Raw genomic sequence first — 72,089 nt, 5'->3', positions numbered from 1 at the left:
TACAAGGACAAACCCAAGACTGGGTAATTTATAAAGAAAATAGGTTTAATTTACTCACAGTTCCACATAGCTTGGGAGGCCTCAGGAAACTTACATTCATGGCATGAGAGGAAGCAAACATGTCCTTCTTCACATGGTGGCAGGAAGAAGTGCCAAGTGAAGTGGGGAAAAGCACATTATAAAACCATCTGATCTCATGAGAACTCACTATCACAAAAACAGCATGGGGGAATTACTGCATGATTCAGTTCCCTCTCACCAGGTCCCTCCCATGACACGTGGGGTTATGGAATTATAATTCAAGATGAGATTTGAAAGGGAACACAGAGCCAAACCACATCATTCCACCCCAGCCCCTGCCAAATCTCAGGTCTTCACATTTCAAAACACAATCATGCTTTCCAACAGTCCTCCAAAATCTTAGCTCATTCCAACATTAACCCAAAAGTTCAAATCCAAAGTTGCGTCTGAGACAAAGCAAGTCCCTTCTGCCTATGAGCATGTAAAATTGAAATCATATTAGTTACTTCCTGGATACAATGAGGGTACAGGCATTGAGTAAATACACCCATTACAAATGGAAGAAATTAGCCAAAACAAAGGGACTACAGGCCCTATGCAAGTCCAAAATCCAACAGGGCAGTCACCAAACCTTAAAGTTCCAAAATGATCTCCTTTGACTCCACATCTCAGATCCAGGTTACACTGATGCAAGAGGTAGACTCACATGGTTTTGGGCAGCTCGGCTCTTGTGGCTTTGCAGGGTATAGCCCCACTCCTGGCTGCTTTCACAGGCTGATATTGAGTGTCTGTGGCCTTTCCTGGTGCACAGTACAAGCTATTGGTGGGTCCACCATTCTGGGGTCTGGAGGATGGTGGTCCTCCTCTGACAGCTCCACTAGGAAGTGCACCAACTGGGACGCTGTGTGGGAGCTTCAACTCCACATTTTCCTTTTGTACTGCTGTAGCATAGGTTCTCCATGAGGGCCCTGCCCCTGCAGCAAACCTCTGCCTGGACATACAGGTGTTTCCATACATCCTCTGAAGTCTAGGCAGAGGTCCCCAAACCTCAATTCTTGCCTTCTGCACACCCGGTGGCCCAACACCACATAGGAGCTGCCAACGGTTGGGGCTTGCACCCTCTGAAACAAAAGCCTGAGCTGTACCTTGGCCCCTTTTTGCCAGAGCTAGAGTGGCTGGGACTCAGGGTACCAAGTCCCAAGGCTGCAAATAGCAAGTGGGCCCTGGCCTGGGCCCAGGAAAGCTTTTTTCTCTCCCTCATGATTCTATTATTGCCCACCAGGTCCATCCCATGACATGTGGAAATTATGGGATTATAATTCAGGATGAGATTTGGGTGGAGATACAGAGACAAATTCTATCAATTTGTGTATGTGAAAATAGGAGTATATCTCTAAAATAAATTAGTAAGTGAAGGAAGTAGAATAATATTATGACAGTAGCTAACCTTTGTTGATTTTTTTAACCATGTGGCATGGTTCTGAGTACTTCGTATGAATTTATGAATTTCATCTTCACAACTGCCCCGAAGGAGATATTATTATCATCTATAATTTTACACATAATAAAACTGAATCACAGAGAAATTACATAATTTCCTGATGGCTGCATAGCTAGCAAGTGGCAGAGTTTGGATATCTATCCAAGATTACCGTATTGGTCTGAGTCAGTACTTACAATCATGTGCATACTGCCCACAAACAACTAATGAATGATGCATTTGATGAACTTTTATTCATGAAAGCATGAAGTGTCAAATATATATTTGTGTATATATATATATACATGTATAAACACATACACTTTTTTTTCTTATAAGAAAGCACAGGAAACTTGTTAAACTCTGGAGTTGAATCTGACAATCTAGAAAATCACTGAGATTTATTTTTCCAGTTTGAAAAAAATGAGAGACTCAATTGTATAATGTTTGAATATTTTACTATGTTTATTAAGTTATTTCAATAACAAAGGAGAATTTGAAAACGTTGCTTTAAAAATTTCAATGTTTCTAGTAACTAATGTGTAAAAATTGAGAATACTTCCTGATGAAACAGATCTCTACAAACTTCTTATGGAATCTAGCTTAGGTTTCTTTAGGATGTTTATTAGTAGTTTTCTTATAATCACAGATACATATGTGAATGTCTCTGGCCATTCTTTTTTTTTTTTTTTTTCTTTTCTTTTCTTTTTTTTATTATTATACTTTAAGTTCTAGGGTACATGTGCATAACGTGCAGGTTTGTTACATATGTATACATGTGCCATGTTGGTGTGCTGCTCCCATCAACTCGTCAGCACCCATCAATTCATCATTTATATCAGGTATAACTCCCCAATGCAATCCCTCCCCCCACCCCCTCCCCATGATAGGCCCCAGTGTGTGATGTTCCCCTTCCCGAGTCCAAGTGAGCTCATTGGTCAGTTCCCACCTATGAGTGAGAACATGCGGTGTTTGGTTTTCTCTTCTTGTGATAGTTTGCTAAGAATGATGGTTTCCAGCTGCATCCATGTCCCTACAAAGGACGCAAACTCATCCTTTTTTATGGCTGCATAGTATTCCATGGTGTATATGTGCCACATTTTCTTAATCCAGTCTGTCACCGATGGACATTTGGGTTGATTCCAAGTCTTTGCTATTGTGAATAGTGCCGCAATAAACATACGTGTGCATGTGTCTTTGTAGTAGCATTCTTAATCAAAGTCTAAAAGTTAAATATTCACTTTCTGCAAAGTCTTTACTAACCAAAAAAAGTGTTTTTTTTTTTTTTTTTTCAAAATTGAATAATAAGAATTTTCCATTTGTTCATTTAGCTACTTTTCTTTAGGATAATAAATTATAAAAATAAAAAGTGAAGAAATTATGAGGTATTCTTCTTAAATAGAATACGACTTTGAGATATTTAGAATTTTCACAAATTATCATACTATTTCAGTTTTTAACTGATATTAAGAATACATCACACATTTTCTCATTTTGTCAGATTTTCTAAACAACAAGCTTTTAGTAATCTTACTCTTGTCTCTCTTGTCTTTCTGCTTTAATCATATTCTCCTCATGTATGTATGATTAGAGGATTATTAATTTCCTTACAAGTTTATAGCGTCTTTATATTCAGTGGTACTCTGCCTCACTCCTTAAAACTCCATTTTCTTTCACTAAGACATTGTCTTTCTATTCTATTTTCTCTATCTCATTTCATCAAGTCACAGTGATAATCAGATTAAGATATATATATGTATATACATATACAAATTAGAATGCTGTATATCATTTCTAGTGTTTGCAAAGGTACAGTGAATAGATGTACATTGCTAATGGAAATGAAAATAGGTAAAAATTTTGGAGTGTGATTTTTGTGAGATAATCTGTCATTAATGAATTAATAGTCTCCTTCTTATATTTCTTGAGAGAAATTCTGTTCCCAGTCTCAAGCCCATCATTTTACTACTTTAACAAATGGCTCATAAATCTGAATCATGTTCTTCCACCAAACCAATTCATCTTTCTCCTTTTCCAAGTTTCTGGAATTGGAAGAAGTATTAAAAGAGTCATTGATCCTCAATTCTTCCAGTTTTTTTGAAAAGTTGTTTTATCATCTTGCTCTCCATAGGCAGAGCAGATCCTGAAAACCAGAAAACTTACCTAAGTTTGCCAGGAACCCAGGCTTGGTATTGGGAAGTGGGACTTACTAGTTGATTGTACCATACATAAAGTAAAGAGCTATTACCACAACATAGACAGCATTTGAATTCCAACTATTGAGCAATTTCAGAGAAATTAAAAATTCACTGGATTGCTAAATTATCCCTGGATACACTAAATTATCCATGTTGATAAAAGTCATCATATTAAAGTAGACCAGTTTGAAGAAAATCCATCATTAACTGGCAAACCAGGGTAGAAAATACTCTTCCTAGGGCCAAATCAATCAGTACATGTTCATTCACCACAGTCGTTTCATGTTATTTCTTCAATATTTTAGAACACTCAGAAGTTAATTAAACATACAAATGATTAATTTTTAATTGGATACATATATATATATATATATATATGTACTATAGGTATAAATTTGCCTATATATCTCTCTCTCTAACATATCAGTATTTCTATGCCTGTGTCCTAACCATTTAGTAAACTGTATCTAGTTTACTCCTAATATGATTTAAGTGAGTCTTATCTATTTCTCCAATCTTTACAAATTCCCAAATTCCAGAATACCTTCTTGTATTGTTACAGTTAAACCTTAAAATACAGCATGAATATGACTACCAAGATTATTTAATATAATATGAACAGACCAAGATAGTGGCCTACAGAAAAAAGATTTCCTGTTCTCCAAAACAATGACTTTCTTAGGCATAGTCCCAGGCCATGAATAAATAACTACTAGAAATAGTTTCAAACTCATCTTAACCAATCAGAGATAGATACCATGCTCTTGGCAGCCAGTCAGCAACAAACACTCCAGAAACAAAGTTTCTACAACTGCAAGCCATCCAGGTTTAGAATATGTGATTCTCAAAATCCACTAATGCCTAAGCTTCTTCCTACTTCCAACCCTATGTAAGATCACTGTGTGCATTATTTGGAGAGACTCACTTTGCAAATGCTACTCTTTCTTGCTGAACAAGCAATAAATTCAGGTTTTCTTTGTTTCAGATATTTGAAACAAAGAAAGATGATTTCTTTCTCTAACGTTTCTATTACAAATAAGGTCTAAATAAGAATAGGTTGTAGCAATGTAAGCTATACGCATTTTCTTTAAGTAGAAAAGGTAGAAATTAGTAAGACATTTTAACTAGTGCTTATTTGTGGGAAATAGAAAAATTAGAAAAGTATGTTAGAACTAAATGATAAAAATAATATTAAAAACTTGTACACAAGTAGATACTAGAGGTGATGAATAGCCATCAAATATAGATCAGCAAAAATAAAGATTAAATGTTAATGAGAATTCAGGAAAGTAAAAATATACATAAATAATGAAATATGAAAAAGTAGAAATAATTGAAAATAGAAGAAAATATTAAAAATGCAAGCTAAGAAATAATGTAGAGTAGAAAAAAGACAAAGAATATGGACAAACTTGTAGACATATTGAACAGGAAAACAAGATGATAAAAACAACAAATATTAATCATGAAAATGGAGTCCTCTATAAAAAATGGTGAAGGGATATTTTGAATAACTTTATGCCAATGAATTTAAAATGAGGCTAAAGTCAAAGAGACTAGGCCTGAGGAATCTCTGAGCAGTTAAAGCCAGTTAGATCTCATAAATCACTTTAACCTTGCTTGTTTGCAAACATGAATAAAATTTAACTAGAACTATTTATTTAAAATGCCTATATTAAATGACCTATGGATAACCAATTAGAAGCTGCCTACTAACTTACATGACTAGAGCTTTTACATCAAGTTAAATCACATAAGGCTACTTGTACAACTATAACTAATCAAATATTTTCTTTGTTTTTCTTCTGTGTTTGTCCCATAAGAAGCCTTCCCTTTATGTTCCATTGATGGAGAACTCAGACCTCTTCAAATTTGGAGGCATGTGACTCCTTAATCACTATTTACTCAAATAAACTCTTTAACATTTATTGTGCCCCAGTTTACTTTTTAACAATGTAGATTAAAAGACAAATTTTATCAAATTGATGTAATAAAAACAAAAGGCCTTTAAAATATATTACAATTAAATAAATATAATGTTGTATTTTTATATAAGCCTCCAAAATGTTAAATAATTGCAAAATATCACCTACATGGTTTTAACAGGTAATGGTTTATAAATCTAATAAAATTTGATAAATTAAGGTAGAGTAGCATAAAAAATTAAATTTGTGAGTAAATAAAATGCTAATGCATGTAATCTATTAATGTATATAAAGAATATATTATATTCTAGTAGAATATATTATATTCCAATAGAATTTATCCTAGAAATGCAAGGTATGCTTAATATTAGAAAGCTATTAATATAATTCACTACATTAACAAATTAAAGGTGATAGCTCTGTATTATCTTAATATAGATGCAGGGAAAAGTCAAAATTTAGTACCAATTGTTTCCTCATAATCATTATCATTATAATCATAACTCTTTGAAAACTTAGAAACAATGAACCTTCCTGACTTTATGAAAGGAATTTTTCAAACGCGTAGAGAAAATATGGCTCTGAGTTGTGAAATGATAGTTCCCCTTGCTGTTAGAAGAAATGGATGACTGCCATTACCACTATTAAACTTTATAATAGTAGAACAAATTTTACTATGATAGTGAAAAAAATTTCATTATTTTTATTGAAATAACTACTATGAAGTTATTATATCATAGCAATAAAATAGAAAAGATAGAGAAGTAATTAGGGCTGAACTCAAGGATCAGTTGTAATTATTTGCAGTTGAGCCAATACTCTGCTTCTAAACTCCAAGACATTCTATAAAATACTAGGATTAGTAAGAGTTAGGAAGGTTTCTGGGTGCAAAATTACTACTCCCAAATCAATAACATTGCTGTATTCCAAATATAAATTAGATAATGAAATTAAAATATATCATCCATGAAAGCCAAAAATGATAATGTTCCTAGGGATAAATCTATCAGGGTGTGCAGAAGTTTTATAGAGGAAGCAATAATATTTACTGAAGGGCATAAAAAGACCTAAAGTAACGGAGAACTATACCAGATTTATAAGAAAACATGTATGACTTGAAGTAACAAATAAAACCATAAACTATGAAGAAAAAGATTGATAACGTTTGACTACATTAAAATTTGAAACTCATATAAAATAAGCTAATAAAATACTAAAGGCATTCGTAATACATAGGACAAATAAAAGACTGATATTTAGAATACATGAAGATTTTCTACAGATCAGTGTAAATAGAAACAAAAAAGAAAAAATAACAAAGTTCATAAAAAGGCCAATAGAAAAAAGAATTTTTAATGTCAAGAAATATATGTTAATATGCTTGAAGTCAGTAATAAGCGAGGTTGTGCAGACCAAAACAAGATACTATTTTACTTTCTTAAGATTGGAGAATTGTTAAAGATCTGTTAATACAAAGTTTAGGTAAAAGGATCAGGGAGTTGCAAACTTGTATATGCTGGTGATGGACTGAAAAATTGGTATTGCCATGTAAGAGAGCAATTTGTTACTATTATGATGTAACTTTGAAAATGAGCACAGCTTATGATCCAGCATTTATCTTCTCTGTGTAATAGAATATCAAATAAAAAAGTATTAAATACGCCACATTCTAAAGGCAATCATCAATACTTGAGATATTGGTAAGACATGAGTGATCCAATGGCGTTCACTCTGAGTTGTCACACCACGTCACTCCATTCTCCAAAGTTCTTGCCCAGGTCTCCAGAAAATAGAGTTAAAGGGAGGAGAGAGATCCTTCCAGGGAACTTGTGCATGGTGATTTTGGGAAGAGCGAAGAAAATATCTTAAATATGCACTCAGTGTATTGTGAACTACTTTAAAAAAGGGAAACAGTCACTTTATTCTATAGTTAGGTGATTAGTTCCTCAGTCCTGTGAATAGGAGAAGTTAGAAAAATTTACAAATTTACAGGAATAAGGCAGGGGAGAAACAGAGGGAAAGCAAATTAAGAGAGACAAAGCAGGTCAGAAAAAGAGAATGAGAGTAGAGCCCGCTACACTCCCACGTTCCTTTTGGTGAGGAATAAGGTTTCTTGTGAGTCAAAAGGAAAACATAGGGAGTTGTGTCTGAACTATCCTAAGATACCCCACATTAGAGTTTTCTGCCCCAAGGAGTAAGAGAATTCCCAGGGGTAATGTTTCTTGGCTGTGGCTGGAGGTTAGGTGGGTAAAAGACTTCAGTTTGATCTACAATATACAAATCAAGAAATTACAAAATGATTCCTTGAAGGACACCATCAAACCTTCCCAAAAACATTCAGATTTGTCAGGCTGCCACACAGAAGAGTTGAAGGTCACTCAGCATAAGCCAAAGAGCAGCAACAAGCAATGGAGAGAGCAAATAAACCAAAAAATGGACGATTAAATTAGAAACAAAACAAACAACAACAACCAAAATAAAACACTTTGACTTTACTTCTTCATGTTCCTTATCTCAAAATTCTGGAAATACAGAATGCAGGGTGATGTATCTCAGAGCCAGGCCTTGCCACCTACATTTTCTTCACAGCAGTCAACGTCCCAGCTCTAGCTTGGGTTGAGGGAGGAGAGGACGTGAGATGTAAATGGAGGTTTCAATTAATGCTTTAAAACAAAAAGTTTATCTAAAATGAAAATGTTTAGAATTCATATAAGATGTTATGAAGAAACCAGAAGGGACAATTCAGCAAAATATTGGTACAGAGAGTAACTACAAGAAAATGCAACTCTTTCATGTTTTATGTACATCTGAATTGAGACTGATGGTTAAACATGCACATGGAAGAACATTCCATGCTCACGGATAGGAACAATCAGTATCATGAAAATGGCCATACTGCCCAAAGTAATTTATAGATTCAATGCCATCCCCATCAAGCTACCAATGACTTTCTTCACAGAACTGGAAAAAACTACGCTAAAGTTCATATGGAACCAAAAAAGAACCCACAGTTCCAAGACAATCCTAAGCCAAAAGAACAAAGCTGGAGGCATCACGCTATCTGATTTCAAACTATACTACAAGGCTACAGTAACCAAAACAGCATGGTACTGGTACCAAAACAGAGATATAGACCAATGGAACAGAACAGAGCCCTAAGATATAATACCACATATCTACAACCATCTGATCTTTGACAAACCTGACAAAAACAAGAAATGGGGAAAGGATTCCCTGTTTAATAAATGGTGCTGGGAAAACTGGCTAGCCATATGTAGAAAGCTGAAACTGGATCCCTTCCTTACACCTTATAAAAAAATTAATTCAAGATAGATTAAAGACTTAAATGTTAGACCTAAAACCATAAAAACTCTATAAGAAAACCTAGGCAATACCATCCAGGACATAGTCATGGGCAAGGACTTCAAAACTAAAACACCAAAAGCAATGGCAACACAAGCCAAAATTGATAAATGGGATCTAATTAAACTAAAGAGCTTCTGCACAGCAAAAGAAACTACCATCACAGTGAACAGGCAACCTACAGAATGGGAACAAATTTTTTCAGTCTACTCATCTGACAAAGGGCTAATATCCAGAATCTACAAAGAATTCAAACAAATTTACAAGGAAAAACCAAACAACCCCATCACAAAGTGGGCGAGGGATATGAACAGACACTTCTCAAAAGAAGACATTTATGCAGCCAACAGACACATGAAAAAATGCTCATCATCACTGGCCATCAGAGAAATGCAAATCAAAACCATCATGAGATACCATCTCACACCAGTTAGAATGGCAATCATTAAAAAGTCAGGAAACAACAGGTGCTGCAGAGGATGTGGAGAAATAGGAACACTTTTACACTATTGGTAGGACTGTAAACTAGTTCAACCACTGTGGAAGACAGTGTGGTGATTCGTCAAGGATCTAGGACTAGAAATGCAATTTGACCCAGTCATCCCATTACTGAGTATATACCCAAAGAATTATAAATCATGCTGCTATAAAGACACATGCACACATATGTTTATTGTGGCACTATTCACAATAGCGAAGACTTGGAACCAACTCAAATATCCATCAGTGATAGACTAGATTAAGAAAATGTGGCACATATACACCATGGAATACTATGCAGCCATAAAAAATGGTGAGTTTATGTTCTTTGTAGGGACATGGATGAAGCTGGAAACCATCATCCTCAGCAAACTATCGCAAGGATAAAAAAACCAAACACCGCATGTCCTCACTCATAGGTGGGAATTGAACAATGAGAACACTAGTACACAGGAAGGGGAACATCACACACTGGGGCCTGTCATGGGGTGGGGGGAGGGGGAAGGGATAGCATTAGGAGATATATCTAATGTAAATGATGAGTTAATAGGTGCAGCACACAAACATGGCACATGTATATATATGTAATAAACCTGCACATTGCACACATGTACCCTAGAATGTAAAGTATAATAATAATAATAAAATACACATTTAAAAAGGCATGATGTAGGGATATTCATTGCAGTGTTGAAATGGTGAAAATTAGAACAATGTATATGCTCATTAACTGGGATATTAACATGGATTTGAGTCAACAAACATGGTCACTAAGTTGTGTAAGACTGCATACAGTATAACATTTGCAATATCCATTTAAAAAGTATATAGTACTATGTTCTTAAATAAATATATGCTTTTTTTGTTTGCTTGTTTAACGAGGCAGAGTCTCTCTCTGTCACCCGAACTGGAGTATAGTGGTGTGATCTTGGCTTACTGCAACCTCCACCTGCTAGGTTCACACAGTCCTCCCACCTTAGCCACCAGATTAGCTGGGACTACAGGTATGTGTCAACAAGCTTGGCTAATTTTTATTTATTTATTTATTTATTTTATTTTATTTTTATAGATGGGGTTTCAACATGCTGTCCAGCCTGGTATCAAACTTGTGGGCTCAAGCAATATGCCTGCCTTGGCCTCCCAAACTGCTGGGATTATAAGCGTAAGTCACCGTGCCCAGCTTACACATATGTATTAATACTGTATATGTGATAATATAAAATAGGCATAGGGAGGATATTTATTACCAGTAGAATGGGGGAGGGGCAGTATTCATAGAAATGAAGAGTCTTGGCAATATATAATGTACTATTTCTTTCAAAAAAGAAAGATTTGATCCAAAGCTTGTGTAGTATTAACTTGATTTTTTAAGATAGTGAGTATCCTGTTATCTAGCACATTATTTTGTGTAATTAAATATTTAAAAATTTAAAATAAAAATAATACAAATACATTCTGAAACACTTTACTATAAAATTTAGTTGGAATTGTAATATAGATAATGCTATTTTTTTAGACTTTTACTTTATTTTTAATCAACATAATATCGTACACATTTATTGGGTAGTTTTGTGGTATTATATAAATACTTTGTAATGAGAAAAAATAACAAATCCATCACCTCAAATATTTATCATTTATTTGCAGTGAGAACATTAAGAATCCCTTCTAGCTACAGTCATGCATTGCTTAACAATGGAGATATGTTCTGAGAAATGCGTTGTTAGGCAATTTTGTCATTGCATGTGCACCATAGAAGGTACTTAACAAACCTACTTGGTAGAGCTTACTGCACCCCAGGCTATATGGTATAGCCTATTATTTTTAGGCTACAAACCTGTACATCATGTTACTATAGTGAATACTATAGGTAATTGTAACACAAATTGTAAGCATCTGTGTATCTAAACATAAAGGTACAGAAAAATACACTATTATAATCTTACAGGACCACTGTCCTATATGTGGTCTTTCATTGACTATAATATTCTTATGTGGTGCGTGACTGTATTTTGAAATACACAATACGTGATTGTTAATTATAATCACCACACTGTGCAATGGAATACCAGTGCTTTACTACTCCTATCCAACTGTCACATTCTATCCATTGGCCAAATATCCCCATGTTTTCCTCCTTTCTAACCTCCCTCACTTCTGGTAACCACTTTTCTGCTCTCTGCTTCTATGAAATCAATGCTTTTAGATTCCAAATATAAGTGAGATCATGTGGTATTTGTACTGTGTCTGGCTTACTTCACTTAATGTCCTACAGGCTCATCCAAGTTGATATAAATGACAGAATTTCATTATTTTTTTGTGGCCAAGTAGTATTTCATTGCTTATATATGACATTTTCCTTATCCATTCTTTTGTTGATGGATATTTAGGTTGATTTCATATTTTGGCTATTGCAAATAGTGCTGCAATAAACAGAATAGTGCAGATATCTCTTCTTCTTACTGATTTCATTTCCTTTAAATATATATCCAAAATGAGATTGCTGGATCATATGGTAGTTCTATTTTAATTTTTTATAGAAACTTTCATACTGTTTGCCATAATATCTGTATTAACTTACATTCCCACCAACAGTGGGCAAACTCTCCCCCTTTCTCCACATCCTTGCCATCACTTGTTATAGTTTGTCTTTTTGGTAGTGGTCATTCTAAAGAGAGTGAAGCAACATCTCATTGTGGTTTTGATTTGTATTTCTCTGGTGATTAGTGATGTTAAGCATTTTTTTTCATATGCTCGTTGACCATTTGTATGTCTTCTTTTGAGAAATGTCCATTTAGATCTGTTGCCCATTTTTAATTGAATTATTTTTCTATTGAGATGTCTGAATTTTGTATATATATGAATATTTACCCTTGTCAGGTATCTAATTTGAAAATGTTTTCTATTCTGTAGATTTATTTTCATTCTGATTGTTGTTTCCTTTGCTGTGCAGGATTTTAGTTTGATTTAATCTGATTTGTCTATTTTTGCTCTTGTTGCCCATGCATTTTGAGGTCTTATTCATAAAAGCCTTATACAGACCAATATCAGAATCATTTCTCGTGTGTCTTCTTGTGGTAATTTTATAGTTTCAAATCTTATACTTAAATCTTTTTAATCCATTGTGAGTTGACTTTTGAATATGTGAGAAATAGGGCCTATTTTTATTCTTCTTCATGTGGATATCTAATTTTTCCAGCATCATAATGAGAAGATTGTCCTTACTCCAACATGTACTTTTGATGACTTTTTCTAAAGTCAGTTTGTTGTACATGTATGGATGTATTTCTGGGCTGTCTTTTCTGTTTTATTGGTCTACGTGTCTGTTTATATGCCAGTTCCCATGCTGTTTTGGTTACTATAGCTTTGCAGTATATTTTGAAGTCAAGTACTGTGATGCCTCCAGCTTTATTCTTTTGCTCAAGATTGCTTTGGCTATTTGGGGTATTTTGTGGTTCCATGCAAATTTTAAGATTGTTTTATCTCTTTCTGCAAATAATGTTATTGGTATTCTGAAAGGGATGTCATTGAATCCTATTGATCACTTTGGGTAGTATGGATATTTAAACAATAGTAATTCTTTTAATCCATAAACACAAGGTGTATTTCCATCTAATTGTGTACTTTTGAATTCATTTCATCAGTGTTTTTAAAATTTATAGTGTAGATAACTTTTATTTCTTTGGTTAAATTATTCCTAGGCGTCTTTTTAGATATTATAAATGGACTAATTTTTTTTTTTTTCAGATAGTTCACTGTAAGTATATAGAGAAAGTACTAATTTTGTGTGTTGATGTTGTATCCTGAAACTTTACTGAATTTGTTTACTAGTTATAACAGTTTTTTGTTTGTTTGTTTGTTTGAGTGTTTAAAGCATTATATATATTAGGTCACATTGTCTTCAAACGGGCGGTTTGACTTTCTCTTTTCCGATTTGGATGCTTTTTAATTTTTTTCTCTTGTTTATAGTAGATGTGGAGAAAGTGAGCATCCTTCTCTTGTTTCAGATAGGAGAGAAAAAGCTTTCAAATTTTCCCCATTCAGTATGCTGTTATTTGTGGCTTTGTCATGTATGTTTTTTGTTGTGTTGAGGTATGCACCTTCTATGTCTAGTTTTTTGAGAGTTTTTATCATGACAGGATATTAAATTTTGTCAAATGCCTCTTCTGCAGCTGTTGAAATGGTCGTATGATTTTTGTCCTTCAATTTTTTAATGTGGCGAATCACATTTATTGATTTGCATATGTTGAACTCACCTCGCATCCCTGGGATAAATCTCAGAGATTCTTTCAATTGCTGAATCTGGTTTGCTGTGGAAACTCTCTATTATATTTTAGATGCAGTGTGTGTAGCCTTCACTTAGCTTCTTCAGGGACAAACAGTGTCAGCGATAACTGTGGGTGTGTTGGTGACTTAGGTTAGAGAAGTTTGTGGCCATGATGGTGGTAACAAAAGTTGTTAGAGTGCTTGGTGGCAAGGGATTTAGGGGCTGTTCTATTCTTTTTTTCCCCACAATGGAGAGACTTAGCAGAGGGGATCCTTCTTGGATTTGCATCTGACACAGCCTATAAGCAGCTTCAGTGGCACTAGGATCCATGGCCAAGGTGCTCAGAATAGCTGTGGAGCTGGGTTTCTGAACTCAAGGTGCCATAAACTTATTGTGGCACTTGGCAACAGGGCACATCACTGACCCGGCTCCCGAGAAGAAGGTGTACTATAAAGGATTGGGTCCTGGGAGTGGGGTATACATACCATTTGGGAATCAGAGCAATAGGGTTCACTGGCAACTCAAGTCCCTGGTGATGAGGCATTGGCTAGTGGTGACTCTGGACTCTGAAACTTGGCAGTATCACAGACTCTGTGCGACCAGGTTCAGCAGTGGCAAGGACCCCATAATGTTGGAGCACAACTGTGGTTTCATTTTTGGAGAGCAGGGAACAGTATAGTGATGACACCATTCTATGGGGTGGAGGGTACCTCAGCAGCTTGTACCCTAGTGGGCTACTCCAGCATCAGGGAAACATGGTACTAGAGTTGTTTGGGCTGTAGGCTGGATGTTTCAGCCTAGCCACTGCTCTGTCTCCCTGGGACATGTGATACCATTTCAGCTCAGCCATAGGATGTGCAACTGCTCAGCTTGGCCAAAGTATCAATTCTTCAGGTGGCTTTCTGTGCTGCTTTACTTTGGGCCAGGAGGATGTGATTGCTCTGAGTGGCCCAGGCACCATTTATCTGGGAAGCTGGGTGCCCCTTCAGTTTAAGGTCCGCGGTGCATAGCCACTCTGGGCAACAAAGTTACCTTTTCCAATGAGGCAGGTTGCTGCTTCTACTTAGGCACTAAGGAGGTGATTTTGACAGCTGTGGGACACCAGGGTACTATTTTCCCAGGAGAAAGGGGCATTCTTTCAGCTTTGGCACAGTGGGACAGGGTTCAGCAGCTACTGGGTGGGGTACATGGAGTAGCTTTGCCAAGGTACCATTTCCCCAGCATGGAGTGAGCAGCTTCAGCTTGGGCCTGAGAGAGTGATGCACAGCTCTGACTGGGAGGAATAGGTGGGGCACCTCCACTGCCTTTTGGCCCCATAAGGTAGAGTATAACAGCAGCTCCCAGCTTGGCTTGGGAATATGGAGCCATTAAGCGAGGGTGGCTTGGCAGGAGCAGGGCTAAGCCTCAAGGATGACAGGGTGCGGCCACTTGCTCCCTGACCAAGACACACTCCAGTAGTAGTTGCATCTCCACAGTGGTGTAGTGTAGCTGCCTTGCAGGCCACAACAGCTAGGGTACAATGTTTGCTACTTCTCTTGGGGAGCACAGCTTTGTTGACTCCAGACAGCTCTCTCAGGTGTGCTTAGTGCTTTTGAGAACTGTAGGCATGCAAGGTGTTGATGAGGGCTGCTGGGGCCTTCTTGCTGATCTTTTCCCTAAATGGATAGGTTTCTCCTGGTTCCTATCTGATCCTGGGCTGGGTGATGCGGTGATAGAGGTCAGGTGTTTTCTTCTGTTCTCTAAGTGACTTTCCTAAGTTTCTGTGCTCATCACAGTTTCTGCTACCCCTTTGATGTACTTCTGTGCTCCCCTTAAGTTATCTTCACTAAAATGTAGTTGCTTATTTGTTTTGGCTGTTTTTGTGTTGGAGATTAGGACCAAGGGCTTCTGGTGGACCATCTTACTGACATCACCCTCTATAGATTATATTAGTTCTTTACTTCCATGGGCAGAGAATCACTTTGAGGTTACTTCAGATATTTTCTTGTCATTTGCATCTTCATGAGTCATTGAAAATTTTATTTCTTTGTATTTCCTTTGAGAAGGTTACGTGACATTTTACTTTCCCCAATAAGTTCTTCATTAAAACAGAATCAAACAAACATGAATCACCTTTTTAAATTTATTTTTTATCCTAACCTGAAATAAAATTGAATATTTGAAAAAAGACAGTTAGGGCCTCCTCTATATACTCAACTAAGCTTATCTAATTTTGATGTACTGTTTGGAGCAGGGACTTATTTCAAGCTTTTGAAGGTGGGGCCATTTTTAAAATATGTTTTCTTGTAAATAGTTGATGCACATCTTTAGACCATAAGTCGATCTTTCAAGTCCTCCTTTCCTTGTAAAGCTCTGAGCATGTTTGTTATTACTGAGTAGTGATTCACAGGAACGTAGGACCCACTGTCTATTTTCTTATGACTGTTATCAAAAATATCACATATGTGGCTAAATATATGAGACAAAATAGTTTTCAAAGACCTTTGCCCTATACATTATACTTAAAAATACAAAAATTGTCAGGCCAGTAAAATTTTCCCTATTTGGCATGAAGATTTTAAAAGTTAAAATATCTGTTTCTGACTCTTATAATATTCAGAGAGCAGTAGATACCCCTAACTGTATTTTACCAAAGCAAGACATCAGCAACTGGCATGATACTTTATTTTGGGGAAAGCCAATGCCTTTACAAATGATTTCTACCAATATGAGAAGAAAATGGAGAAATAAGACAATAGTCAAGGAGGTAATTTTCATTAGCACAGTTATTGCCTGTGTCATTATTGAATCATATGTGCCTATTTGTGTAAGTGTTTGAAATGATCTGCTCTACGTTTATTTCTCTTGTGCCTACTTACTTTAGTTATTTCTAAATGTAAAGGAGATCCTTAACAGCTGTCAAGCAAGGCTTAAGAAAATTGTTTTGTTCATGCAATCATACTTAAATATATATTAGAATATATGTATATATATGCACACACAGAATTCTACATATATATTATGGTCACAAAACTTACCTAGGCTATATATTTATATTTGTTATGTATATGTATATTATACATTTATGTTTAATTATCAGCAGTCTCCTTCTGCTAGCATATAATTGCATTTTTTCACTCACATTTCTGGTTACACTTCACTTAAAATTATATTGAATTTTGCTATTTCTGGTTTTTATCTCTTATTCATCATCCCCCTGCTGTGGTTATGGGTGCTTGACAGTGAAAATAAGATTCTTAGGTTCATGGAATCTTTATTATACAAAATGTGCATTAATGTCATTTTTATCTGCTAATAGTCTCCATAAGCAGGAAAAGCAATGAAAGGGAATGAAAATTATTATTTATTCACCAGCTTGGTAGGGCATGTCACTAATGAACCATGACTACAGATTGTCTGAACAAATTTCCAGGGTCAGGGAGGGTCCTATCTTTTGATTTTCTTGAAACTATGCATAATAAATATTTACATTTTCAATCCACGTTTATTTTAGTAAATTGGAAATATGGTAGGCATCATATACAGCAGATATAATGCCTGATAAGTGAAAATGCTATTAAATTCATTGTGATTCACTATAGCATTATACATTTTCCACTTGCTATGGAGTGGCAAATTTAGACTCTCTTAAATTCTTCCATATTTCAGTTATTAAATGGAGAAAAATGATAATTTAGATTCTTAGAACTTGAAATTAAATAAATATTGATTCAGTGTGCCTGAGTTCATGCCAGTTGTGTGGAATAGAGATATTAGTAAGACACTCAATATCATCAAGAATTCATTGCAGAAGAAACAGCGTGTCAATGAATGTGTAGACTTTTTGAAAAAGTTTCTCTGATTACCTTGTCTTTATTGCTGGGATTATCACCAATTAACATATAGCAGTTAAAATTCCACTTGCTCTAAAAATTTTTTGTATTTATGTCATGTTGTGGGATTTTTCTAGTTAGCGGTCTAATACTTCCGTGGTGTGTTTGTGTGTGTCTCTGTGTGTGTGTCTATGTGTGTTGTGTGTGTGTTTATGTGCATGAGTTTGGTTATAGTACTTTATAACAATTATCAAGTTTAGTCCATATGACAATTCTAAAATCAACGTATATGTGTTTTCTCTTTCCTCATTCTAAACCATAGCTTATTTGATGCCCATATAGTTCTGCTAAATTATTGCCATTGTACGTTTAGATCTTAAAGTCACCTTGTTTTACTCACTAAATAAATATTTTCTTTGCTTACGGTTTTACTATCAATTAGTGCTACTGTATTATCAGTGATATAGCCAAGAAGACCCATCCATCACCCCCAGTTCTGTTTCTTGACTTCCTCACTTCCAACAAACTTTTAAAAAATCTACTATATTTAACATTCTGATAATTAACATCCTAGACCTGTTCATATCCAGAACCATAACTATATCAGTCTGACCCCTTCCATTTGCCCTTGACTCTAATTGGTCCACTCCAAGCTATTTTTTTTACCTAATTTAGACCTCCAATCCATCAATCCATCAAACTTGTCCACTATCCAGTCTCCATATGCTATCTTCATTTCTCTTTGTACACACTTAAGCTCATAATCCATTATTTGTCCAGTTTTTGCAAGCAATCTCCTAGACTCCCTTTTTTTCCTCTCTCCCTTTACTCTCTCTCTCTGAGAACACCCTAATTTGGGTTGTAAAATTCTTAAGTATTTTATCTTGCAGCATCCTTTATTTCTCTGAAACATTATTCTCCATTTTTACTGAGTTATCCGCATCAGTTTGTCAATACATGCCATGTAAAGCCAATAAGATAAAAAACAATTATATTGACCCCTCCATTCACACCCAGCCATTGCTCCATTTCTCTGCTTCTTTTCACAAAAACACTCCAAAAATGAGTTGTTTCTCTTTCTTTTCTCCATTTCCTTGCTACTCTTTCACTCTTCAACCTACTGTATCTCCCTCAAGTTTTCACATCTATGCTACTACTGTTGAGGTCAGCAAGGATATCTCTTACTGCCAAATTTAATTTTTTGTTCTGTGGTCCTTTACATGCCTCACCAGTACCCTTGCACACAAATAGCTGCCCCTTTCTCCTTGAAATACTTCCCTCCCCTTGCATACCTTTTGGTCTGCATGGTAAGTTGACTCTTCTGACATGTGTTCCAACTTTTTATATATAATTTATTATTTGAAAATTATGTATGCAGGAATTTTAGTAATGACCGTGGCAAAGTATAGAGATTGAAACATTAGTTTTGTTTGTGTAGCATGATTACAAAGCAAATCAATCTGGTGGTGACTTCTTGTCTTTATATTGTGGCCAAGCAAGTGTGATCCTGTAGACAGCACTTGAGACAGTGCCAATACTTTTCATCAGATGTATGATTATAACATGCGAAACTATTCCCTAGATAGGCAACCTCAGTTACCTTGTTCTGGGAGTAAATTTTATGGAACAAGCCCAACCACCAAATTTGTAAGCATCTAATTTCCTGTGTCTATATTCTCTTATTCTCTTATCTGCAACTAAATTCTGTATGATGCAATTTCTGTAACATTCTCTTGTTCTCTTTATTTCTCTTGTTGCTACTTTGGAGTCTTCTCAGCTAACAACTTTTCTTTTGCTCAACATCAAATAGTAAACATCAGGCATCCTGAAAGCATTTCTCTTCTTTAGTTAAAAGAAGATTTGATTTACTTTCTGAGATAATCTCATTCAGTCTCATGCTGTACATATAATGCCATCTATGTGCTGATGGCTGCCAACCCATTTTCATCTTTTAGTTTAAATGTCTTGTGAGCTCTATATTTTCATATCAAACTTCTTCCTTCATATCACCACTTGTATCTCTTTGACACATTCTAAAATACTCATTTTTTCAAACAGTATACTTGTTCCTCAACTAGTACCTTTTCTTCCCCGTGAAATTTATTATCTTTCCAGGATTATATATTTTGATAAATTGCTCAGCAATCAACCTGAATATCTCAAAAGTTTCCAAAGATTAGTTTAGTTAATTCTTACAAAGAATCTTATGATGGAGGTGCTATCATTATTTTCATTTTACATATAAGAAAATTCAGAGATGTTATGTAACTTGTGACATATTACATAGTAAAATGTAGAGCCAGGATTCAAAATGAAACCTATACTTTTAGAAAACTCTACTTTTAATGACTAAACTATGCAGCATTCTAATGAAAATAAGTGGTTTTAAACTTAAAAGAGCCCTAACATTTGTCAAATGTTCTGTACTGGGCCGTGGGACTGTGATTAGATCCCCATGGAATTCTCACAACAACCTCATGTAATAAGCATGTTTATGGCTTTGTAAAAATGATAAACTATATATTCAAAGAGATTCATAAGTTTATCAAGTAAACGTTCACTAAGGAAGGACAAAGACTAATGGCAGACAAGATATACACAGAAAAGGTGTTTAGTACCCAGATAATTATAAGACATCTCCTTTGTTATTGGGCTGAGGTTTCCAAGATAGGTAAGCAGGATTCAGATTTAGTATCTGGAACTCAGTGAAAAGGAATAAAATTAGCAGAACTATAGTCAGCGGTTGTCATGTAGCAGGTCTTTATCTTTATCTTCCTCAGACAATGGTCCCCATGGAGATCAGTTGCTTTGCATGAATGTGACAGACCTGCAGGTTCCAAAACTGTGGTCTATCCACAGAAGCACAGTGTGTGAAGAGAGAAGAGTCTCTAAATTAGGGGAACCCTAAGGAGAGGGATGAGTTTCTCTCATGATTTCTCCTCTCCTCTTCTCCCCCTCCTCTATTTCCTCCTCCTTCTCTTTCTCTCTACCTTTTTGTCCCTCTCTGTCTCCCACTTTTCCCCCTCTTTTTTCCAATTGTGTCCTTTATTTTGAAAGACGTTTTCCTAAAAGTAAATAAAGGAAATGTCGGGGTTGGAACTCTAAAGTCCAGAAGCAAGAAATGGCTGTTCAGAGTTGGTTAATGAAATCTGAGTGTCTTTTCTTGTCATTTTCAAGAGTGCAGGGATGAGTAAAATTTCAGAGCACATCTTGCTTGTCCTGTAAGCCATTCATTCCTTCACCCATCCATTTATCATTTTCTTAAACACATGTCAAATACTGGTAAGTGTGAGCTACTTGACTATCCTGAAGGTAGAAACAAAAGCAATCTGAAGTTTTCCTGTCCTTGAATGTTGACAACTCAGTAGATATACAGATCTAAGAAGAGGTAGAAATAATATTAAGTAAATTTTTAGCACCATGCCATGTGCCTTGTACAGATTTAACACCTAAATCACACTGTGAATTAGGCATTATTCTTATTTTACAGATGAGGAAATCGAGGCCTGAGAAACGTTTCTAAGATCGCTCAGTTACTGAGTAGAAAGGCTATGATTATAACCCATTTTATTCAGACCCTGAAATCTATACCTCCTTTACTACACTACAGTGAATCTTCTGATAGCAATACTACATATGAAGTGTTAAAACTTATTTGACATTTAAGATGCTGTGAAACTTTAGAGAGGGGCAAGTGACTTTGCATGTAGTTATTATAAAGAGCTTCCTTGGAGTCTATAATGATGCATTTGGATAGCATGTACCATTTTATTACATTTAAAAAAATCGGATTCCTTGAAAAGTGCTGACTAATTGGATTACTAACCTGAAAAAAAAGCAGTTTTTAAAATTCGGTTTGTTCAGGGTTTTTTTTTATTTTGTGTTTTTGTAACCACTGTTTATGTGGTTAATTTGCGTCTGTGGAAACAACACATAGCCAAAGCTCAGAGGATATAAGTATGGTGTGTTAGTTACCTGTGATTGCTGTAGCAAATTACTCCAAACTTGGTAGCTTAACAACAGAAATTTTATTCTCTCCCACTTCTGGAGGCCAAAAGTCTGAAGTCGTTTCACTGATATGGAACCAAGGTCTCAGCAAGACCATACTCCCTCTGGAGACTCTGGGAGAGTTCATTTCTTACTTCTCTGAGCTTGTCGTGGTTGTTGGCGTTACTTCACTTCAATCCTTAAGGCCACCAACTTCATATCTCTCTCTGCTCTGTCTTCACCTTATCTTCTCCTCTATGTGAGTCCCATCCCTCTGCCCATCTTTTATAATGATGCTTCTAATTGCATTTAGGGCCCACTGGATAATTCAGTATAATATCCCCATCTCTCAATATCCTTAATGCAATCACATCTGCAAAGAACCTCTCCCCCTGGTAAGGTAACGTAAGTTCTAGGAATTAGTACCTTGTATCTGCAGGGGCAATTATTCAGTCTACCACGTATGGTTAGCCAGGATGGAAATGTTTCCAGTCTTGACAATTTAAAAATGAAATAATGCTGGCATAAAGTGGACAATAAAATACAGCAAAGAGAGGCAGAGAATAGTATGGGCTATTATATCTTTCTGGAAAGGCCTCAGAGTCTTTACCTCATGAAATAAAGATTAGCACATTCATCAGTCAAGATGAACTTGGTTATGCTGCAGGAAAAAAAATGGCAAAACCATATTAAAGCTGATAAACCATCTTATACCAACAAAGGTTTCAACTGACTCCTATCACTTGTCTTTCATGGGTCAGCTGTGGTTCAGTTTCATATTTCCTTCACTCTGGAACCCAGGGTTATGAAGTAACCTCTGTGTGGATAAGTGTGTGTTGTTCTGGAAGAGGAAAAAAAAATCATGACAGAGACTGACTCTTAAAATTTATTCCAGGCCAAGTGTAGTGCCTCATGCCTGTAATCGCAGCGCTCTGGGAAGCCTAAGCAGGAAGATCCCTTGAGTCCAGGAGTTTGAGACTCCTGGGCAACAAAATGAGACTTTGTCTCTATAAAAAATAAAAAATTTGGCTGGGTGTAGTGGTGCATGTCTGTGGTCCCAGCTACTCAGGAAGCTGAGATGTGAGGATCACTTGAGCCTGGGAAATCAGGATTGCTGTGAGTCATGATCATGCCCTTGAACTCCAGCTTGAGCAACAGAGTGAGACACTGTGTCAAAGGGAGAAAAAAATTTTAAGTTTTATTTTAGAAATGACATACTGTTCTCACATATGTGATTTGAACAAGATTGGGGGTTTAATCCTTCTCCAGGAAGAGGTACCAAATATTTGATAATTAAGGCTAATTATTAATATAATATAAATTAAATATATTGCTAATATATAAATACATTACACAGGTAGCCAATAAATAGGGTAACGATAGATAGATAGATAGATAGATAGATAGATAGATAGATAGAGCAAGAGAAAGAGAGAATAATAAAATATAAGGTAATCCTCCATTGTTGTGAATGAGAAAGTCTTTAAAAATTTTTTGGCTAAATTTCCTATGAATAAACTTAAAGATTTAGGTGAATATGTCAAATTCTACTTTTTGTAATGTTTAGTTTTGTAACTTAGTTGCATATTGAAAATCATATGTGTAAAAATACACACATACAGATTTAACTTTCCTCCAATTTTGTGAACAATTTTATTCAAACTCCTTTCATGCATCTTCTGTATCATTCGTTGTGACCATTAGAACCACTTTTCAAATAATCTAGCATGGAATTTTAAAACCCATCATCCTCAATTCCATTTACATTATTTGAAATGTAGAGACTTTTAAATTCAAGTATGATCTCACTGGAAAAGTTAAGCCAAGTTCCAAGTAGCATTAACCAATACTGATACCGAATTCTAGTACCAGTATAAATATTATTATCTTTTAACAGATTTGTTGTTGTAAAGAAGTATTTTCTTCATAACAAAATTCTTTATTACCTTTAAAAATGAGTTTTAAAGACACATCTGTGAAGACAGCTAACAGCTGACTGTGATATCATATAAAGTGTTAATGACTAAATATTTGTTATATCTCTTTGCCTTCTGTTTTTACTCATAGCACCAGATTTTCTTGAGCATCTCAGACAACTGAGGTCATATTGTGCCTTCCTCAAAATATTTTATTGTGTTTAGAACAAGTTAATGGGGAAATGGCCTATGAGAAGGAAGCATTTTTTTTTTAATACTTAAAGTTCTGGGATACATGGGTATAATGTACAGATTTGTTACACAGATATACACGTACCACGGTGGTTTGCTGCACCCATCAACCCGTCATCTACATTAGGTATTTCTCCTAATGCTATCCTTCGTGTTGCCTCCTACCCCCCAACAATCTCTGGTGTGTGATGTTCCCTTCCCTTTGCCTATATATGCTCATAGTTCAACTCCCACTTATGAGTGAGAACATGTGGTGTTTGGTCTTCTGTTCCTGTGTTAGTTTGCTGAGAATGGTTTCCAGCTTCATCCTTGTCCCTGCAAAGGACAATAATTCATCCGTTTTTATGGCTGCATAGTATTTCTTGGTGTATATTTGCCATATTTTCTTTATCCAATCTATCATTAATGGGCATTTGGGCTGCATGTAAGTCTTTGCTATTGTGAATAGTGCCACAATAAACAAATGAGTGCTTGTGTCTTTGGAGCAGAATGATTTATAATCCTTGGGGTATATACCCAGTAATGGGATTGCTGGGTCAAATGGTATTTCTGGTTCTAGATCCTTGAGGAGTCTTCACACTGTCTTCTACAATGGTGGAAATAATTTACACTCCCACCAACAGTATAAAAGCATTCCTGTATCTCTACATCCTCTCCAGCATCTGTTGTTTCCTGACTTTAATGATTGCTATTCTAACTGGTGTGAGATGGTATCTCATTGTGGTTTTGATTTGCATCTCTCTAATGTCCAATGATAATTAGCTGCTTTTCATATGTTTGTTGGCCACATAAATGTCTTCTTTTGACAAGTGTCTGTTCATATCCTTCTCACACTTTTTGATGTTTTATTTTCTTGTAAGTTTGTTTAAATTCCGTATGGATTCTGGATATTAGTCCTTTGTCAGATGCATAGATTGCAAAAATTTTCTCCCATTCTGTATGTTGCCTGTTCACTCTGATGATAGTTTATTTTGCTGTGCAGAAGCTCTATAGTTTAGTTAGATCCCATTTGTCAATTTTGGCTTTTGTTTCAATTGCTTTTGGTATTTTAGTCATGAAGTCTTTACCCATGCCTGTGTCCTGAATGGTATTGCCTAGATTTTCTTCTAGGGTTTTTATGGTTTTAGGTCTAACATTTAATTCTTTAATCCATCTTGAGTTAATTTTTGCATAAGGCATAAGGAAGGGGTACAGTTTCAGTTTTCTGCATATGGCTAGCCTGTTTTTGCAACACTATTTATTAAATAGGGAATCATTTTCCCATTGCTTCTTTTTGTCAGGTTTGTCAAAGATCAGATGGCTGTAGATGTGTGGTGTTATTTCTGACATCTCTGTTTGTTCTATTGGTCTATATATCTGTTTTGGTACCAGTACCATGCTGTTTTGGTTACTGCAGCCTTGTAATATAGTTTGAAGTCAGGTAGTGTGATGCCTCCAGCTTTGTTCTTTTGGCTTAGGATTGTCTTGGCTATATGGGCTCTTTTTTAGTTCCATATGAAATTTAAAGTAATTTTCTTCTAATTCTGTGAAGAAAGTCAATGGTAGCTGGATGGAAATAGCATTGAATCTATAAATTACTTTGGGCTGTATGGCCATGTTCACAATATTGATTCATTCTGAACATGAACATGGAATGTTTTTCCAATTTTGTGTTCTCTCTTACTGAGAAGGAAGCACTTTTAAAACCCATACATAAGATGACTCATTTCAGAAGAAAGATTTTATGGAGCAATCTTCTCTTGTATCTGGGCATATATGGTTTATGCGAGAAAAGCAGGCCAAGGAAGAAAGGGAGAGTATAATTAAGCAAAATTCTCAGTTATCTCAGTAGGAAACCAATAAAACCGTTGTACAATCAGTAATTTACTAAGGAGCTGTATGCATGTATGATACAAAGAGATTAAAATAACAACTGGAAAACATAAAACGTTAAATGTAGTTTTTGATATTAAAAGGAGGTATTCGAGGATGGAGCAAAACAATTTTTAATTAAGAGATCTTTATTATTTTATTTTAAAATTATATACATTATACTTTTAACAATTATAACACAGTTAAACATCAATAAAAGAAATTTAACCCATTAGGCAATACTGTCGGCCTCATAATCCGTAACATCTAAAACGAATCTCTATGAGCATATGATAAACCTTAGGTAGCTTGCGCCTATAATCATGTTATGAATTACTTCACTTCAATTAGGAGATACACCACCAAAACATATGCTGCCACTACAGCGCTCCTTTGCATGAATTAATGAAAATGCTGCTTTATGCTCTTTTTGTCCTTTTTGGCTGTAATTTGGAAATGCTTGGCTATAGTGCTGTTTAGAGATAGTTAAAGGTGGTTGCTAACATTTGTTACGCATCATGTCCTATGGATCCCCTTGGATACAAATGCTTTAATTACTCCAGTGGAATGAAGTGAAACACTTCACTGTATTGATTTGTCAGGTATAAGACATTCCTTGCTCTGCTAATTCTTGGCTCTGGCTGTTAAAGAGCCATGGCACCTTGGTTTGCAGCCCAGAATAAGTTACATAAATAACTTCCTTGTGGCTGGTCCACCTCCAAACTTGATGTGGTGCCACTATTTGTTAATATCGTATCAGTGAGCAGACCTGCTCGGAATATGCAATGGCTTTCTTCATCTAGAAATTGCAGGAACAGTGACAGGTTAAGCACATGAATACAGGTGAAATAGCATTACAGCCCATGGCATCACCCAGAATTCATTTACATAAAAAAGCTATTTTCACAATCAGGTGGACCATATATGTCTACTCTGCTCTTTTTGGCCCAGCTTTTAATAACATTACATAACTTAAAACTTTTCTAAAATAAATTCTTTCCTGTTGATTTAACAGTAACAGTTATCTACAGTATATAGGATATAATTATGGACTAATATTAGATGGATTTATGTGCATTGTGTTATATCAAAGATAAATTATATTTCCTTACCACTCCACTTATCACCATAGAAATGACATGAAAACTCAAATAACCTGCATCTCCATGTGATTATTTTCTTTGCTTAATCTCGGGTGTCTCATACTGTGAGTAGGAGGAATCCATTTGTTCCTAACTACAACTTCGATGAATGTCCAACATGTGAGGTGAAAGTTACTGTATATAAGAAGCAACTATGACAATAAGAAGTCCAAGCATTTTTCAAAAAACTTTTTGCACAACTCTGCCCAGTAGCGGAACTCTCTATGGAACAGGAGCAACCTGCTCTAATTGAAATATTTTGGTGATACATGCAAATGTTAGGAAGAAAAAAAAAAAAAAAAAAAAAAGCAGAGAAACTGCTCTTGGTCTCTGGGAGAATTCTTTCAGCTCTCAGTGTGATCTGTTTATCTCAGACTTAGAAGCATGTAGTCATGCTGTGGTTTAAAAAAAATACTGTTCTATACTCATACGTGTGCAAGTATCATTTTAATAAATTGTTTATCAAACAGTTGTTATATTTCCCCTATTACAATCCCAACTATGTATTTCGGAAAGGTAACTGCACTGTTAAATCTTTCACAAAAATAAAGCAGTAGTTACAGAGATTTTAGGCTGTAGCTGAGGAAAGGGGGAAGGATAATATGCTTTCCCTTTGCCTTTACCTTCTACTAGATTAAAGGTATTCCTGGACTATAAATATGATTTTGAGAAATGTAATACAATTCTGTCACTCCAGAATATTTTGAAAGCCCCATAAAGCTGTAAGACTGCTATTGGTTTTAAAATTTTTATACAGTGCTACCTTTATTTATGAATACTAAATCATTCAAATAATAGTGAGTAAATGGTATTCCAAAAATTTTAACAGTCCCAAATATATAGGAAAGAATTATTTACTCAAAGAAGCCACTTTATGCAAATATACAGGTGTAGAGTGATGTTTTGTCACATGTAGAAATAGATGATAAAGGAAAAACAGAGAAGGTATTCGTTTTATAAAATTTAATTTATTGTTGTTGTTGTTTTAGGTTTAATTGTTATCAATTTATTTTGGTAAGAGAATTTTACAAAATAAAAATAAAAATGTCATGTCCAAGTCAGAAGAAACAAAAGCAATTTTTAGCAATACTTACACTAGTAAGGTTCAGAAAAGTTGAAGAGTGACAATCTTATCCTCAAGATTCCAGTTTCTGTGTAGATTCCAGAAATAATATAGAAGTATCACCTTGATCAAACCGGTTTTGCTCTCATGGACTGAGTTTTTTTATACACCTATATAAAAAGGAATATTGGATTAAATAATAATATATGTTCCACATTCATCATCCTATAATTCATACAATAGTTCTTTTTGTCTAAAATATAATTCTGTCTACATATTCACATGTAAATGTTTAAACTTTTTTTTTTAATAAAATCTCCTTCACCATCAATCATTCTTGGGTATATTTTTCAAAAGGTTTATAATGAATTTTTAAAATGTTTAGAATAGATTTAGATATAGAGATTAGTGGCGAAGGTAGTACAGAGTTTCTCTATATCCATTACTCTTTGACTTGTTAAATCTTACCTTATTATGGTCCATTTGTCACAATAAGTGAAACAGTAGTGATACATTCTTATGAACTTAAAGTTCATACTATTTTCAGATTTTCTCACCTTTTAACTATGTCCACTTTCTCTTTCATGATAACACATTCAATATTCATGTTTACGCGGGCTCCTGTTTACTGTGACAGTTTCTCAGGTTTCCCTTGTTTCTGGTGACCTTGACATTTTTGAAGAGTACTACTCTGGCATTTTTACAGTGCCCTGTAATTGGAATGTGTCAGATTTTTGTCTCATGATTAGGCTGTAGTTATCCTTTTTTGTGAGGAGGACCACAGAGGTAAAGTGGCATTCTGGATACATCATATCTAGGAGGGTGCACACTGTCAACATGAATTATCACTATTGATGTTAACAGTAATCACTTGGCTGTGATAGTGTTTGTCGTATTTTTCCACTGTAACAGAAACTGCTTTTCCCCCTCTTTCCATACTCCTTGGAAATATTTCACTATGTACAACGTACACATAAGGAGTGAAAAGTTAGACTCCACTTCTTTGAGGGCAAAAACATCCTAATAAGCCATTTGGCACTTTTTCTGTGTGAAATATTTGTCTACTCTTTCCCGTTATTTATTTATTAAATCATTTGTTTATATTACCATAGACTGATGAACATTTATTTATACTTCGGACTAGGAGCCAATACTATGTTTATGTGTTGCATGAAATGTTACAGATTTGACCACTGGGAGTTCTTTCATTTTGCTCCCATATTGCATTCAGATACCCCCATAATTATGATTTTTGCTTTTTGTTTAAAGAACTTCTTTACCTTCAGGCACTACAAGATGCTCCAGGACCATGTTGTACATTTCCTGTCCCAGTTCTAGAATCAGTCATTCCTCCCAGAATCCCTGGGAGCATGGTATTTTTTTGATTATTTCTTTGATTAGAGCATGGTATTAGAAAATAAGATCCGAGCATTAGAAGCACTCTTTACTACCAGAGCGTCATTGCCTATGCCCTCTCAGCTGACTGAGCAAGGAAATAACTGTGTGCATACAAATGCATATATATATGTGAATATCTGAACATATTTATAACACATCCATCTGTATCTATATTAAACTAAACATGAGGTCATGTTTATGCCTCCAACTCTAAACCATTAGCATATGGATCATTCTAATATTCTCTTGCTTATCTGTAACCTCCCACTCCAATAGTTTGAAACCTGGCTTCCACTGTCTACCATCTATTTAACTATCTGATACTAGTATATACATGTATTGTGGTTTTAGGACTGTTAACCTTTACTTTCGTGGGAAGCAATGTTATCAGTTAGAAATGAAGGTTTATTATGTGCAGTCCCTTTTGCCTTTAGTCATATAGTCCCCATTCTTTTCCAAAGATACTTAAGGTCACTGTATTTCCCCACCCCCCACTATCCTCTTCAGTGAGGTTGTTTCATAATTTGTAATACAGATAGACTATTTTCTTACAGTTCCCATTCTATGCTGGGATTCCTGGAAATGCCAAATTCTTCAATTTCTATACGCTAAGGTTCACTCTTTATGTGGAGAAGTTCTACGGGTTTTGACAAATGCACAATAGCATGCTATTTTGCATTACAAAATAAAACAGTATAGTCTAACTACCATTAAAAATAATCCCCTCTGGATATTCAGGCAACTCTCCTACCACCCTCCCAAATCTCTGGTAAGTGTGGATGGATTTGCTATCTCTGTAACTTTGCCTTTACAAAATTGTATGTAAATAGAGTGATACTATATGTATCATTGTTTGACTTCTCTCTCTTAGCAAAATACAGTTAAGATTCATCTATCTTTTCGCATGGCTTGATAGTTCATAGTGTTTTACCACTGAAAGATAGTGTTCCACTTTATGCATGTTCTTCTGTTTGCTTATCCATTCATTTATTGAAAGACATTTGGTTGCTTCCCATGTTTAGTGATTTTGAATAGAAGTGTAAATCTTTGTGTGCATGTGTTAGTATGAACATAAATTCTCAAATTGATGGGAAATACTAAGGAATGCTATGTCTGCACCACATAGCAAGGCTTTATTTAGCTTTATAAGAGGCTACCATACTGTATTCTAAAGTGGCTATCTCCTTTGGCATTTTGACCATTAATAATTGAGATTTCTTATTGCTTTGCATCTCCACCAATAATTTGTATTGTCAGTTTCTAGATTTGTAAGCATTAGACTGGGTCAGCACTGGTATCTCATTTTTTAAATTTTCATTTCCTTAATGGATAATGAAGTAGAGTGTGTTTACAGATTTTCCACTTTCATATTTTCTTGGTAAAATGTCTGCTCAGATTTTTTGCTCATTTTTATTTGGGTTCTCTGTTTTACTTGTTGGGTTTTATGACTTGTGTATGTTGGCTAAATTCTTTATCAAATATATGCTTTGAAAATATTTTCCCCTAGTCTGACTCATTTTTTGATTATCTTAAGAGTGTTTTTGATGAAACAGAAATTTGGCATTTTTCTCTCTGCTTTTTGCATGTGGATGTCCAATTGCCCCAGCATCAATTACTAAAAAGTTTATTCCTTCTCAACTGTATTGCCTTGGTAGTTTTGCTAAAAATCAATTGATAATATTTGCATAGGTCCCCTTCTGTGATCCATATTTTATTCCAGTTTTCTATATGTCTATTATTTCATCGATACCATACTTAATTATTAATTGTAGCTTTATACTAAGTTTTAAAATGAAGCTGTGTAAGTCCTGCAACTTTGTTCTCCTTTAGGTTTTGTTGGTTGTTCTTATTCTTTTATCTTTCCATATAAACTTTTGAATTAGTTTGTTAATATTTACAAAATTGTTTCCTATGATTTTGATTTACTTGGATTGAATCTATAGATCTACATTTTTTTTTTACTTAAGGATGAGAGTGACAATTTCCAAACCCTACATTTTGAAGTTGAAACTGAAAGTCAGTATCCTTTGATTAAAAGTGATATGTTATTGGTGTCTACTAGTGAGATAATAGGATGAGGATGGTATTCTTTTGTCATGGTGGATAGTGTTTCAATAATTTGTTTTCAAATAAGATTCAAAATAAGAATATATTTTGTATAAGCATGACATATATGGCTGTCTTAGTGAAAATAGTAATTATTACCTTGATTTTTCTGTCACAAAACAACTCCCCTCCTTGAAAAATTTCAGAGTTACATTTGATAGCAGATACCCTAATCAAAATGAATTTTCTTTGATTTCATCTGATTTACTAGTACTTAAAAGTTACTGACAAAGTTATCATAAGCCAAAATTTTCATGTTCCTTTGTTATGTCAATGATTTGGTGATGTAAGTTAGTAGAAAATCAGAGATGGCTAAAAATATCTCCAGCTGTTAAAGGATCCCAGCCTAAGTTATCCGAGTAAATGCCACATTCCCCTATAGGCTTGTCTGATGTAATGATATATTCAGTGTTAATTAACCATAGAGAACCCATCTGGGAAAATATAGACAAGGTTGCACAGGAGTGAGACAATAGTTAAGAATCAAAAATCATAAATCTGGAAATCCTGATGCCCCATGAAATCTTAGCTAGACAATAATTAAAATTATGTAGATATTTTTAAATGTTAACAGCAGTTAACACAAATAGCATTTTTATTACATGCAGAATTAAATTGTATTAAATGCTTGAACTGGAAAATATGTATATTTAGTTACTTGGTCGGAAAATTGGAAGAAATTTACTTATATCCAATATCTTCTCATCACGCATAAAACGAAGACCTAAGCAATCATATGATTCTGGGAAACATTTACTATTTCAAAAAGATTCTCATTGTTATAAATAATTAAGTAGATGTCATAACTGCCTTTAAATAACTCACACATACACACACACATGAACAAAAAAATTCTGAAACTGTGTCTAAGTTACAAAGGCCTGGGCTAACAGTAACCACAAAAAATGTTTAATAGTATGTTGTATTATGTCATGGTAGATTATTTATGGGCAATGGAGCAAGATGTTCTTAAAGAGAGTTCTCAACATATGACAGCATTCCATCAAGGAAGTCCATAAACCATATCTCCTCTACATTTTTGTCACATCGAAGGGAGACACAACTTTCTCCAATAAGGTGCAATAAGAATATTTGCAGAATAGACATCTTTAGTTGTCCCAAACTGCCTAAAGACTAATATTTGCGTGGATATGTGATCATAAAATATTAGTAAAGCAAAGGACAAAGGCAAATAAATATTGATGATGAAATTTACACAAACTCTGAGTAAATTGCACAGAGAAATGAACTATCTAAACTAAAATTTGTCTTCAATTAGTGTAGCAGTCCTGTATGGAGATGGTGATTATATTGATGAGTGTTAACACACAATAACGACCAGAGTGTTAGCTCACAATACAGACCAGAGTGGGTTACAGTAATGGATCAGAGGATGATATGGAACCAGCAACAGGCCAGAAAGAATGATGAAAGAGTATTTCTTTTCTCTAGAATATTATGAATAAATTAGAAGTTAATGTTAGTTTAAAACTAAAAGTTATGTATGTGAATTCCAGTTTTACATATGTGGTTATGAAGGCAGTTCAATGTGGACAAATTGCTCAGATTTGATTTCTGGTCCTAATACTTAACAGTGGTATAATATTGGAGAAAGATTCATTTTCCTAATCATCTGAGATAATAAATATAGCAGTACCTCAAAACCATAGGATCATTATGAGGATTAGATAATATAATAAATGCAGTGTGCTTAAAAGAGTGTCTTGCATTTAATAATTGCTCATAAAATTAGTTTCTTCATTATATGTTATATAAACAGCATATAAAATGCTGATATGTAAAATACATATATGTATCATAAATTGTGTATGTAATAGACCAGCAAAATTATGAATACTATAGAAATATTTGTTAAGCACATGTATAAAGTAATTTTTGCATATTTTTATTTAACATTTTTGTTCAAATATTTGAGAGTGGGGCATTTTAGAAAGTTGATTCTATACAGTAAATTAAATTATTTTCAATTTATATTTTTATCCTTCTATCCATAAAATCAAAAAGAGAAAAACATTCTATATGGAGTAACCTGACATTAGAGTATCACCTTATGGATAAAAATCTCTATTATTTTTGGAATGAGCAATCTTCAGTAGGCCTCATATTCGTGAGTGTAAAATGCACTTGATTGGCATATGAATGTTAATCTACCTTTTGTGAAAGAATATTTATAAATTCCATTAAGGGCATCTTTTAAAGTCAAATGACTAAATTTTTCTTGTAATTATTCAATTTAATTATACTTGCAATCTAGATTCACCATATAATTATATACTTTCTATTTTATATTTTATTAATTAAGTTCCTTGAAAATGAGGAATACAACATCAAATCTATAAATGACTTGTCATATTACAATCCCTTACCTGGACTTAGCAAACCACACACAGACACACATATGCAAATGCAGCGCACACACACACACACACACATACACACATACACATACACGTCTACATACTGTTTCAAACTTTGAAGTAGAAATAGCTTGATTCCAGCAATATGGAGTATAATTAAATGACCACATAATTTATCATCTAAAGCAGAACATCTTGAAAGTGAAAGGTAGCTTTATTTATAATTACTCAGGAATGACAGATGTGAAGGAGACTGTCAAAGGCAAGCCAAAATGCATGGTGACCCTAACTGGAATATGGGAAAGAGAGCATATACAGTGTTCATCAGCTTGCATGATAGCAAACACTCTTGATTTGATTTGAATCCAGGTGCTAACCTTTTACAGCTGGATAAGTTAATTTATAATATCCTTAGTCATGAGTTTTCTCCTACCAACAGAGGGGTTAATATTACCTTTCATAGAATTGCTATGATAATCTGATGTGAAAATGTGTATAAAGGAATAGTTGTTATGTAAACATAAGATAGGTTAACCGCTGTGTTACTACCTCCATAGTTGTAATGATAAAACAATTTGTTTCCTGGTGATAAACAACATACATTAGTTTATTTGTTCTGTTGATAAATATGGTGAATTAAAAATAATTGCATTGTAGGATGTGCTTTGAAAGGAAACGAGTTAGAGCGTATATATTTGTGAGCCTTCTGCTTTCATTCTTACCTATATTAATCTCTATATATACTTATTTCTTAGTTTGCAATTTTCCTAAATATAGGGACCGGGTCAGTAATTTACTTTAAAATATTTAGAGTTTCTCTAAATATTGCTTATATTTTGGAACAAAAATAGTTTTACCTAACTTTAAGTTCCATTTCTATAACAAATTATGTAACTCTTGAAGTTGCTTAAAAACTTTAACATGTAGTATTTTCCTGTGTTCTAATGTAAAATATATTCCATAAATACAAAAAAAAATTGAGGAGTTTTTTTTTCAGATTCTATGTAACTTTTAATCTGTTCTGGATATATTACTCAATACTGAAATGCATAAATCTTGTTCTAAAATATGCACAAACATTTATACACAGAACACAAAACTGTACCCTTAATATGGTTAAATGCTAAATTTTATGTTATATCTTTTACCACAATGAAAATTTTTGAAAAAATGAAATATCAGCTAATGTAGTCTCTTTGGATAGTTAACACAATTTGTGAAGATACAGGCCTCTAAAACATTATGTTTGTAATCTTCAATGTGCCAGCAAAAATGAATCATTTAGTTTATTAATGAAATGCAGTGAGGCTTATGAGTAAATTTAAATATATTACTGTATGTATACACAGAATTTGTACATAGTAGAATCTCGAATATAAGTGTCTACCACAAAAGCTTAGAGCTACAAGGGATCACCCTACAAATAATCCTCCTCCAATTACAGATATCCTTTTAAATGACATTCGCAGCAAAAACACGCCCTCCCCATTGTACAGTCTTGTTAACGAAGAATTTATTACTTTACAAAAAATCTCACTCTGTGGTAAAAAAACAATGCGTAAGAAAATTCAATGTTGCCGTAATAGTAACTTGTATTTATTAGTTCAGCTTCTAGATTTTGTACTCTAATAGTCTAATCTCTTCTTTGATATTTCTTTAAATCTGTGGAAAGAGCTATTAAATCTTCCATTTAGTTGTTACTTTGTTTTGTTTCATTTTAGGATGAAAGAAAATTATCCCACTTTTTAAAATTATCCTGGTAATCAGAACTTTTATTCCCAGAAGTGATTATGGGAGATGTAGTATAATTTATGCCAGTTACAATGGGTTTGCTATACCATTTTTTCTGTATATTATATTCCAATTAATACATCCTGAAGGTAATGCTACTTTGTACAGTTAGTTTTAGACTGCCACTACATTTATTTAAATGTGTGTGAAAGTAGCATATTTGTATTTGATGTGGAGTGTATTTATGGAGTGTGTGTTCCAGACTGGGATCCTGCATACTTATTTACCAGAATTGTAGTGCTTATTTTTGGAAAATAAATGTTTTACTCATTACTTTGTCAGTCTGCCCTGTCCCCATTCATTATATCACTTGTGCTTATATTCCCTTATAGTTAAATTATCAAGCCAAACTCTCAGAGACAAAATACATGGTGATCAGGACAAATATAACAATATGAGAAGCTTTTTAGCATCAGTAGCACAAAAAAATCCACAAATAACCAAAATGCTCATAAAACTCTCAAGTTGAAAACACTGAACATGATAAAGGAAGGGCTGATTATTTGTTGCATAGAATTATAAGGCAATGAGAAAGGGACATGGGAATAAATATTGAAAAAAGGACATTGATATAAGAATAGTCTTAGTCCAGAAGTCATATTTGGTACTTTATTGTATTATTTGTATTTTATTTCAACACACCTATAATACATTGATTAATAGACTAATTTATGTTATACTTTGATATCTATAAAATAAAATATTTGATACATCAAAATCAGATTTCATAACAGAAACACCTCAATTACTAAAAGGACACATTATTCCAAAGAATGTAATGAGATCTGTGACTTTGGCTGTCTTTAAACTTCTCTTGGCTGTTTTCTCACTTTAAATTGGGCAATACAAACTAATCTTCAACTTACCTTCAAATCTGAATAATCTATGATTGAATAATATATAAGAGATCTGAAAGAGAAGTTACAAAATTTACCAAAGGCCAAGATATATAAAGTTCTGAGGCTATTACCATCCTGCCAACTTTCCTGAAAGTGCAGTCTCTTTAGTTCAGAGAACCTTTGCATGGGATTCCATCTTCAAGTGGAACCCTTTAGACTAAGGTCTGTGATTCATATTTGTATCTCCTTCCTTAAATCTCCTCATTCACAAATACATGTGTATCTCTAATACCCCCACAGAAATAATCAGTATCCATATCTCACTCTATTCCCACATCCCTTCCCAAATGGAAAGCAAATACTATAGTTACCTTATGACTACTTTTGCTGCCAGAGTCCTGAGTAGAGTTCCATCTTCTATCTAAACCATTGTACGGCCTGACCAAGAAATGACAGAGGTCTCTTCTACAGATTTCCAATCCAACCCGAGTAGGTTTGTTAGAGATACTCATTATCAAGTTGAAAATGTCCTTTCTTCCTAGTTTACTGAGAAGCTTTATCACAAGTTGGTTTTAGATTTTATCATATGCTTTTTCTGCATGTGTTGGTAAGACAATAGAATTGTTCTATTTTAGCTTGTTAATGGGATAGATTAATTGTTTTTTCTTCATTCAACAAATATTTATTAATACATTTTTAAATTATGTGCATTGACAGATAATAGAGATAGTTATTAGATGCAACATGATGTTTTGATTTGTATTTACAATGTAGATTGATTAAATCAGACTAAAAGACATAAACTAAAACATATAAAAATATGGAGAGATGCATCTCTATTCTGGGAGTGGCTGAGTCTTTCCTCATTCCTTACATACCTGGGAATACTCCCACTTCTTTGGAAGATCAAACCTAACATAACACTATAGTTGGTTTTTCACATAAGGCCCAAATCACTGTTATGGAAAAAGTACTGATGTTTCGTTTTCATTTCATTTCATTTTCATTCACTGTTTTTTTTTTTTTTTGTAAACTTTTCATTTTAGAACAATACAATTTTTACAAAATGATTGCAAACTAGTACAAAATTTTCCCATTCTTTCCTATTATTAAAATTTTACTTAGTGCTCTGTGTTTGTCATAATTAATGAACCAATACTGATACATCATTAGGGAGAACAGTTCTACCATTTTCTTTGTAAGTCAGCTATCAAAGTTATTCTGCCTACCCGTCATTTTTTAAGATTTTTCTGTGCCACAGTTACACACCGGTTTACTGTGTCTCCCAAAATATAAGAGATCGTAAAAACTCTATGACTTGTCTTGTCAGAATCTTTTGCCTAAGCTTGAAGTGATGTTAGTGTGAGGGGTTGTTAATTCCTCTATGGAGAGCTAACAGCTCTCCGAAAATCTTCTCTTATAATACCCACACTCCCTCCCCACTTACATGCTGATATTGTTGAGGGTGTTAAGTCTCCCATAGTAAGTTTTACCATTCCTCTGCAATTTCCCCATCTTACCCAAGAATATAGTGTCTATTATTTGTTTTCTGTAGCTGAGATTCTCCAATACCTTCATTATTATATCAGAACAATACAAATCAAAACCACAAAATGATATACTGCATACTTACCACAATAGTTGAAAAGAGAAAATATGAAGTGTTATCTAAGCTGTAAACCAACAGACTGTCATACCCTGGTGGTGAGATGATATGTACTTGTAGGATCATTTTGGAAACTATTTGACAGTATCTCCAAAATTTGAATATGTTCTTCTTACGATCCAGACATTGTATATCCAACAAAAATGTGTATGGATGTTTACCAAAAGATAATCACTAGAATGTTTGTAGCAGCATTGTCTAAAATAGATTCAATCTGGAAACTACCCAAAGGCCATCAATTATAGAATGGACAGATAATAAATAATGACATGGTCAAATCAGGGAAATTATGCCAAAATAAGAATAAATAATCTTTAAAAATCCACAGTTAGGGTTCCCTTTTCTCTACATCCACTCTAATAAAAGGTAATACTAAGTTTTATTGACTCCCTGTCAAATATCTCAATAGTAAAAATTATGAGCCTTAATTATCTGGTTCGCATTACATCTGACTTCTGTAATTATATAGAAACTTACTGACATTAATCTTTTCGTTGATAGCCGTTCTAACAGGCGTGGATGATATCTAATTGTGGCTTTAATTTACATTTCCCTGATAATTAGAGATATTGAACATTTTCTTTTATGTCTGTACACTGTTGGTGGTATGTAAATTAATATAGTGAATTTGGAAAATCGTCTGGAAATTTATTAAAAACTAAAAATAAAATTAACATATGATCCAGTTATCCTACTTCTAGGGTAAATATCCAAAAGAACTGAAGTTGGTATGTCAAAAGGATAGCTGCATTCATTTCATATGTCCATTTTAGCATTATTAATAATAGCCAAGAGATGGAAGCAATGTAAATGTCCATCAACAGATGGATAAAGATAATGTGGTATGTATACAGAATGGAATACTATACAGCCTCTAAAAAGAAGGAGATTTTGTCTTCTGTGACAACACAGATGAAATTGGAGGACATTATGCTAAGTGAAATAAACCAGGTGCAGAAAGACAAGTGTGGTATGATCTCACTTAAATGTGGTATCTAAAACAGTTATTCTTATCCAAACAGAAGCTAGCAAGGTGTTTATTAGAGGCTAGAGTAGGAAAGGGGGAAAAAAGCCTGGAAAAAAAGGAGATGTTAATCAAAGTGTACAAAATTTCAGTTAGACTAGAGGAATAAGTTTTGGTGGTCTTTTGTACCATATAGTTGTCACAATTAATAATAGTTCTATATCTCAGAGTTTCTAAAATAATGCATTTTCAATGTCCTCACAACAAAAAATGCTAAGTTGGTGAGGTAATGGATTTATTAATTACCTTGACTGCATCTTTCTACAATGTATTCATCATATTGTATCCCATAAATATATAAAATATTTGTCAATTAAAAATAAATTTTAAAAAATAGGCCAGGTGCAGTGGCTCATGCCTGTAATCCCAGCACTTTGGGAGGCTGAGGTGGGCGGATCACAAGATCAGGAGTTCGAGACTGGCCTGACCAACATGGTGAAACACTGTCTCAAAAAAAATATACAAAAGTTAGCTGGGCATGGTGGCGTGCACCTGTAATCCCAGCTACTCAGGAGGCTGGGGCAGAAGAATTGCTTGAACCCAGGAGGCGGAGGTTGCAGTGAGCCGAGATCGGCCACTGCACTCCAGCCTGGGTGACAGAGTGAGACTCTGTCTCAAAAAAAAAAAAAAAAAAAAAAAAAAAAAAAATCAGTGAACTTCAAAAACAAAATATCTGTTGGAGAATTGCTTTATGGCTGACCATGTCATGTGGTTGATCTTAGAGTATGTACTGGTGTGCAGGTGAGAAAATGTATTTTTTTATTGTGTTGGGTGGAGTAGGTATCTGTTAGGTCCAGAGACCATTATCCTAAACAACACAGTAACAGAAAACCAGATATTACATGTTCTCACTTATAAGTGGGAGGTAAACATTGAGAACACATAGACACAAAGCTGGGAACAATAAATACTGAGGCCTACTTGGGGGAGTAGAGCAAGAATTGAAAAACTATCTACGAGGTACTATGTTCACTACCTGGGTGATGAAATCATTTGCACACCAAACCTCAGTGACTTGTAATCTACTCATGTAACAGACCTGCACAGGTAGCCCTGAATCTAAAATAAAAGTTGAGAAAACGATAAAAATAAAACATAATGTTCAATAAGTAAATTCTGACACAAAATAATACACGTTGTATTATCTCATTTACCTAAAGTGTGTGTTGGAAGAGAAAACAAATCAAAATTGTTATAAATTGAGCTAGTGGGCCTCCTCTGGGGGAGATAAGGACTAGAAAAGAATGTGATAGGGGTTCTGTGGTAGTCGCTCTTTTTCTGAATTTGAATGCTGGTTTCACAGATATGTTTACTTTGTGGAAATAAGTCCAGCTATTTATTTATGTTACGGCATTTTACTGCATGTCCATTAGGATCTTAAATTAAATTTAATCCTTTGTGCTGGAGCTGCAAAGTAAGTAAAAAAAAGATTTACATTTTTGTTTTAAAAAATAAGGAAAAATTATACCATTAAATTAATACGGTATAATCACTGTTTCTCCAGGTTTTTCTTAGGTTAGACTTTTTCCATGCAAATGACAGAGGCTCCCTTGTTATTTGATTCTTTCTGATTGTAGCAATATCTATTCTAATAAGAGCTAGTACTACCACTCATTGACTTCCTATCGAGTTCTTCACAAAGCAAAAGCTTTGAGCCTTAATTCCCTGGTTCCATTATACCTAACTTTTGTAATTACACAGGAATAGTCAAAAATGTATGTTCTAACACAGCTTATCACTTAGACTTTCCATTTTCTCACAACACCAACAATTAACAACTCCATCATTCTTGTGACGATCCTTTAAAACTTGTCATCTCAGTATATTTCCACATCATGAATTTTATTTTCTCATAATTCATGCCCTTAACTTGAAGACGGAGTCTCGCTCTGTCACCCAGGCTGGAGTGCAGTGGCGTGATTTCTGCTCAGTGCAAGCTCCGCCTCCCGAGTTCACGCCATTCTTCTCCCTCAGCCTCCTGAGTATCTGGGACTACAGGCGCCCACCACAACGCCCGGCTAATTTTTTTTTTTTTTTTTTTTCAGTAGAGACGGGGTTTCACCGTGTTAGCCAGGATGGTCTGGATCTCCTGACCTCGTGATCCCTCCCAAAGTGCTGGGATTATAGGCGTGAGCCACGTCACCCAGCCAATAATCTTATTTCTTTATTCTCTTATCTGTTCACGCCAAGAACTCTGGTGTCTTAAACAGTTCTGGTGGTCGTGGTACCGTCAGGACTCTCTTGGATTTATTCCCTTCTTATCAATCTTAATTTTTTTTCATATATCACTTCAGTTTCTGCCAATATCTGCAATTGCCCTATCTTTTTATAATTGGACTTTTTTGTCAATTCAATAATGCCCAGTTCTATATCTGTACCTAGACTTTCAAATTCTATTGGAGAAAATGGTATAACTTATATGTTGTGGCTATTAAACTTGTGTGTTCTATAAATGTGACTAGATCTTTTGACACATGCATCAGGTCATACTGCTTAGTAATGTTGTGTAAGAAACTACCTCAAAATTTTGTGACTTAAAACAACAATTAATTTATTCTCACAGATGTTTGGGTCAGATGGGGTGACTCTACTTTATGTTTGATATAAATGGGTCCAGGTTGCTTCCACAAGTTAGCTCATTCTTGGTCAAGTAGGCCAGCTGGAGAATTCCTCTCACAGCTATGACAGAGGATCAAAGAATGGTGTCTGATAATGCAAATGATTTCTACGTATCTGCTCGCAACACATCTAAAATCCTTTGACCAAAGCACCCACAATCCTGAGCTCAAAGTCAAAAGTGGAAAGTTGTGTGGAAATTTAAATGGCAAAAGACAGTACACAATGTCCATTAACAAACCAATACTACGGTGTGTTTCTGTTTGGTTCCAAATATAATTCCCTCATTGTAACAGACCCTTTGTCTCCTACTTCTCAGGGAAAAAGTCTGTTCAGCATGAATTTCTACAATTTTCTATCTTCTCATTTCCATCTTTGGATTTACCTGTATTTCTTTTTATGCTTTCCTATATCTTTCCATTCTCAAAGTGAAAGAAAAATTTATTTGTTTTTAGTATATTCTCGAGCTAATTCTTAAAAATTTAGATTCCTGTTTCTCAATTGAGCACATCTGTCTTTCTAATATCTGTGTGTGTGCATGTGTGTGTGTGTGTGTGTGCAGGCACACATCCTCTAACTTCTCCTGCCTTGTTTATATAAGGTGCTGTAAAAAAGTCTATGTCCTGGAGGCATTTTGTTTAAAACATAATATTCAAAATCAATTATTGGGGAAGACAAATGTAAAAAATATGTATTTCATCTTTTAAAGCCAATTGCTTTAAGATCCTTCAGGGAGACTATGGGAAAGAAAAAAGTTTGCCTGATTTCTAAGAATCCCTTAGACAGCAGTGGCAAATTAGCAAGGTCAGTGCAAACTTCTCAGGACATACCTTCCTCGACTCCACTGGAAGTGGTTCCTTTTGCAGCCATGATCTTATCCTTTGGGATGAACCATGTATCCTCTGTTACCTTGGAGAATGGTCTTCTCCAGTATCATATTTCTCTGCTTGCTCCTTTTATGTCTTTTTTAAGGTGATTTTGAATATCTGTGATGTAATCTGTTATGTCAAGGTTTATAACATAACTACCCAGGAGAAAGCATATTTTTTCTCAATTTGATTTCCTTGAGGACACCACATTGTCAACCCAAACCATCCTGTTCGTCTCTTTTACCCACTTTTCTTAGTTCCCATCTTGCTCTTTTGAATTATATCCTTCCTCATGAATGCCTCTGGTATTTTACCTAGATAAAAATGTTCCTATGTTCCTATAGTGAGGTGAGTAATGCTACAAAATGTGATTTATTTGGCTCGCATGTTCTCCAGTGGATTGTCCTACTACTGTGTTTTTGATTATTTTGAATTCCACTGTGAGTTATAATAACAATTTATCTATGAAATAAGCCATCTCTCACCACAAAAGATTGACAGGATTGAAAAATGTTTGCCTACAAAAGAAGAAAAACATACAAAACTATTGAAAAATGCATGAGGAATTCCTACTGACTTATTTAGAAATTCTAGCTACTGTGGGGATAGACAACAAAATTTCAGTTACTTTTTTTTTTTTTAAAAATAAATCTTTCCATCAAGTGGGTTGATTTGGATCATGATTTCAGAATGTTTATAAATTCATATGTATCCTCTTGAGAAATATCAAACTCTTAAAATAGTTTTAAGAATGTCTGTTTGTTGTCAATGCTAAGAACTTTGTATTTTTAATAATAAATTCAGTACTATAAAATCCAGGTGAAGGGAAAAAAAAAAAAAAAAGAAAAAGGACTGGGATGATTCAATAGCTAGCTAAAAAAAGCATGTTTTCAGGAGATAGATGTTTCTGGTTTGGCTAACTCTCCTCCCGCTTTTCATGTAAACAATGGTCATTTATTTAAAAGGCAACAGAACAGGAAAATAAAATAGTATAAAATGGAACTAAACTAAAATGACAAACATAAAAATATTGAAAAGAGAGAACTTGAGGTTATCATCAGAGAAGGAAGGACTGGGTCTATGAGTTAGCCCTGTTCTTTGCCTGGCCTGAACCTACTCATAAGAACCCAGAGTCTTCAGATTTTGATTCTTCCTTTATCCAGTGGCTTTTCTCATGGTCAAGCAAGAATTATTGAAAGTCTGTGCCTTATTTGGAAGTATTTTCCATGTTCCATGCCTCTGAGCAGAGGTTAAAATACTATGTGAGAGGCTGAGTTACATGTGAACTGGTCAGATGCTTCACTGAGTTCTGCATTCACTAAGTCTAGAATTGTGCCGTCAGTTCTCAGACCTATTTTCTTCTTGCATCTCTCAGTCCTAATCACTGCAGACAGGGAAAGGGCAGTAGTGAGCGTAGGAGAAAGGAGTTGGAAGAGAGGCAATTAGTTCTCCCTCTGTTTTTTACTCAACTAGATAGGACTGTTGGAACCCTTGATTCTGATTATAGCATTTCTACCATCTACCCAGCAACTCTGCTTCTAGAACTGTCTCTACCACCATGCATCTTTCCTCTAACAGGCTGAACTCTTAATCACAGCATTCCCATTCTCAATTGACTGTGTCTTTTTTGGAACTTGAACTTAGGTATCCCATTTTCTAGTAGCCGGAAGAAAGAAACTTTTATAAGGATCTGGTTACTAAATCCTTATTCCCACTCACCCTAAAATCCTTTAATTAGGCTTGATTTTTCTCTTTTTCTACAAACCTGTGACTCTCATAATGTATGTGTAACCCAAGTATTCAGTAAGCAGTTTAGCAGTGATATTCTCAACAAGTGGAGTGTTAACCTGTATTGTTTTTCTTTGCTTCTGTTTCAAATTCTGTCTTAGACAAAAAGAGCACAGGAACATGAAGACATGATGTGAGTAGAAAAGGCTCACCTGTGAGTTTGAAAGCATGAGTGTCAGAGTAACCTGAAAGCGATGTAGAATCCAAATGAGCTCTGAACCCAACTGTGAGCTCTCATGCTTCCTGCAGTTTTCACATTAATCTTAATCACTTTTAAATCATTTTATTTTTATCAGTGTTTTATCAGTTCCTTCTCTTTATCTTCCTAAAGGGGGTTTTCACTCACAGAAAAATCAAGAAACATTAGACATGATTTTTTCTGCCTTAATTTTCCTGGGGACTTCCTGGATCATGGATGCCAATAATCACCAAGGATGTCATATTATCCACCCAAAGTTGTCTGCTCTCTTATCCAGTTTCTTTGTAAGGCACTGAAGGGAAAACTGGACATAACACACCTGTCCATCTGTTAACTACTCTGAACTCAATTCTCCACTACATTGAGACAATCTATCTCTCTACATAGATAATCCAACAGGTTGGACATGTACAGAAGAATAAAGGTTGGCGTTTTAGTGAATTTATGCATCTCCCTCATTGCCTCCTCTTATTCCATAGAGCCAGAGGATGTAAATAACTCTGACAGGGGAACTATCTAACAATTGGATAGTGTGTTTCTCTGAAAAAAAAAAAAAATCAGAATGCTGTTATCATGCTGGGAATGATATTAGAAGCTGGGAAAAGAAATACATAAAATCTCAAGGAAAGAACGTCCAGACTCAGCTATAACAAACAGGATCCTCTGTACAGACTCTTTCTGCTTCTGATCTGAGTTTTCTTCCTTGAGTGCCCCTCTCCTTTTCTATTATATTACCTTCTCAGGTATCTACCCAATTCCCTCTCTTAGAAAAAAAAAAAAAAACTACATCTTCTATGGGAATAGGCTTCTTTTTGTTCGTTTGTTTCCTCCTATTTTCTGGAAAGGAAATTTATTCTTTGGGTTTCATTTGAGTGAAGATTGACATTCCCCTCTTTCACTATTAACAGGTTCTTGAGAACAGAGGACTCTAATCTTCCTGGATCCTACAATTCTAGATCAATAGTGCTACCACTTAGTTACCTACAGGGAAATATATTTTTCATATTATATCAAATATGCAGTAAGCGTATCACATGGAAACTACTGACAATTATCATTGGAAACCATACAGTTTAATTGTACATTTGGGAAAGAATATTTCCCCTACTAATTCCTATCACCCAGCCTTCAATTACTGACTTTAAGAGCATATGGTTGTTTCTTTTCACACTTAAGAACTCGGCATCACTGAAACTGTCACTAACTGGCTCCTCAGAAGCCGCTTCTCTATTTTCATTCTGGTCCCACTGTTCTAGAACGAGAAGGAGTTAGCTCATCCATCTTAACAATTAACTATTTCTATTCTCTGCTTGTCTGTTGCTATGAACTGAACTACGTCACTCCCCACCCCAAAAATCATATGCTGATGCCCTAATCCCCAGTGAGGTGGTATTTAGAGATGGGGCCTTTGGGAGACGATTAGGTTTAGATGATGTCATAAGGGTAAGGTCCTCATGGTGAGATTAGTGCACTTTGAAGAAGAGATAAAAGAGTGCTTATTTGTTCCCTCCTCTTCTCTCCACCATCAGCAAATCAGAAAGAGAGCATTCACCAAAAATCAGCCATGCTGGCACCCTCATCTCGAACTCCCAACCTACAGAAATATGAGAAAATAAACTTCTGTTGTTTAAACTACTCAGTCTACAGTATATTGTTATGACTGTCCAAGCCAACAAAGACATCCATGAACTTAATGAAGTCAAGAATTGTGTATAGTTTCTCTATAAGTACCCACAAGTACTTTACGTGTGCTTTATAACTACAGGTGTTCTTCTGCTTATGTTCCAATAAATCCATGGTAAGTTAAAAATACTATAAGTCAAAAATTCATTTAATACATCTAACCTATCAAACATCATAGCTTAGCCTAACCTACTTTAAACTTTCTCGGAACAGTTACATTAGCCTGCAGTTGGGTAAAATCACCCAACACAGAGCCTATTTTATGATAAAGTGTTGAATGTCTGATGTAATTCATTGAGTACTGAAGTATGGCTTCTACTGAACACGCAGATTTTATACCATCATAAAGTTGAAAAATCATAAGTTGAAATGTCATAATTGGGTAGTGTCCATACCTTCTAAATACTTTATTAAGTACTCAATAAATATTTGTTTACTTAATAAACATAGGTCATAGGCCAGAGAGAAAAAATCTGTTTCCTAACTCAAATAATCCAATCCAAGTTATCATGGCCAGAAAGTCTACATAGGGATGGTACCTAATACCTGTAGTAATAAACTTTATTGATTTGGGGGAAGAATATTCTTGCATTATGGATGAGCCTTGCAGTGGCAGCAGAAAGCTGACTAAGGAGTAGGACTCTGGCCATCTCTCAATCTCTCTTTATATCAGAAAGAACACTTATATAATTGAAAGCCTGACATATCTGAGCCATCTTCAAGAATTCAAAATGTAAAAGAAAGGAAGCAATTAAGTTGGTTACTTTCAAGTAAATCAAACAATCTCCATTTTCCTGTGAGAGTGAAGTCAGAAGACCCCATTAAAAATCACCTGTGCTTATGTCCAGCACCACAGAAAATATCGCCAGTCTCCTTCCATTGCCTTAATTCCAACACCTTTAACACTGGCTTCATGCATGTGATTTTCTCCCGGTTTCTTTACTGCTAATTTCTGCCTCACTGCACAGAACTTTCAAATTCTTCAGCAGCAATTTATTTTCTTTAATCCAGTTTTTTCCACTAGATGATAGTGGTTCTGTGCTATATTGCTCATAGACCAATCTCATTCCTTTTCCACATATCAGTTCCCTAATTACCCTGGAGGGTGTTCAGAATTCATTGCTATTGTTCAGAATCCATTACCTGAATTGATAGTTTCTAGGGATACTCACTTGTATCCCTACCCCATGCCTTTGGGCCATGAGTTGAAAAGCAGTTCCAACAAGGGTGGAATAAAAACCAAAACCAAACCAAAACAAAACCTCTTTAGATCTGAACCTGTTTTACTACTATGGCTTGGGGCCATAAGTTGAAATGCAGTTCAAACAAGGGTGAAATAAAAACCACAACAAAACCAAAACAAAACCTCTTTAGATCTGAGCCTGTTTTATGAATGTGGCACTTGTCCTACTAGAGTTGAGGCTTTCATCTCTGCAGTTCCTGGATACAATCTTGGGAGGCCATGTACATTTTCAGGAAATGCTAAGATCTCTGTTATAGAGAAAAGGAAGTTATAGGTAGGAAAAGGATGATAGGGACTCTTGACACTATGTTTTCTTCTGGTTTGTTTTGTTTTGTAATGGCAGCACAATGGCAAATCATTTCTCTCCTACCACAGGACTTCACAAGACACTCCAACTCTTCTAGCAGTAGCATATTATAACTATGAATGTCCAAATCCAGAAAGACATGCTGCCATTGCTATTCACAGGCCTGGAAGACGTAATTAAATGCGGGAACATATGCAAACATATGATGCTGCAAATAGTTTTGTTGGCAAGAAAATAGGACATTGCACAAAATGTACTCAAATATTAATTTAACAAGAGGCCAGGACATTCTGAGCATGTAAGGAACTAGAGAAGCAGTTTGAAGAAAGTGTGAGAAGTTTGACGATATCTCTGAGGAAAATGGTGGTTGGAAATTACTAAGTGAAGTCAAGAAAAAAAAATTTTCAAGAAGTATCAAAGGATTTAACTGAAGTATCATGGATTTAATACCATAAATGTAAAGAAACACCTATCCAAACAATTATGTGAATTTCTATGACAGTGACCAGAATTGTAAAGTAAAGTAGAAGAGTAGCTGAGGTGTTCATTGGTTATGTATACAGGGTATGTGGCAAGAGAGTTAAGGGTGCTGACAGGACTGCTTTGAAGTGATATCTCATGGGACATGGGATGGATGAGGAGGAAAGGAAAACTGATAGGTTATAATCTCTTCCATTTTCTGACTGTAACTTTTATCCCCAAATTTAATGTTTATTCTGGTTTAGATTTCTGATTATTTTCTGAAATGTATTATTCATGGCCCCCAAATATTTAAAGTTTATACACTCACTAACACATATTTGGTGAGCATTAAAATAATTTTCCCAAAGTATATAACTTTTTAAATTTTTTATTAGTGTTGCAAATACATTGTAAACTATGCATCTGGTCTTTATGGACAATAAGCAAACAAAGTATAAGAATGACAATCTGTAAAAGAAGCAAATGGCAGAAGAAAAATTCACTTTAAAAAAAAATTCTAAATTCTGCTATTGGAGAGAGATAATCAATCGTTATCTCTATATGATTTTGTCAAAGGAAATGTTTTTATTAGGCCCCGAGACAAGAAAAAATATATTTCTACAGCCTGGTTTCATTGGTTCAATGTCAATAGGTGGAGTTTAGTTTTGTTTTTTATTCTCCCAGATATGTATCATCTTCATATTCTTAGGACCTTCTATACATTTTTGCTGGTTTTAAAACTTTAATGTTTTTTATTGTTGTGAGAAGTATTGAATCTATATCTGCAAAGAAGTAAGCTACGTTGAGGAAGCAACTTTCTTATGTTTATTATTACAAAAGAACTATTTTGATTCTAAAAGCAAGTCAGAACAGGCAATTAATCTATTTCTTCACTGAAGACATTCTTTAATTTGTAATTAAAATTGCTTTGAATAAAAAAATTAAGGAAGGTTAATTTTATATAGATAAATCTCCGTAGACACTTCATCATGTAAAGTAATGTGACCAAAGGCAATATTGTTCCAGGGAAACAAACAGTAGCTGTAAGAATTTCTTTTTTCCCCTTTGCTGGAATTAGTATCAATCAATTGAGAACTAACAAATGGAAATACTCATGTAGGCACCATAAATATTAACCTGTGGAATTTTGATCACTTCAGGTTATCAAGTCAAACACTCTGTCCTGATAATTTTATGTTTGTTAGTAACAGCCCACACTTAGGCATACCATGACAAATCTGATAAATTTTCATGTTTCAGAGTAAAAATTGATTTGTTAGGGGGGAAAAGAAATTATTTCCCATGAAAAAATTCACTGCTAACTTTTTATTTTTCCCAACTTAGTAAATTACTTTATTTTAGAAACCTGAAATAGGTCACCACAGATATAAAGGGAGCTGATCCCAAGTTTTTCCTTATCTTAGCCTCTGAAAACAGAGACTTGAGTTTAAATCATAGCTCTAACACATGACTAAGATACTTTGGACAGCTATCCAGACCTTCTAAGTCTCAGATTGTTTCCCTTGAAAACATAGATAGTGATAGTATCTATATTATGTGGTTATTGTGAGAATGAGATGAGATGAGAAATATATGCTTAGTATTAGGCCTAGCAACAGGAACCATTTAATAAATGTTAGCAATAATTAGTAGCATATTTATAATTATTGAAGGATGTCATACATATTGTTCTTTTTGTTAGGGAATAGCTACAAATCTAAGACAATCAGCATAATTAAAATAATATATTCAAATATAACTTGCTTGCAGAATTTTATTAATGATTTGGCTCATGGAAATTCAATTGCTTTTATTTGCATTTACCATTTGTAGTACATAAAATTATTATTATTTTCTATCTGGAATGGTTTGATAACATGTCTTGCAATGTTAAATATTTTTAAATTTGCCATTATTTTAATGAATAAATATAAGACACTGAACTGAATAGCAGAGATGATTATTTTTTTTATTATACTTTAAGTTCTAGGGTACATGTGCACAACATGCAAGTTTGTTACATATGTATACATGTGCCATGTTGGTGTGCTGCACCCATTAACTCGTCATTTACATTAGGTATATCTCCTAATGCTATCCCTCCCCACTCTCTCCACCCCACAACAGGCCTCGGTGTGTGATGTTCCCCTTTCTGTGTCCAAGCGTTCTCATTATTCAATTCCCACCTATGGGTGAGAACACATGGTGCATCTATTGAGATAATCATATGGTTTTTGGTTTTGGTTCTGTTTATATGCTGAATTATGTTTATTGATTTGCATATGTTGAACCAGCCTTGCATCCCAGAGATGAAGCCCACGTGATCATGGTGGATAAGCTTTTTGATGTGCTGCTGGATTCAGTTTGCCAGAATTTTATTGAGTATTTTTGCATCGATGTACATCAGGGATATTGGTCTAAAATTCTTTTTTTGTTATGTCTCTGCCAGGCTTTGCTATCAGGATGATACTGGCCTCATAAAATGAGTTAGGGAGGATTCCCTCTTTTTCTATTGATTGGAATAATTTCAGAAGGAATGGTACCAGCTCCTCCTTGTACCTCTGGTAGAATTCGGCTGTGAATCTGTCTGGTCCTGGACTTTTTTTGTTGGTATGCTATTAACTGTTGCCTCAATTTCAGAGCCTGTTATTGGTCTATTCAGAGATTCAACTTCTTCCTGGTTTAGTCTTGGGAGGGTGTATGTGTCCAGGAATGTATCCATTTCTTCTAGATTTTCTAGTTGATTTGCGTAGAGGTGTTTATAGTATTCTCTGATGGCAGTTTGTATTTCTGTGGGGTCGGTGGTGATATCCCCTTTATCATTTTTATTGCGTCTATTTGATTCTTCTCTCTTTTCTTCTTTATTAGTCTTGCTAGCGGTCTATCAATTTTGTTGATCTTCTCAAAAAACGAGCTCCTGGATTCATTGATTTTTTGAAGGGATTTTTGTGTCTCTATCTCTCAGTTCTGCTCTGATCTTAGTTATTTCTTCCCTTCTGCTAGCTTTTGAATGTGTTTGCTCTTGCTTCTCTAGTTCTTTTAATTGTGATGTTAGGGTGTCAATTTTAGATCTTTCCTGCTTTCTCTTGTGGGCATATAGTGCTATAAATTTCCCTCTACACACTGCTTTAAATGTGTCCCAGAGATTCTGGTATGTTGTATCTTTGTTCTCATTGGTTTCAAAGGACATCTTTATTTCTGCCTTCATTTCGTTATGTATCCTATAATCATTCAGGCACAGGTTGTTCAGTTTCCATGTAGTTGAGCAGTTTTGATTGAGTTTCTCAACCCTGGATTCTACTTTGATTGCACTATGGTCTGAGAGACAGTTTGTTATAATTTCTGTTCTTTTATATTTGCTGAGGAGTGCTTTACTTCCAACTATGTGATCAATTTTGGAGTAAGTGTGGTGTGGTGCTGAGAAGAATGTATATTCTGTTGATTTGGGATGGAGAGTTCTGTAGATGTCTATTAGGTCTGCTAGGTGCAGAGATGAGTTCAATTCCTGGATATCCTTGTTAACTTTCTGTCTCATTGATCTGTCTAATGTTGACAGTGGGGTGTTAAAGTCTCCCATTATTATTGTGTGGGAGTCTAAGTCTCTTTGTAAGTCTCTAAGGACTTGCTTTATGAATCTGGGTGCTCCTGTATTGGGTGTATATATATTTAGGATAGTTAGCTCTGCTCTTTGTAAGTCTCTAAGGACTTGCTTTATGAATCTGGGTGCTCCTGTATTGGGCGTATATATATTTAGGATAGTTAGCTCTTCTTGTTGAATTGATTCCTTTACCATTATGTAATGACCTTCTTTGTCTCTTTTGATCTTTGTTGTTTTAAAGTCTGTTTTATCAGAGACTAGGAGTGCAACCCCTGCCTTTTTGTATTTTCCATCTGCTTAGTAGATCTTCCTCTGTCCCTTTATTTTGAGCCTATGTGTGTCTCTGCATGTGCAATGGGTCTCCTGAATACAGCACATTGATGGGTCTTGACGTTTTATCCAATTTGCCAGTCTGTGTCTTTTAATTGGAGCATTTGGCTCATTTACATTTAAAGTTAATATTGTTATATGTGAATTTGATCATGTCATTATGATGTTAGCTGGTTATTTTGCGTGTTGATGCAGTTTATTCCTAGCATCGATGGTCTTTACAGTTTGGAATGTTTTTCCAGAGGCTGGTACCAGTTGTTCCTTTCCATGTTTAGTGCTTCCTTCAGGAGCTCTTGTATGGCAGGCCTGGTGGTGACAAAATCTCTCAGCATTTGCTTGTCTATAAAGGATTTTATTTCTCCTTGACTTATGAAGCTTAGTTTGGCTGGATATGAAGTTCTGAGTTGAAAATTCTTTTCTTTAAGAATGTCGAATATTGGCCCCCACTCTCTTCTGGTTTGTAGAGTTTCTGCCGAGAGATCTGCTGTTAGTCTGATGGGCTTCCCTTCGTGGGTACCCCGATCTTTCTCTCTGGCTGCCGTTAACATTTTTTCCTTCATTTCCACGTTGGTGAATCTGACAATTATGTGTCTTGGAGTTGCTCTTCTCGAGGAGTATCTTTGTTGTGTTCTCTGTATTTCCTGAATTTGAATGTTGGCCTGTCTTGCTAGGTTGGAGAAGTTCTCCTGGATCATATCCTGCAGAGTGTTTTCCAGCTTGGTTCCATTCTCCCTGTCACTTTCAGGTAAACCAGTCAGATGTAGATTTCGTCTTTTCACATAGTCCCATATTTCTTGGGACTTTGTTGATTTCTTTTTACTCTTTTTTCTCTAAACTTCTCTTCTCGTTTCATTTCATTCATTTGATTTTCAATCGGATATCCTTTATTCAAGTTGATCGAATTGGCTACTGAAGCTTGTGCATTCATCATGTAGTTCTCGTGCCATTGTTTTCAGCTCCATCAGGTCATTTAAGGACTTCTCTACACTGGTTATTCTAGTTAGCCATTCATCTAATCTTTTCTCAAGGTTTTTAGCTTCTTTGCGATGGGTTTGAACTTCCTCCTTTAGCTCGGAGAAGTTTGATCATCTCAAGCCTTCTTCTCTCAGCTCGTCAAAGTCATTCTCCATCCAGCTTAGTTCCATTGCTGGTGAGGAGCTGCGTTCCTCTGGAGGGGGAGAAGTGCTCTGATTTTTAGAATTTTCAGCTTTTCTGCTCTGGTTTTTCCCCATCTTTGTGGTTTTATCTACCTTTGGTCTTTGATCATGGTGACATACAGATGGGGTTTTGGTGTGGATGTCCTTTCTGTTTGTTAGTTTTCCTTCTAACAGTCAGGACCCTTAGCTGCAGTTCTGTTGGAATTTGCTGGAGGTCCCCTCCAGACCCTGTTTCCCTGCGTATCAGCAGTGGAGGCTGCAGAACAGCGAATATTGCTGAACAGCAAATGTTGCTGCCTGATTGTTCCTCTGGAAGTTTGTCTCAGAGGGGTACCCAGCGGTGTGAAGTGTCAGTCTACCCCTACTGGAGGTTGCCTCCCAGTTAGGGTCCTTGGGGGTCAGGGACCCACTTGAGGAGGCAGTCTGTCCTTTCTCAGATCTCAAACTCTGTGCTGGGAGAACCACTACCCTCTTCAAAGCTGTCAGACAGGGACATTTAAGTCTGCAGAGGTTTCTGCTGCCTTTTATTCAGCCATGCCCTGCCCCTAGAGGTGTAGTCTACAGAGGCAGGCACGCTTCCTTGAGCTGCAGTGGGCTCCACCCAGTTCAACCTTCCCCAGTTCAACCTTCCCAGCTGCTTTGTTTTCCTACTCAGCAATAGCAAGCGCCCCTCCCCCAGCATCGCTGCTGCCTTGCAGTTCAATCTCAGACTGCTGTGCTAGCAATGGGTGAGGCTCTGTGGGCATGGGACCCTCCAAGCCAGGAGTGGGATATAGTTTCCTGGTGTGCCGTTTGCTAAGGCCTTTGGAAAAGCGCAGTATTAGGGTGGGAGTGACCCGATTTTCCAGGTGCCATCTGTCACAGCTTGGCTTGACTAGGAAAGGGAAATCCCTGACCTCTTGCACTTCCTGCGTGAGGCGATGACTCACCCTGCTTCGGCACACACTCGGTGTGCTGTACCCACTGTCCTGCACCCACTGTCTGACAAGCCCCAGTGAGATGAACCCAGTACCTCAGTTGGAAATGCAGAAATCACCTGTCTTCTGTGTCACTCATGCTGCAAGCTGTAGACAGTAGCTGTTCCTATTCAGCCATCTTGGAACAAAAACTAAACATTAGATTTGTCAAATTATAGAGATATTTTAGAATTTGTCCTCTTTGAATATGATTCAACTGAGATTATCCCAGTGTTTTATTTAATGATGTTATGAAGAAGCTATTTGTATTATAGAATGTAATATTATTGAATATAATTTTAATGTATATATGTAATGGTAAATAATTTATAAAGTTTAAAGGTTTAATATTAATAACATACAGGATTTTTCACGATTCACTTTCCTACCTCTGTTTCCAGTTTTATAGCATGTCACTGTATAGGTGTACTTATGCTCCAGTGCTTACAAGCTACATCCTGGCTGCAACCTTCAGTTTTTCAAATGTTAATTCTGACTAAGAAATTCACTACCCTCTGCTTTCCCCCTTTCCATGTTTGACACTTTTTATGTCATCCTTCAGAATTCAATTAATCCTTTATTTTCAAGGTGAATTCTTCCATGAGCAGCATCTGTTCTTCTTCACGTCTTTCTAGGCCAACTAGAGATATCATTTGTATGTTAATTATATATGAAGCAAATCTCTAGTAAAGATTTGTCTTTGTGTCTCTTTGTAAGTCTGCCTGTTCCAGTATTCTAAGATCTTGAGGGGAAGGAACATGTTTTACTCATTCCAATACACATCTCAATACTTGACAAGAAGTAAAAACATAATGGTTTTTCCATAAGCAAATAGATGAAAAAAGAGATAAATAACGCATACTATTTTTGGCTCTTGAATTACTTCAAGTTGCATTTGGCAGGTCTCTACAGCAATATTGAATTCTTCAAATAAAGTAGATATCATCACTAAATTGAAGTTTCTGTTATGACTATAATTCTCAGTTAAATTTGAAGTTTGAATATAACAGTCTAGAGCTTAATAGATTTTACTTCGCTAAAATGGTTTTATTTTTTAAATAGAACCAAAAGTAGGTTAAAATAGATATTTTGATTATACAATCAACATTATAATATTTATAGAACCCTAAAAAAGGATACCATTTTAGCCACAATCTGTATTCTCAACAAATAAAAAAATTATTTCAATTTTTCTTCCAGTTTGTATTCATCTTGAGACTTAAATTTACATTTGTAGCCATGCTGTAGAAGCAACTTTATATCCTGCTTTTTCAACTTTTTGTTGCATATTTTATGCAAATTGTCCATGTGTCTTTATGTTCACATTACCTTTTTGAAAATGTCTGTATAATAATATTTTGCATGAGTATATCAATTTAGATATTTAGCTTGGATTCTTTTTTACAGTATAGATAAAGATACAGTGGGTATTTTGTCATTTATTTCTTTCACTTTCTTGTACCTTATCAATTAACATTATTTTTAAATACACTTTATATGTATTCACTAAATAACCCAATGTAATCTCATTCTAAAAAATGCAATTGGTCTATTAGAAGTTTGTAAGTGCTTTCCTCCTAAACTTCCTCTTCCCTACAAGCTATTTTGTTAACTTTAAATAAAAGCAATCCAGTCTATCCAAAGGTAGAACATACTTTTTCTGTTATACTTCAGAATTCAATGAATCTTTTATTTTCAAAGTGAATTCTTTCATGAATAGTATCTGTTCTCCGTCAATTCTATCAGAAGTTGAAACATACTCTTCTAACCATCCTCTTCCCTTAAAAGCTACCTTTGTTAACTTTAATTAAAAGTGATTTAAATTATTCTATTTAATAAACAATAGTAAAATCAGAAATATATCCAAATTCTGCTATTAGCCATGCATTAATTTTTTTTTTTTTTTTTTTTTTTTTTTTGAGATGGAGTCTCGCTCTGTCGCCCAGGCTGGAGTGCAGTGGCACTGTCTCAGCTCACTGCAAGCTCCGCCTCCCAGGTTCATACCATTCTCCTGCCTCAACCTCCCGAGTAGCGGGGACTGCAGGCGCCCGCCACCACGCCCGCCTAATTTTTTGTATTTTTAGTAGAGACGGGGTTTCACCGTGTTAGCCAGGATGGTCTCGATCTCCTGACCTTGTGATCCACCCGCCTGGGCCTCCCAAAATGCTGGGATTGCAGGCTTGAGCCACTGTACCCAGCCATATTCAAAATTTTTTAAAAAGTAGGTAATGTTTACTTTTTATCTAGTTTGCCAACAGTTTTAATATTTAAAAAATAATAAAATTTATGGCAATACTTAATTTTGGCAAAGCAGTCAAAAGAGCTTAGTAGGAAGAAAAAAAAGTCCTTATAATAAAAGAGTAAGAAATCTTAGCAAACGGATGGAATGTATAAATATATAAAAATAAAACATACAAATTTCAAAACCAAAAATTTCAATATGTGTGATAAAAATAAAATTGTTGGGCAGTCTTAACAGCAGAACAGCAATAATGGCAGTAAGTCAGCAAACTTAAAAAATAAACCAACACATATTCTCCAATCTGAGAGAGAGGAAAAATACACTGTAGACATTGAATAAAGCCTCAGTAACCTCTGAGACAATTTCTGGCGAGCTAATATGTGCATATTAGTGTATTATAATGTAAACACTGAGTTTTTAATGGTGTGATATGGCTCATAACTCTGATAGTATTATTATAGTATTTGTTATACATTTAATTTTTTACGAATTTGCATTGTACTTGAGATGACTGGTCGATATCATCCATTTTCTTTTTCCTTCCTGATCTTCTCAGTCCTCTTCTTTGCCTTGGAAGAATAGATTTGTAGTGATTACATCAACTTTTGCTTTAGCTTCTACTTGGGTCTGGCTAGCAAGAAGAATGGGAGGTTGAAAGGAAAAAGGAATGTGAAATCTGGGTTTTATTTTTCCTGATCCTCTCTCTGTTAGTCTTAGGCTGTTGGTCTTGCCTCCCTCTGCAGTCCTTTCTCCAAGACTGTTCTAAGACCCCCTTTCCGTATCTCTTAGACCTAGGAGTGGTAACAACCACACTGTCCTTAATTGCATTAGAGGCTTCAGTATACCTTGAGCTTACCCTTCATCTTCCTTAGAACTTTTTAATTAATCACTTTATTACATCCTCCTGAATTATCATGATTTAAGTATGTGCCAATTGTTTTCTGATTACACTGACACAATGACAAATTGAACAAGTTCTCTGTGTTCTGTTTTTGAATCTTATCCATATTGGACTTAACGTGGTTCGCATACATTATCAACCAAATACTTGGCTACATTGTCACACTTCATCTATCTATCTATTAGTATTTTTTGAATTTGGTTTCAGTTAACTTGAGCCTTACTTTTTTTCTTAAATACATTTCTATGTTTTTATGTAAAGAGTTTTAGAGTAATAAGATTCTTTTTCTCAGAAATTTTCCTTCAAAACCCTATCAGTGTTTAGAACACATTAGGAACACTGTAAATATTTGTTGAGTGTGTGAAGAAATAAATGTGAATGAGTGAGCATGTAAATAAATAGCATAAATAAAAGCTTCAAATAGTTTTAAGTAGTTATTTGTTGCCTTCTATGTTTATGATATGTGTTTATCTCCAGCGCTCCCATTTGCTATTGACAATAAATAAGAAGGAAGAAACTTTAAGTAGAACAATCCAAAAACACTATTGCCTTGTCTGTGGAAGTACCCTAAGGTAATTAATCCTTTGTGGAGAAGCTTGGTGGCCATTAAACTGAGAGTCAATTAGACTGACGATCACTGAGATACAAATTACTCACTGGAGACCTGAATTGGGAAAATTTGAGTGAAAAGTAGTTGAATCTCATTGTTCTATTCTAACTGCCTTATTAGGCAAACATTTTGGGAAGAAATTACTAGAACAAAACCTTTGGTAAACCTCCTCATAGGAGAAAGGGGTAAGAGGTGATGTGATTTATTCTTTGACCCTCGTATGTAATTATCATATTAGAGATTTTATAATTTTTAAATCACATTTTTGAATTAGATACTAATCATTGTACATTATTATTTTAAGTTTCTTTGGAGTCTAATTTGCTAATATAAATTTAGACTTTTTCAGGTAACTCTAGCTTAAATTTATTGCCTAAGGTTTTTTTTTTTTTTTTTTTTCCATTTGGGTACTTTCTTAAATTTTGTTATCAGCATTATAATATCTTTGTAAAATGTATTTGGCCCTGGTGACTGTAAACAGCATAGGTGTTGTATATTCCTTAATGCTTTCAAAGACATATGTAGTTGCATCTTCTCCTGGCACATTTTCTGTGGTAATTGTGGAAAGCATTTCATTTCATAGTGAAATGGGGAAGTGAATTATATTTCCTGGATCCTGTGTTTTCTTGGGTTAATGTTGATCACAGTTGGTGAAGTAAAAATTTAGGAGTCATCTTTGAGTTAACTCTTTCCATGACTTGCATCAACAAGTCATGTTGATTTTACCACCAAAACATTTCCCAAAATGCGTTAAATTCTCTCCACCTCCAGCTGACCTACAGAAGCTAAGGTTGTATCTTGCATTGACTTCTGAAATAATTTACTAACTGATTTCCATACTTGTCTCTCTGCAATCCATTCCCTGATATAAATAATATGATGCCATTTTCCTGTTTAAAGTACTATGTCTATATCATCATTCTCCAATATCTACTGCTTGTCCTTGGTGAAAGTGTATCTTATGCAACAAATTAAGGCTACGCATATGACTTGCTCTGGTCAATAAAATATAGGTTAATAAAGTATAAGTGTGAGGAATGTGTGCCTTTCTGTACAAAAGCTTTAAGACTCACTTCAGGGAAACTTCTCAGTGATCCCTTACCCCTACATCATATCACATATGGTCCTTTGTTTGGTAGAAGCTGGCTGCATGTAGAACATGAGCTATAAGAAAGAGTAGAAAAGGAAAGGGAGATTTAGTTTCTGTCCTCTAATATGCAGAAGAGAAGATGGCAAGAGGGTTGGAAATGAGATGGATAAGCCATCCTTGAGTGTCTTCCACAGTCACTCAGGAAAAGAGGCAAGATACAGCAGAATGATTTGTGGAGCTATACAAGATTAGGCTGAGGTGAAGTAAAATGAGGAAAATAATGTTTTCTCACATCTTAAATTCTACCTAAGTATTTCTAGAATAATGTGTTTATCTTATTTTCTCAAACTCATCAGTTATCTCCCAGTATAAGAAAAAAGACAAACTTCACTTAAAGCACCTTTTTCATTCTCACTTATTTCTAAATTACATGATTGATATATTTCTTCCTGGCTTCTTTAAGAATCAGATAAACACTTGAGATTGAAAATTCATTAAAAATTAATTGCCAAGGAGAATAATTGCCAATGCTAGGCAGAACAGGACAAATAAGACACTCTTAGATAATTTGCGTGGTCCAAGCTGTTTTTGATTGTGTTTTAAGCTGGAAGGAAATTCATAAAGAAGGAACTATGCTACTCTAAGTAATTGAGTGGAAATGGTATTTGATTTTGTTTTATTTTCAGTGCTGCAATAAAATAATAAAATTGTATTTGATAATACTTTACTTTTTCCACTGAAAGATTACTATACAAAACTATTACTTATAGTGGCATTTTATTTTTCTTTTAGTTTTTATTTTAAATTATTATGTAAACATGATAGTTGTACATATGTATGGGGTACATATAATAAATAATAAATGCTTGATGTGATGGAGTTACCCTTTTTTGTTCAGTACACATTGTATGCCTGTATAGTATAGTGACTTTTAAATACAAGAAACCTATGCTGACATTCTTTTTTAGAACCAGAAAAGAAAGAAATATGGTCAGGCCTATACGACAAACAAGATCACATGGGGAAAACCAAACCTCATAAATTAAGACCTTACTAACGTTTCCCAGTTTAAAGGAATCCTGCCCCTACAGAAAATTTTACAGATATCATAAGTAGAAGATATGGTACAACTGCCAAATCTCATCTGTAGTTGCCTCTATGATATGCACAATGTATTTTGTATGTGGTTTTGTTTTGTACACTCAGCTCAGCTGTGGAATGAATGCTAAAGATGGCTAGAGCTTTAGATATCCCAAGAAATAACATTTTAAGTGATAAAAAGATGTATAACACTTGGAAGTTTTATGTTATTGAAAGTGACAGTGATTTCAGAGATTATTTAAGCTACCTAACATAGACCTGAGTCTTATATGAAAAACCTAGGCTCTGCTTTTCCTTAAATTTATGTTATTTAAGTCGTGCGTGGACGATGCATTTTTAATTTTTGTTATCAACATAAAGTAGTAATTTTACATTTCTTCTTTTGTGGTTTCTATTTGGAGCAGTGGTATTCAAATATTAATTATTTCTGGCTCTTAGGGTTAGAGAATTTGAAACTAAGATGAAAGGTGGCATCCAGAGTTGCTCTTCCAAAGCTGGATAACTGGATGAGGTTTCCTGGAGTTGTTGGCCCATCACTTTGGTATACATATATACACATTTGCACATATATACTTGGCTTGAGGTCAGAGGATAGAGTTTGCGCCTAACAGAAGAGACAAAAAGCTTGGTGGGAAATTCTGGAAAGGACGCAGTCACAGAAAGGACAGGCCCCAAAGTCTACATTTGAAATTTACTCAACTATGTGGTTATCTGCCAATGTATAAATGCTTGGGAGAACACAGGAGATTTAGGTAAATGTAGTAAGTAGAAGCTGAAAAAGAAAATGGAGTATATTTCAGCTTCTGCCTAACAAAAAGGAGGTATAGATTAGAGTTTGGGTTCAGTCAAGTCAACTGTCTGATAGAACAGAATTCACTTTTCATAGGAACATTATAGAATGCAGAGTCTTCACAAATATCATTTGTAATATTCACTATCTTTAAACATTTTGTACTTTCTAAATTTTGGGGGATGAAAATGAAAATAACATTTGTTGTGAAATCATTATTTGTGAAATTAATATGTTTATACTGTTTGTGTAAAATACTATTTATGTGAATTACATTATTTAATTTATAGTGTTCGTCATGTTTTTTATTCTGTTCTTTCTGTGTCTGAAACACTTTCTAAAGGTTAATAGTCACAGACATTAATTTAAATAATACTGGTTTTAAAATGTCAGTATTGCTCAATTTCATTAATCGTTAATTTAAGATAAACATTATTTTTGGAATTATAGTGCTTGGTAAAATCCTGAAGTCTACTTTCAAAGCATCAAAACAATTTGGTTTTGTGAAATACATGTTTTTGGCTCTCATAACTTTGTTTCAGTACGAGGAATTGACCTCTAGCAAACAAATGCAATCCATTTATAATTCAGCAAATTAAAGCTTAATTACTAGCTTTAACAAAAGAACCATACAAAGCTTAATCATTAGCTTTACTGAAAGATTTATATTGTCATAGCTATATAAAATTAATAAAAAGTGTTTTGCCTGAAAAGTGGCTATGGCAGTTCTAAGATCTTTTCCAGGAAAACGACTGTATGACTGACCAGAAATGTGTACATTTTACTATATGAAAATGGTGCCCCATGGCGTCATGCACATGTTCAGTGACTTTGATTCTACGCTAAAGTCAATGAATCTTTAACACAAAACAGAATCAAATTTAGTGACTGTTATTGGCTAAATTGTGCCCCCCACCGTTTCATTTGTTGAAGTCCTAACCCCTACTACCTTAGAAAGTGACTTTATTTGAAGATAATCTTTTTATTTTTATTTTTTTATTTTTTATTTTTTTGAGAAAGAGTCTCGGTGCATTGCCCAGACTGGAGTGCAGTGCATGATCTCTGCTCACCATGACCTCTGCCTCCTGGGGTCAAGCGATTCTCATGCCTCAGCCTCCTGAGTAACTGGGATTACAGGTGAGCACCATCATGCCCAGCTAATTTTTGTATTTTTAGTAGAGATGGGTTTTCACCATGTTGGCCAGGCTGGTCTTGAACTCCTCTGGTCTCAAGTGATCTGCCCATCTTGCTCTCCCAAAGTGCTGGGACTACAGGCATGAGCCACCCCACCTGGCCAGAAGATAGAGTCTTTAAGGAGGTGATTAAGGTTTGGTCTTAGTCCAATATGGCGGGTGTCCCTAAAAGAAGTGATTAAGACACAAACATTCACAGAAATCACATGAATAAGGGAAAAGATGACAGCCACCTACACACCAAGGAAAGAAACCTCTTAAGAAATCAACTCTGCTGGCACCTTGGTGTTGGACTTCTAGCCCCCCAAATTGTGAGATAATGAACTTCTCATATTCAATTTGTAACCTCCCAAGTACACCTTGCCCACTGCCTAGACAGAGCTGACTTAACAAGAAAGGGGAATTGCAGTACAGAAAGAATAATTCACACAGAGTTGACTGTGCAGGAGACTGAAGTTTTATTATTACTCAAATCAGTCTCTCCAAGTATTTGGGGAATCAGAGTTTTTAAGGACAACTTGGTGGGTGGAAGGAAGCCGGTGAGCCAGGTGTCCTCATTGGTTAGGTAGGGGATGAAGTCATAAGGAATTGAAGCTGTCCTCTTGCACTGAGTCAATTCCTGGGTGGGGGCTATAAGATCAGATGAGCCAGTTAATACATGTGGGTGGGGCTGATCCATCAAGTGCAGGGTTTGCAAAATATCTCAGGTAATGATTTTAGGAGCAGTTTAGGGAAGGTGAGAATCTTGTAGCCTCCAGCTGCATGACTCCTAAATCTTAATTTCTAGTCTTGTGGCTAACGTTAGTCCTACAAAGGCAGTCTAATCTCTGGGCAAGAAGGAGGGTTGTTTTGGGAAAGGGTTGTTATCATCTTTGTTTTAAACTATAAACTAAGTTCCTCCCAAAGTTAATTCAGCCTATGCCCAGGAATGAACAAGGACAGCTTAAAGGTTAGAAGCAAGATGGAGTTGGTTAGGTTAACTCTCTTTTACCGTTTCAGTCATAATTTTGCAAAGGTGGTTTTAAAGCTACCCGGTTTGTGGTATTTTGTTACAGCAGCTCTAACAAACTAATACAGTGACTGTTTAAGTAAAGATGCTATTGTGTTTCTATATTCTCATACTTGTATCTACTAAGGAGCTAGAGATTAGAAAAATTTAAAAATTTGGCTGGGTGCAGTGGCTCACACCTCTAATCCCAGTACATTGGGAGGCCAAGGCAGGTGGATCATCTGAGATCAGGAGTTCAAGACCAGCCTGGTCAACATAATGAAATGTCATCTCTACTAAAAATACAAAAATTAGCTGAATTTGCTGGGCATGGTGGTGGGTGTCTATAATCTCAGGTACTCTGGAGGCTGAGGCAGGAGAATCACTTGAACCTGGAAGGCGGAGGTGGAAGTGAGCCGAGATTGCGACATTGCACTCCAGCCTGGGTGACAAACAAAACTCTGTCTGGAAAAAAAAAAAAAAAAAAAAAAAAAAAAAAAAAGAAGAGAAAAAGAAAAGTTTAAAAACTGAAAGTCCTTGCAAAGTAGTCATCTATCAAAAGCATAAAAATGAAATTTTAATATACAAGATGAAAAATATAACTTAATGTATAAATGTTTACTTAGGGATAAAGTTAAGAGTTAGTATAACCTATATAACATATTAAGAAAGCAATATAACCTATTATTTATGAGTACTTAACTTTGCCACTTGTTATAGTCATGTCCAAAGGCAAGTGAATTACTTTTCTGTGTCATGAATTTCCAGGGATATTGATGAGAACTTAGCTTATTACTTTATTATAGAACTAAAACGACAACATATTTACGTATTAAGCAACACAGTGTCTGTTGTATATTATTGCTTAAACAATGTGAGTTATTTTTTATCATTTATTCATTTATAAAAGGAAGTATATTAACAGTTATCAGGTTGTTTACTTATACGATTTGACCAAAGATATATATGAAAAGTCATTATCACTTTTCCAAAATGAATTCTATCTGTTAGCTTTTCATCAGACAGATAAAACATATCACTATCGTGTTCCTCTTCAAAGATACCGTATTAGGTTTCTTTATTGTTGTTGTTGTTTTGCTTTTGTTTTGTTTTTTTGCAATGTGAAGCTGATTAGATTACTTCCAGATCTACTTTATGTGTTATTATAATTCTACAGATAATGGTTTGATTTAAAATATTGTACTAACCACATAATTTTTACTTTCTTCAAGTTCTTTTTATTTTTCTAAAAGTTTAAAAAAAGACTTAAAAAAAAAAATCCAAAGCCTCTAGTAGATTACAATTTTACCAGTCTACTTAGTATGATATTCTAAGCATAATTGAGAACATTATTGGAAGATATGCAAAAACATGGTGCAAAATAAAATAAATATTCAGTAGTTACAAAATTGAGGTTCACTGTTGTGGAACTTGATGAGACCTCAATGTGTAACCAGTTCCAGGAAGGTTATTTTGTTTTGTTTTGTCTTTATTAACAAAAATAACAGAAAGAATAACAGTTATAGCACAGTAAAAGTCTCATGGGTTTTATAGAGAAGAAGCGATAATTAGGCTCTGAGCTCTTTGGAGCCAATAAGCCACTATCTGGGTTTTGCCTTCAAAAGCAAATTTAGAAAATCTATACAGCAGCAAGTTTAGTCTACAGTATATATATATATATATATATTTAACATATACTACTATGTTTAAAAACTACGAAGAGATCTCTTTTTTTGAAGCTTTGATAAGGTAAAATAAACCTAGAAGCTGTTTACTATAAAGTTAGTTACTCTAAAATTTGATAGAGATGGTGGAATACAAATGTAGGCGAGGATATTTTTGTGCCTGAAAGTCTACAGAAAGTGCAAAAGATACAACAGAGTATTAGTTTAGACAGTAACTGATACTGATATAATAGCAATATGTCATTAACTTGTCCTCAGGTAATCTAATTCCTGAAATTTTACTCCTTATATAATGTCTCTTGCTTATTCATAATATTTCCTAATAGGAAATCTATCAAGTACTTTAATTTCTGAAACTTAATTTTAACCTATTACTTGTCTTTCTAGTTTCAGTTCAGTCATCATCTCCTTTAAGACATCCTACTTTATTCCTTTAGTCTGGGCCAAGGGCAATTCTTATTTGGTAAAAATTACCATGTGTGTACCACTGTTGTAGCATTTATCATATTCTAATTTGTGTTGCTTGTTAGGCTGTAAAACTTGCAATGTTTTAATTATCTATCTCTTCTAGCACCATGAGGACAATATCTGCTTATTTTTCTTCTTTATTAATCTTTATTTGTAATCTTTGCACCTAGAATAGTATTCGCAAGAGAAGGTGCTCAAAATGACTTCAATTAATACATGAACAATTGTGTAGGAACTAGTCCCATTTAGAAAGTACACTTATACATTTCAGAGTTCCACTTCCACCTTATGGAAAATATTAGAATTCAAAGAATAAGAGTGTAAGGGAAAATAACCTCCTGTTTCTTAGCAAATCCAAGTATATTATAATACCATAGGGAAGGTCAGAAAGTTCTTCTGTTCTATGTTACTGGACTATTATAGAGTTTACTCTTCAAGTTAATATCAGGCCCTATGATATAACAAAGCAATTTCTGGACTTTGCTACTTGGTATCTTCTTGCAGAGCTTATTATGAAAGGAATGCAGTGTTAGCACAAAGTTCTCCCACAGTGCCAGACTGGGAACCATGTGAGCAATTCCCCTATGTTGGGAGGTCCCTCTGGACATACACCCTGAAGAGTCTAAGAAAATAGCTAAGAATATGACTGAATATTTCACAATTTTTCTTTCCAAAATAAAACTATGGGAATTTTATGGAGCCTAAAGGGGTTACTAGAGATAAAAATGGCTTTTTCCGTGTGAGTCAGAGTGACAAAAATAGCTGACACAAGCAAATGTGGCAGTTGCAAACTGGGTGCAAAAGATATTTGATAACACTAAGGATTCTCCACAAGGTAGAAAACTCTGCATACTAGAACATAAGGTAGTTAGATTTGAAAATGAACACAAAACACAAAAAATAGAAAGTGCTGACAAGACTTACGTTATAAAATGCATAACACAACACAATACTACAACATTCCACACTAGACTTCAGTTAACTCCTGTGTAAATGCTGCTCTTAAATCCTGATCTGGCTGCCTTAGAAGGTTCATACGAGGACTAAATAAAATGACAAATGTGCGAACGTAATTTTGAAATGCAAATGACTGTATAAATACGACTTGCCCATGATGTGGTTAATCATAGACAATAGGTGGGGAAATTAGGGAGGTAATGATAGCTTCATCTAAGCCTGGGGAAAGAGGAAGAAACTGGTGTTCTACAGAAACTACTCAGGCCCATGCGAGTTCTCTACCTCTTTGGGTGATTCTCTCTCCCCTGCTTACTACTGTTCAAATGCACTGGACATCAGTAGGTCGTCAAATATGCCCGAGACTTTCCCTCCTCAAGCCTGTAACTCAAGCCCTTCCCACTGCTCGTATCACCCTTCACCCAATTCTTTACAGGGCTCTATTGTTCTTAGCCCCACCTAAAAGCACTTTATCAGGGAGAGGTCCTCTCTGACCAATCTGTAGAAAGAAAGATTTCCTTCCCAATTGCTCCTAATTTTCTATGTCAATATCCATTAAATGATTTTTCTTCACTTACCAATATTGATTATAAATACAGAAAATTTAAGAGAAATTTAGCTTGAGTCTCCCTCAGTGCCGTATAAGCTTTACAGTGAGCATTTCTCTTTTGTTGGTCTTACATATCCAGAAAAAGTCATAGGGCCTGTCACATAGTAAGTGTGATTAAATAAATGAATAATGTGGTTTCTGGATAAATTTTTATGATTTCAATTTACTTGCAAATTTGGGTGATATAAACTACCTCCATGTTTCTTTCTAAAAATCAACACTCTTAAATACATCGACTATGGGAAGAAATCCTTGTATCCCATTTGTCTCTTGAGATATCTATTTTTGCTACACATTTCACTGTGTAAACAGTAAAGAGCAAATAAAGGAGGCTGGAAAGAATGGAACATGTGCAGAAAAAGAAAGACCGAAAGATCACCAGGTATTGTAACATGGGATTGGTCAGTTGATTAGTACGCAATATTGGATAAATCATTTAACTCTTTTGAATTATGGTTTATTCAATTATAAAACATAATTGTTGGAATAGATAATTTTAACTTTCTTCATATCGAAGCCATCCTAGGGGAGTATTTCATTTTATTTTATATATATAACATATATATAATATATATTATATAAAATATATATTATATAAAATATATAATATATATTATATAAAATATATATAATATATATTATATAAAATATATATTATATATATATATATATTTTTTTTGAGACAGAGTTTCACTCTTGTCGCCCAGGATAGAGTGCAATAGTGCGATCTTGGCTCACTGCAACCTCTGCCTCCTGGGTTCAAGCTATTCTCCTGCCTCAGCCTCCCAAGTAGCTAGGATTACAGGCACCCACCCCAACACGTGGCTAATTTTTGTATTTTTAGTAGAGATGTTTTCACCATAATCGCCAGGCTGATCTCAAACGCCCGATCTCAGGTGATCCACCAGCCTCAGCCTCCCAAAGTGCTGGAATTACAGGCATGAGCCACCACGCCCGGCCCAGTAGGGGAATATTTTTAAAAACTGAGCAAAAAATATTAATTTTGAATTATAGATTTAGGTGTGTGTGTTTGAAAGTAATATGATTTATATCTATAATGCATCTTATAATTTCTGTTATATATATGAATATATACCTGATATATATAATTACATATGTATGTGAAAACATCTGTTTAAGAAAAATATACTTAAGAAGTACATATTCTGCAAGTATTCTATGGGCTTGGAGTGGTGCTATAAAATTGCAATAAATACATAACATTAAAATAGCTCGTGATACACTAGGAAAAATGTGTTAATAAAAGTCACATGGTAAAGCACACAAGTTAATGCTACAAAAAAGTGATATTTCAAAAGAATAACAGTTGTTTCGAGATGTTTTACGTCCTTTTTCTGTTTCGTTGCCTTCTAGTGGTTGGTTTGCCAATTCCAACCAAGGAAACATACTTAATGGACTGATCTGAAATGGATTTTATTAGTTCAGCCCTCTGTAAGCATTCTCATGCATCATTAATATTAGACATTGCAAAGAACTGCTTTCCTTAAACTGTAGATCTTTGGATATAAATTGAAGGCTGTAGTAAATAATTGTCTGACTGTGAAATGAATGCCTTGTAGTATATGCGCTCATGAGTTAGCTGAGGTGTATAATTAGGATACACATTTTAGTATGGCTTATTAAATTACAAAACACAAAAAGGCCATTGGAATTTGAATGATTGTAAGGAGTAATGAGATTTGAAAGAGGTTACAATGACAGATAGCATTTATGTTTGATATTTCATGTCCGTAAAATTATACTTGAATTGAGAATTCTGACTGCTTTATGTATATATCAGGTGATATCTATAATAAGGCAAATAAAAGTTTAATTAACTAAGACGTTCTAAACTATTGCAATACCTTTTAGAGTAGCAAAGTATGTGATTGACCAAGTCGAATGAGCATTTCCATTTCCATATAAAGTGCAAGAGATTTTAAAATATGCTTTATTGCTTGTATTTGTAAATCTTAAATTTTCAAAAATAATCCTCTGCCCCCCAAAATTTATGCTCCTTGACTGTTTTACTCACCTCCCAATTCTGATTTATCACCAGATCAGACTGATGCCATGTTTCACAAGAGGCAACTGATCTGTCCACTTTTTTTTTTTTTTAACCACACCACAACCTCCCTATTCTAAGCCATAAGCATCTCATACTTAGATTATTGTTATACCCTGCTCACTGGTCCCAAAGGTTTTATTTCTCCACTTCTTCATTCTGCTATTTAATTAGCTGTCAGAGTGATCTTAAAATGTAATTTGGAAATGGCTCTTCCTAGCTCTTCCTAGCTGTTCTTGTGTAGGACTTAAGTTCACATCACTTTATTGCGCTCTTGTGAGCAACTTATACAGGATTTGCAGTAGTCCTCTAGCTCCATGGTAAATGACTTCTAAGCACCAAGCAGAATAACAATTCTTTAACTGTTCTTCCTTATTTAATTTGCACAGAAACCCTGCGAGATAGATGTTATTAGATCCACTATGTGTATGAGGAAATTGAGGTTTGTAAGTCACATGACAAGTCTCATCTGAGTAGTGACAAAAGCTGGAATCCATGTATAGAGAGTTGTGACCCCAAAACCCATTAACTTTCTATTGTATCATTAGAAACATAAGGATCCCAGTAAATCAGGTGAGCCTCCCTTTGAATTTATGTTTCTCCTTCCCCAACCATCAACATTGATCCAATATTTACTCATATCAGCTTGTCTGAGAATGTTATGCTCGATAGTAGGTAGAAAATAACAGGTGAAGTGCCAGCCCAGAAAAGCAGTCAAATGGATCTTTCTCTTCTCTTTTCACCCCTGATTACTATCCTGTGATGACTGGTTATTGCATGATAAACCTCCAAGCTTCTCATGCCATTAAGTCACTACATTGCTGCCAGGTTTTGCTCAAAGGAATGAACATCCATTTCTCTTTGTCATTTGGTGCCATATGTCATTGTCTCAGACTTGACTGGAAGAGAGTTGGACTTGTGCACTTTTAATACTTCTGCCCTGCTGCGGAATCTTGAGAGCTCATATCAAGTTTCCAATAGCTACATTAAGCCTTGAAAATAATAGTTGGCCTCATAAAAAATCTTCTCTCCTCATTACGTTTTTAAGTTACAAAGGCTGTAAGGATATTATATAAGTAATACTGTTCTTGGACAGTTATGACTACTGAGGGGAAGACAGCCAATATATACCCAGCCTCTCCCATATACCTGGTAAGAATAGTATATAAAAAGCAAGACTGTATCTGCTGTCAAATAGCCATGACTTTGAGATTATCAAGAATATGAGATATTTGTAGTTCATTACTTGGCTTGCATCCCAAGTCTATCTCTTTGTGGCCTCTATAGCCAGTAAGTACTGGATCACACTGTCTTCTGTAGTCTTGCCCATTCTGTGGATAGGAACATGGTCACTCTACACACTGCTTCTTTCCCAGTTTGTTTTCCAAGTCCATCTTCTGGGGCTTTTGTGTATGCTACAGCCAGTCATATCATAGAAGAAAGATCACCTAGTTTACCCTGTGGAATGAATTGGGGAAAAAGATTGCTGATAGGATATATTATAGTAAAAGCTCTAGAAGGGCACAAAGGCCTAAGTATATAGTGGCAACTCTGTTTTTCCAAAGGAATCTCTCTTAGTTTAAATAAGATTCTAAAGTCTGGGGCATAACTTCTACAAAACCTATGATGATAATGGACTCCATAATTCATGTCTTCTTCAAGAAATAGCTTCTGAGGAACCATCCCATGGGTGTAACATTCAGCTCTGCCAAATCACATTCTCCCAGAGGGAATGATTGGACTCTGAGGCTACCTGTCAAGTTTTTCTAAACTTAAAGTTTTCCCATTACCCTTTGTCTTGTTCAAACTTTCCACCCTCCTTCCAGTTTCTGTCCTCTACTCCAAATTAAGTCTTCTAATCTTCACTCAGGGATGCACTTTGGGGAGGTGCTAAACCTTTGTTACCCTTGAGAAGGGTCTACTATGATGCCATAGGTAATAGGCTTAGCTCCTTTATCTACTGTAAATTATTAAAGAAATTATCCCCATCACACTTACTAAAAGCAATAAGAGATATTCTAATATAGCTAGGGTATTTCATTCTAGTGTAAATATATTTATTCTTCTTCCCAGTGTAATTATGAGTAACACCTCCTTTCGGTTTCAAAAAGAAATTGACAAAGTATGATCACATTTTCTACAATCTACAATCTCTACTTCAAGGTACTAGACCATTTCTTACAACTCTCTGAACCTGATGAATTCTGCAACAACATATACCACTACCCCACCATTCTCCTTACATATAACTTTCTCCTCTCCTCCAGCTGTATTGGGACCTTTCATACACCATCAGTATATATATTATAGTTGTTGATTTGTTTCCTTCTAACAGCAACAACAACAAAAAAAACCAAACAGGTATGTGTTTGAAATGTTTTATATATTTATATGAAATGTTATGTGTGTATATAAAATGTTATATGTGATATATATATGCATACATATCATAAACTTTGCATACATATCATAAACTTTGTTTTTTAAAATATCTATATAGAGAGAAAGAAAAGGAGTAAAAATTGACTACTGTATTGAGATATAGACTTCATCAATAGACTGGTCCTCCCTCCTTCCCTCCTGTTTCCTTTCTTACTTTTAAAAATGGTGAACTTTGAATTTAAGTTTTATAGTGGTAAAAAGTAACTTGGATCAAATCAGTTCCTTTGCTCAAAGACCTTTACACCTGACCATCCCAATGCAGTCCATGAGGTTCTGTGTAATATGACTCATTACACAAATTCTCTTTTATGTTTGATTACATAGAATTCATGTCCTTTTTATGCTTCAGCAGAGGGAGGTTCTTTCAGTTCCTTGGTACACCAAGCTACTCTATGTCCCAGAACTGATTATTTCTCTCATGTTCTAGACTTTACTTTTATAAATCTTATACCTGGAAGGCCATTCAGGTAAGCCTTATCACCCTCCTTTATCATCAATGATTCTTGCTTTCACTTTCCATGTTTTCAAAGCTTAATTTCCCCCGACACTTAATTGGATTGCTTGGAGATAAACACAGAAATGTTTATTCAACATCTTTGTCACATTTTGAATCCTGAGCACTTAGGTATGGTAGAGATTTCTGCGCAACGTCTCAAAAGGTGGAGTTGTTTTTTTTTTTTTTTTTTTTTTTTGAGACATAGTCTTGCTCTGTCACCCGGGGTGGAGTGCAGTGGCCGGATCTCAAGGTGGAGCTTTTAAGTAGTTTTAATAATTTTTTTCCCT

This window comes from Piliocolobus tephrosceles, chromosome 14 (genome assembly GCF_002776525.5).
Source record: "Piliocolobus tephrosceles isolate RC106 chromosome 14, ASM277652v3, whole genome shotgun sequence".
Taxonomy (NCBI): Eukaryota; Metazoa; Chordata; class Mammalia; order Primates; family Cercopithecidae; genus Piliocolobus; species Piliocolobus tephrosceles.
Note: the sequence above shows the minus strand (reverse complement) of the source record.